General features: G+C 38.7%; 2 protein-coding genes and 2 long non-coding RNA genes across 4 annotated transcripts; 2 read left to right on the top strand and 2 right to left on the bottom strand.

The window, feature by feature from the left end:
- Positions 1-4516: 4516 nt before the first annotated feature.
- LOC134666465 (G1/S-specific cyclin-D2-like) lies at positions 4517-16903 on the bottom strand. Its single transcript, XM_063523632.1, has 4 exons — positions 16595-16903; positions 14100-14315; positions 11857-12013; positions 4517-4918 (listed from the first exon to the last, which is right to left on the bottom strand). Exons 1-4 carry the CDS (start codon positions 16814-16816, stop codon positions 4638-4640), a joined length of 876 nt encoding a protein of 291 aa, XP_063379702.1. The 5' UTR covers positions 16817-16903; the 3' UTR covers positions 4517-4637.
- Positions 16904-21788: 4885 nt separating this feature from the next.
- LOC134666991 (uncharacterized) lies at positions 21789-25175 on the top strand. The gene is made up of 3 exons (XR_010098568.1): positions 21789-21822; positions 24881-24932; positions 25118-25175. It is a non-coding gene; the product is annotated as an uncharacterized LOC134666991 (long non-coding RNA).
- A 7318-nt stretch (positions 25176-32493) lies between these two features.
- LOC134666905 (protein timeless-like) lies at positions 32494-64818 on the bottom strand. Its single transcript, XM_063524211.1, has 17 exons — positions 64719-64818; positions 56423-56970; positions 55160-55313; positions 54860-55086; positions 54480-54766; positions 54019-54379; positions 53486-53677; positions 53013-53113; positions 41071-41269; positions 40450-40613; positions 37924-38390; positions 37014-37214; positions 36208-36388; positions 34647-34751; positions 33910-34047; positions 33001-33165; positions 32494-32686 (listed from the first exon to the last, which is right to left on the bottom strand). The coding sequence occupies exons 1-17, from the start codon at positions 64813-64815 to the stop codon at positions 32494-32496; spliced, it is 3780 nt and encodes a 1259-aa protein (XP_063380281.1). The 5' UTR covers positions 64816-64818.
- An 894-nt stretch (positions 64819-65712) lies between these two features.
- Positions 65713-67053, top strand: LOC134666464 (uncharacterized). Its single transcript, XR_010098509.1, has 3 exons — positions 65713-66230; positions 66503-66771; positions 67011-67053. It is a non-coding gene; the product is annotated as an uncharacterized LOC134666464 (long non-coding RNA).
- The last annotated feature ends 1145 nt before the right edge of the window (positions 67054-68198 follow it).

Here is a 68198-nt window from a genome sequence, read left to right as displayed (position 1 = left end):
ACTTTTCTTGGTCTGACTCTACAAACGCTCTTTTACCTTAGATATTATCGTCCGGTGACAAGCAAAAGTCACTAAGTACTATCAAAAAATTAAAGTAACAATGCACTTTATTACACTTGTAATATTGTCCAATAATGTCATTGGTGTTAGTTAGTGACTTTTGCTTGTCACCCGACGTTATATAAGTTAACTTCGTTTCTAAGCCGAATAAAAGAAGTTAAAAATACTGGCACATATATAGGTAGTGTACCCGTTTTTTGCTGATCGTGATCACGTCAATGGTACAGTCGCCATCAGATATATCGGAGAGACCTAGGTGCTCACAAATATCTGAAGACGCCTCTATTGTCAAGACGTTAGAATGCGTGTTCAGATATTGTGCACACCTTGGCCGCTCCGATATATTTGATGGCGACTGTACGAGCCACCGCCTCTCGGGTACTCTCTGTGTCGTAACGTATCGGACATACCCGGACAAATTCAAAAATTGTAGATGAACCCTCAATACCGAGTGAAGAGTCGAGACCTTATAGCTACATTATTGCAAAATCTAGAAAATACGGCCCGATTGGAACTTTAAGATACGTCGGTTAATAGATCTAGAAAAGATATGGATTAGATATGTCAGTGTCAAATGTGACGTTTCTTCAAACAAAAACGTCACTTTTGACACACATCTAATCCATATCGTTTCTAGATCTATTAACTGACGTATCTTAAAGTTCGAATAGGGCAGATAGTGAATTGCGGCCATTGCGGGCAGATTGTTTTAATTTTAAACGACCGAGAGAAGCAAAAACGTAAATAAAGGTTAGGAATTCCTCTATCTAAAAATCTACCTAGTAATAGTAGTAGTTTTTTTTTTACAAATGCAATTAGGCAGTAGGCAGTACTTATTGGTTGTCACCTGGCAATGTAGGGAGGTAGAGTTTGCGCGGAAAGACAAGAGTCGTAGACGGTAGAATGTATTGAATCCCATACATTTCACGGCCCTTACTTATAAGGTCCACCGATATACAGTTAACAATGTGGGCGAAGGTACAACACTTTTCTGGGTTTTTCATAATATAATATTCGAATATCAGCTACAAACGCCATCTATCGTGAAAACCTCAACGTTCGAAGTCTGGTACGTCGCCTGAGTAACAAAGTCGCGCTACCCGCCGCCAGCCGCCGCGTAAGCTCACACTCTCGACGGGATCCCAAGAGCTTGCACATATTTCTAATAGATGGCGCTAACAACTTAACGTTGCGATGTAACTATTGTTTGTAAACTTTTTATGTTAAAACTAGAGATGCACCGGATATCCGGTTACTATCCGGTATCCGGTCTATCGGCGCTCGTTTTAATATCCGGCCGAATACCGGATAGTGACTTACTCTCCGGCCGGATACCGGATAGTCACCTACTATCCGGCCGGATACCGGATAGTAATTTTGCTTGATTTTGGAGTCAACAAACTGGATTTATGAAACCGTCACGGTCATGAATGTACTCGTTTATTATTTTAAAACAATTTAAACATTCCACTATTGTACACGCACTCATTTTCGAACCTAGAAATGAGTCCACGCGAACTTTCACTACGAAACAGATCAAAGCCTGCAAAATATGCACCTGAAAAACCGAAATCTAGGTATAATTTCGCCGGCCGAATATTCTGCGGCCGGATATTCGGCCGAAGGTCAGGCCGAATATCCGGTATCCGGTATCCGGTCAAACAACTATCCGTTGCATCTCTAGTTAAAACCTAGCTTTTAAATTGAATAACTACCCATTTACAGTGAAATCTGGTGGGACCTGGATAAATTGGAAACGTCAATAATTGTAACCAAATGTCCGTTCCCGGCCCTTGTATAAGTATATACTTACTAGCTTTTGCCCGCGACTGGCATCAGTAACAGCTAAAGTATAGCGCCTGGATAAAGTGTAATAGCAATCATTAAATTTAAGCATAAGCTAAAAATTCCAAATTCTTAAATAGCTTACACCAATTTTCAGGCAATTCATTAACTATCTCAATTCCACCCCCCTTTTCACTCTTTTTAGGGATGATTTCCGACATGAAAACGATATCCTATGTCCTTCCCCGGGAGTCAAACTATCTCTATGACAAATATCAACTATAAAATCGGTTCAGCGGTTTACGCGTGAAGAGGAAACAGACAGACACACTTTCGCATTTATAACACATATGTGAATATAAAGTATTATACACAATATATGTAAATATAAAGGCATATAAGATAAGTCATTGAAATTTTAGAACTACTAAACGAAACGAAACTGACGAAACACAGATGATAGTGTTTTTGTTTTTTTCATTTTACCTCTGCAATTGAACACATCGCATCCAAGACCTCTATAATTGAAGAAGTCCTAAATATGTCCGTACTAGCTTTTGCCCGCGACTTCGTCTGCGAGGAGTTAGTAATTTGGGTAGAATCAGTAGCTTATTTTTTATCCAATCTGCTTTTTATCGATTCCCCATACAAACTTCCAACCCCTTTTCACCCCCTTAAAGGATGATTTCTGTGATAAAAAGTATAAAAACTACCCTTGTCCTTCCTCGAGCCTCAAACTATCTCCATACCAAATTTCCACTCGATCCACTTTCCAATCGGTTTTAGGCGTTAAGAGACTTAAGAGGTAACAGACAGACAGACTTCCTTTATAATATTAGTATTATAGGGATTATAGGGATTAGAAGCCGACTGTACATATATTCAAATTTTCAAATTCAAAATATACTTTATTCATGTAGGCCTAGCAAGAAGCTGTTACGAATCGTAATTAATCTTAATCTAATTATCAGAGCAATTTAATTATTGATGTTAATATTATTCCATGGTTGTAATAAAACAAATATAGACCTTTCTAGTTGTATATTTCAACTATTTTATTAGATATTAACAAAGTAATTCAGGTGGACACAAATAAATAATCTATAAGGTACAAGTAAAGTAGTGTGTACAAAGATATCCTGATCAACCACACCAATAAAACTCCGATTGTTTATTAAATGTACAGAGTACTCCTACGGTATATTAGGCTCCGCATGGAGGTGCTTATATTTACTTATGTGAAATTTACGTGGCGTTGTTATAGAATTAAGAGAGAAACTTGAAAGCTCGGCCTTTAATTTATTCTAATTAGTTTTAATTAACATCGTGTAACGCCGCCGCGGCCGCTGGCCGTTGACGCGCCGCCATGCTCAGGCGAGCCTAAGAGTATAGGTACCTACCATTCTTCACTTCATAACCATAATCTTTCTACACGATCATTTTTCTCTCGTAATTTCATTACCACAAAATCTTTTTACAACGTGATTACAAAACTATGAACCTTTTTGTACAATTCAAATCCAATTTGGCAATAATCTTACCCTAAAACTTACTTAGACTTCTACATTTACAATAAACCTTAAACATCAAGTTTGGTCGAAAACAGGAATGTGTAAAACATGTGACTAGAATTTACTAAAACTTAACATCGACCTAAATAAATAGATATTACATACTTTCAAGAATTTTCATTCGAAATTAGTAAAAATTAAAATACTCACACCTTTGTACAGGCATATTCTATACCGAACTTAATACGAAGTGAGATCTTATAAGTTATAACTTAAACAATGACACACAAAACAATAATCAAACAAGTATGAATATCGACGACACATAGAAGCAGTACAAAACTACGTTATTCTTAATTATTTCTAATCATAATACAACTCGTTGAGGCTGGATGTCATTGCCAATGGTCGGATCATATCATACGACAGGAATAATTTAAACCATGATCATACAACTTAAATACATGTGCGCAAACTAGCATTAAGTACAAAATCAATGAGTATTTTTATTGTAAAACATGTAAAAAAAAACAATAATTTTAGATTCAGTCTTATAACACGTACCAGTTTAAGTAGCAAATTCTATGAAGGAATGTAGTTGTAAGTACGTTCTAACGCTGATATTTAGGTATCCAGATTTTGCATTACGATGTTTACAATTAATAAATAAGGTACATCTACTTTAAAGTAATATTTCGCAATAATAAATAACTTGAGATCAATGGAGAATTGTCTAATATTATTTCCTCAGGTGTTCATTTCACGTTTTTAACAGCCACGCAAACGTTCATTCAATTATTCATTTACCTGCACCCAAATGCAACACAAAAAGTGACTTCGACGGAGCATTGAGGGCAGATCGCTTCTATCCAATTTAGAGATTCAAACATTTGTGCAATATCACTGCGATTTGAGCAATAACGTTAACACACATATTCTCTTGCTCAAGTTCCTTTCAACTCCGAGATCATGCATGTATCTATCGGCTTAAAACGGTTAAATTAAAACCGATATAGACACGACGCAAGCTGTATAAGTTTGGTAGTTGCTGCTATGCGTTTCACAACCTGGTCTCCACTCTTTCCAGAACTCTTCTGGACTATAACTCGTCTGCTAGATAAGTAACATCTAGGTATTCATTGGAAGTTCTCGATGCTGACTGTCAGCGCTTCAGCGCGACCTTCGTATTCGAACGAGTTAAGGGATCAGAAATGTAGCGTTTCGCCAACAGCGAAACTGAGACCGAATTTGTGATTATGCCCGCTAATTGGCCGCAGGAGATCAGAAATGTACGTCCTGGACATCTGTGGGGGTGCCGGGCAGCTGGGTGGTGTCGGTGGGCTGTTTGACGAGCGGGGCAGGGCGCGGGCGGGGCTCCTGCGGCTGGGTCTCGCGCGCCAGCACGCGCTCCACGTGGCGCGCCACCAGCTCGGCGGCGGCGGCGGACGTGTGCGTGAGCGCGCACAGCTCACTGACCGACCCACGCACGCGAAGACCCCGCGCTGCCGCCGTGATGCACGCCACAGCGATCAGGGAGGGCGGCACCAGGAGAAACTCGGTTTCTGTGGGAAAAGAAACACTTACATCAATAAATGCTTTCTATCAAAAAATATTTTATCCCCTCCTAATTACTTTGCCCCACCTTCTATAATAGTGTCAGCAAACCGATAACGACAGATAAAACAGGAAGGTCGGAAGGTGCATTGCACAAATCTATCAGTAAACGTGTATCTGTTTTGCCAGTCTAGGTACCGTACCTATTCGTGAATTCAAGACGCCGAACGACCTTACCTACCTATACCTAAACTAGTACGCTTCATCCAATAAAAGGTTATCATAAAGTCTAGACGACTTAATTTTTGTTGTTTGATTTAACTGAAATGCTAATTAAAATTTATTGTTCGAAATTACCTACCTACCTACAATGAAGTTAAGTCATACAAATCGAAACTGTGATATTTCAATATAGAAATGATTGTAGCCTTTTTTACCACCCAAGCCTTGACATTTCATCGAGATGGAGTATTCGTTCAAACTGATACAAATCGTCTCACGTTTATAAGCTGCGAGATACATTTTCATATACTTAACCGGAATCGACGCGCATCTGTTGAGGCAATTATATGAACAGGTGGTTGGCGCGGACACCTTGCATCTCAGCGGCCTTGCATCTACCTGCGCCGCGAGCAACTTAATATACAACGATATATTAATAAAAACAAACACGCACTGACCGCCGATCGACCCGAAAATATTCTACAACCAACGTTTTGCAATGCACTACGAGTATTCCTTCGGCGTAAGTTTGACGTTTAAAGAAAGCATTATTCCCGGTCGACTGGAAAGGACCGCAGAAAAAATCGGTGTTACATTTTGCACAATGCCGAGCAATCTATTGTTGTTTAGAAGAATAAGGAAGGAGTCGAGGTTGAACAGCTGCCAGATTTGTGCACTACGTCCCCGTCTGCATCTTTTTGTGTGCGCCGCGGGACAATAGAATCGAATAATGGTAATTTACATCTTAAGTCGTCTAGTTAAGGGCACAGCTGCAATTTCGCCACTATCGAAGGAGCGACCCCATTATTTGTACCCAAGAAAATTACGATCGAGTCTACGACTAATCAATAACGATCCTAAATAAATATTCTATTGGATATTATGAAAAGTAGCATTAGGGAACGCATGTCAAAATTCTAAACAATATATGATTTAATTTATTGTGCGTATTTCAAAAATAAATTTATCTATAAGACAAGTTTCTATTGAAGCTCCCTCGTCGTCGGCTTGGTGACCTAACGGTAGCAGTATTGAAGCATAAACACGTTTGAAGATATTTTAAAGTAGTAAGTCGGTGTTCGTAGTGGCCCGCGCAGGCAAGACGGCAGATGTGTCGCCACCTGGCGCGACCCTTCCGCTCTGCCTCTACTAACTGCACTCGTAGGGTCACTGCCCACCTACACCCGTCTGTACTTAGCTCGACCATGCCCTTAGACACTTTTCTTCACGCTATATACTCCTGAAAAAACATGCCACACGCGAGCGTTGGCTGCTTTAATTTTAATCAGAAAAAGCACCCTAGACATAAGTCTGTAAGGTTTGTTAAAGTTTCTAACTACCTAGAGGTCATTAATACTACTTAAAGCTTCGAAGAGCTTCAAATCGCTAACTTTTGTAATTTCCACAGAAAAGACGCCGGTTTTCCCGAACGTTAAATTTTTATAAACAGTGTTTTGGGTTTCGGCAACGCATTACGCAGTCGACAACGATTGCGCGGTGCATATCAGAGTAGATCTCAACAAGCATGGGCAGCGGACCGGCGCGATCCGTTGCACGACAGGTTGCCTGTCAGTTGGCACCAACATCTGCTGGCCAAGCACACGCCAAGGGGCCACAAGACACCCCCGCGTCTTACCAGGGCTTGCCCCTTGCCCTTCTAATTGTAGTACACTTAATAGCCCCAACAGTAACAGACATCGAGGACCGTTAAGTTCCGTTCATCAAACCCGTCTCGGATCTAACACAAATAGATGCGTCACGAAATTGCAAGGGTTGCAAATAGTCAATGTCTAATTGTGCGAAACTGGTTGTTAACATTTTTATGTTCGCCGTTTAGATTTTATGTCTTATTTTGCAAAACAAGTTTTTAGTTATAGATTCGGGTGCATAATGTAGTTTTTTGCTTGAGTAATAAATAAGGAGTGGCAGCTTTGAATAGACAAGTAACTTAACCTTATCGCAACTGTACATAAGTGGTTAACAAAATCAACTGACATTTAAATGTCGTTAACAACCTTGAAAACATTCATTGCGCGTTTTTTGCAGTTGAGTTATTGATTAAAGAAGAAACCAGTTCACATGGTAAAAAGATAAGAAGCGATGTAAAAAATAAAAACGAGAACATCCGCATCCACCTCCGAAGCAAAACGGAAACGCGAGATTGTTGGTTCCGAATTTATGAAGAGACACGTTGAGATTTGTGAAGACGACTCGAGCTAACTTAAAACCGAGTTGTTTTCTGCACTAGTCGAATATAGCCCTTATGTATTTGACTTAGGGTTGATGTTGTGTTAAGTGTTTGAGTAGGGTCGGGACGCCAGGTGCGCGCCGAGACGATCTTTTGTCGCGGAGCTTTTGTCGGGGAGAGGTAAGAGCACAATACCCGCGGGACGTCTTCGATTGTCGCGAGTCAGCTGTCGCGCTGCCCCAGACCCCGCGAGCACCCAAGCGGCCGTGACACGGTTCGAACATCGAACGCGCTGCATACTCAACCTAACCTATTATGAATTTAAACTGGATTTGGACACGATTTCGTTATAAGTGGCGTCTACCTGGCTGCTACCCGTCATCTTAAGATTTTTTATTTTTTCAAAAAAGTTGAGGCTGTCACGGCGCGAATCGCGATCAATTACATTAGATATTTGCATAATGGCGTAAGAAAAAGGGGCTCAATGTCTTTTAATAGCGGGCCGTAGTACAGTTATTAAGAAGAGGAAGTTTAGGGTCAAGTCGTGCTATTACCCTTTCACACCTCGTGTTTGCTTACTGTGAGGTACCGAGCCCAACAATTACGTGACATTTCCGGCGGTCGCGTGACATGTGACACCAACGCTCGGTCACCCTTGACAAAGCTCCTTACTCTCCTTAGTAAGTATTGGGTGATAATATATTTAAATAGCACAAAAGTGCATCTTAAGCCGACCACTGACTAACAGGCCGCCGGACGGTAACGGCCTGTCAGTTAGAACAAAAATTTGACAGTTCCGAACAACTGACCGGCCGATATCGTCCGGCGGACTGTTAGTCAGTGGTCGGCTTTAAAGTGACATTCCATTTCCAACTGCAGCTGCAATACTGTTCATTTTACTATGGAAGCTCGTCGCTGTCATTGTCAATTTCCATAGTAAAATGAACAGTATTGCAGCTGCAGTTGGAAATGGAATGTCACTCTTAAACTATCCAATCTATGTATTTCCATGAAAACCGTTCACTTTTTGAGATTGTCACAGTTAAACCTAGACCAATTGTTTCAATGCGCAACACCTAAAAACTAAAAAGTATGGAAGAAATGCACTGACTACTTTAAATAGTTAAATAATGTTGGTATGAGAAATTGAAGTACACTTTATTAATAGCTATTTAGGTACCCAAATTTCAGAGTGCTGTTAGGTTTAGGTAGGTACTCATACTACTCACTCATTCTTTAACAAAGTTTCGATTAACGATTGTCATTTTGGCTAGACTCACAGTATGTTCAATAGCCATTAACATTACCTACTCCAACGTTAATTCCGACACATGTCGTGTTAGATACCATTGTGGATACCATTGACCAAAATAAGGGTAACCAAGCAACTGTCAGCTATAAATAATTGTTATCAGACTCCGATGGACCATACGGGCCTAATCGGACGCAGTGTTAAACATCGACAGAACTTCGAGTGGTTAATTAACGAAATATCTCCCAACTTTCGCTTTGTATTACCAATTAGGTACCGATACAATTTATATCACTATGTAGGCACTTGGAGAAGTTTTAGTATCGAATAAAAAAGTACCTATACATAAAATGAACGTTTCGTTTTTAGCGCTCCAAACAAAATTTGTGATTAGAAATAACTCCTAAGTAAGCATTAGTTTCTAAATCGTGCACATTACAAAAACACCCATTTGCGGAGTTTTTTCTAAAGTAAAGATTTTTTTCTAAAGGTACAGAACTGGAGCCAGTTTTTTTATTTATAGGTTATTTTAGTTTACGTTGTAGTTGTAGCTTTATGTAGTTTTTAATTTTAGTATATATATATATATTTTTTTTGTTTATGTTAAATAAGATATACCATTAGATAGTTTAATAAAAAGTAATGATATTCTATAAAATGATAAGTAACCTGCCTAAATTCTAATGTTTCCTGTGATGGCCTCCCGCGAATTCGCAAGTCTAATATGCAAGAGCGAGGGACAGAGATAACGATTTTAGATTTTCGTGGTAGGTCCTCTGTAAAATTTCCAGGCAGTCTAGCATTAAGTTGCATTCTCGCGCGCGAGTCCATAGTTACCTATAACTCGTTTTTTTTAGCATTAGAAAGAACTTGCAAGAAGGTAAGCGATCTTGACATGTCTTTTAATTGAAAAACGCTTTTTAAAATTCAAAAACTATTACTTATGAAAGCAGAAGAATATAAATGATCGTATTAGATTCATAATTGTTACATATTTGCCGTAACATATTTTTAAAATGTGTTTTTCAATTAAAATACACATCAAGATTGTTTTCCTAATTCCTAATGCTAAAAAAAACGAACTATACGTTGAAGTCGCGCTAGATTTATGGAGTCGCGCGAGAACGCAACTCATGCTGACTAAAGTAGACCGACATCGACAGGGCCTGTGGGTGTTGGCTTTTCTTTGTTAACTTAGCTGAAACACTGCTGTGTAGGTATCTAGCCTCCACATTGTGGGTAACAAACAAGTATTCCTTCGGCACGTGTTTCTAAAACTAGTACCTAACTATAAATGCTACAGTTCGCACTTTACAGCCGACTACCTACAATTAAAATGTCAAGTACTGGCAGTATTAACATGCATGATAAATATTGTATTTTTTACGACGTGCTCAGTGATCGTGCAAGCTCAACCCTTCGGGGTTGGTGTAGGGTCACTGTTGGTCAGTGGCAATTACATAGCATGACCGGTTAGCGTCGAGCAAGGGTCCATAATAACATAACCACGTAAGCCCTACTGTAACCGACGGAATCTGCACCATGAAACTGGGAAACATGATACATGAGACGTGCATTCCATAACTGAAACCTTAGTTATAAAAGTCTATTAAAAATATAGGTAGGTAAGTTGAGTTAGCGAGAATAAGAGTAAATCCCTCATATACCTACATAAGACTTAGTTTCCATATGTATTTCATCCTAGAATTATATCGGTTTCTCCACTTACTTAATAAATCACAGCTACTTATTAAAATCATGTCATTGTGATCGTTATACACTTATTACGTAGGTATATACAGGGTGATTCATGAGACGTGAGCAGGACTAATCCTGCACACTCAGTAACTGATAATTGACCGATCACCGTCGTATTTAGGTGAAACAACCACACCTTTTCCTCTTTTTTTACTTTTTGGCGAGGGCAAATTTAATTCTCTACAATCATGGTCACCCTACAAGACCTAATTAATAAACATAAAACCTCTTTAACCGTAATGACAGCATTATGATTACGAAGAAAATAAACTGTCAAACTTGAGTGAGATACGAGTTTTCAAAAGTAACCAGACCGTGATGACATTAAATTTGACACAGAATATCGATAGTTTACTATTCTAATTGTAGGGTGACCATGCATGTCGTAAATAAATTTATAACTTCTTTTTTCAACACGACTAGAAAATTAACGTTAACCTCACTAATACTGATACGAAACAGTTGCTTATAATTTACGAAATGCGCAGTGTTAGTCCTGCTCACGTCTCCTGAATCACCCTGTATACATCTTACCTACACTTTCGTGTTCACAGCCTAGACAGAAACGTACGATAGATAGGTATAAACTAATTCTTACTTCATATTTAAGCAACGTAGGTCATTAAAAGAAACTTAATTTAGATCTTGAAAACAAGTTTCATCTTAAACACCTGCACGAGCACGTGAATAGTTTAAGCGGTCATCCCACATTAGAAATAATTATATTCCTTTCGGTCCTAAAACTGTACCATTAAAGTTTTTATGTATAATTTGACAATACGAGAGGGTCAGTGGCTGAGGGGCGCAAGCGCAAGGTGTGCGATATCACAGCCGAGCATGTGCGAGTTCCGATACACGCGTCCATGCGTGCGTCCACTCTATATGTATACACATGTGCACGCATTACTACGGCGTACACAAACAAAGGGACGATTTCTAATTAATCGAAAAGCTATTTTTGTATTTTCAGCGGAGCGGAATTCACTAAATTAACTAGAAAACCGATTCGCACTCGCGTTTACCGATTAATTCGTACATTAACATTGTAAAGCAGGAAGTCAGGGCCCGCATGTTACACAGTATATTTTAGCGAATTTATGAACTCGCAAAATACCCACACATGATACCTAAATTATTCTATTCTGTCTACTTATAGTGGATAATTTAACATATAGTAGCTATGCTTACTTATACGTAGACGTACCTACTTATACCTATAGTTCGTTTTTTTTAGCATTAGAAAGAACTTGCAAGAAGGTAAGCGATCTTGACATGTCTTTTAATTGAAACACGCTTTATAAAAATATAAAACTATTACTTATGAAAGCAGAAGAATATAAATGATTGTTTTAGATTCATAATTGTTACATATTTGCCGTAACTTATTTTTAAAATGTGTTTTTCAATTAAAAGACACATCAAGATTGTTTACCTAATTTCTAATGCTAAAAAAAACGAAGTATAATTCTCGTACACCGCAATAGTCACGGCGGTGTGAAAAGTATTGTCGAATTTGAGAAACTTACCAGTATAGCAGACGGATGTGAGTGTGAGGGCATGTGTGCGCACTAAAGGGTTAGCGCGGCCCCACGGCACCCGCGCTAGGAACGGCTCGATGAAGTCGAACGCGGTAGCGATGGACAGCTGCCAGTTCAGCCGCTGCAGCAGCAACAGTTCCCATTGCTGCAACAAACCATCACTTTAAGGCCGAGCCACACCGGCATGCGTGTGCGTGACGTGCACGTGTGCGTGCGCTAAAATGTTGGAGCCGCACACGCACACGTCACGCAAGCGGTGTGCCATCTCTCATAAGGATCTGTATACTACTACGCCGCAGGCGCACGTGCACGTCACGCACACGCAGCCGGTGTGCACAGGCCTTTACATTTAGGTCTTCGCAGGTACGTAACACACCCATTGTCTCTTCCAAGGGAGCAACCCCATGTGAACCTCGTCCCTTGCAACAAACTACGCTTTTTAATTTCACCCAATGCAATTACCATCCACTTATTTAAGGAGGACCCAAGAAGGGACATGCGTATTCTTTGCAATTGAATCGTAACCGTCATACTCGGTGAATCAGGCGGAAACCGCAAAAAGTGATGAATCGCGTCACATGTGAAAATAGAAATATGATAAGAAAGGATTGTTTATTTAAAAGGGGAGCCGCTCTATTAGAATAACAAAGACAATGTGAAGCCACTAAACTTCACAAAGCGCTGTGATAGAGTTTCCGTGTAAAATAATTAAAATGTTCCGTTATCTTAACAAGGTTCATTCATCCATAATAATTTAAAAGCTTATCGGTTATTGAAATACACGTCAGCAAAGGTTAAAGGCATAATTTGGACAAAATTATACATGAACAAAAACATAACAACATTGTAATAACTAGAAGTGATAAACATGGTCGCACGATAAAATTTAATATACGATGATATGAACTTTAATTGAAGAAGAGACATGTGTTGCCTACAGGAGCTACGTAATTCGTAAGGCACGGGAATGTGAAACTGACCCCTACGCCATATGACCTCATTGCGTATGCGCACGATGGGTTTATCGTTGACATCGCACGTATTAATTGCAAGGAAGTAGGTATGTCCCACGATGCCATACGGCACCTTGAAGTATGCGATGCTTTTCTCACGCTCTGTTATATGGTATTTTAATTCGTGGTTAATTATGGGACCTATGCATTTAGTTTTATCTTTCTAAACATTAAGTGATATCTTCTTTCCCACAAACGTTATGCGGAATACGTAATTGGTCTACTGTTTAGTATTCAACCTGGGATGTTTCGAGTCAGTAGGAAATTAATTTTTTGACACCTGACTGTACGAGTATTACGGTGCCGTATGCGTGTGAATCCAGTGACAAAGTCAACGCACAGCGACCGCTCTAATTGATCGAGTCACACCTGCCTCTACCTGGATATTACGCATTATGATATTTTGGAGGACTGTGGGAATGTTCTGTATGTCTGGCTAAGCACAATACGAGTGCACTACACAAACAAATGCAGTTACTTTCTCCAATATTGCAGCAACGTGTTTAATTGTTAACTTCAACAATGGGAATGATAGAGCTTTGAACACAACATTCTTAAGTCATTAGAACGTGTTTGCGCTACGTACCATTCCTTACATCTATCGTAATGGGGAACATAATAAGCCTTATCTTGATATCAGTTCGTGTATCCCACATTTCCGTCGGAAGCCCGTAAGTAACCAGTCAGTGCTCAAGACCGTCACAGGCTGCGACTTGCAATGGCGGCGACACAATGATATTTATTTCCCTCCCTCAAGAAAGTGTCGGTCGCGGAAGAAGTAATTACCGGAAACTAACCACACGGGTGACTTAAGGAAACGGGTAATATAAGGGCCATCTCTTTGGGGTGACATTTGACTTGGCTAATCGAGTTCGTTCACAGTGGAGCCGAAACAATGGGCAGGCGCAGGTTGCGGTCGCCGCAGGATGTAGGGCGTTCGGCGTTGGAACCACTTGACCTTTCGTGGGTGACGAGCCACTGAATCACGCGCCTTTATTAGATGCTATCATAATGTTGGTTAATTAAAGAAGCCTACGTGATTATTAAGAGGAGCACGCTCGCCGCTTTCTTATGTTGTAACTCGCTTCCGGAGTAGGATATTTACAATTATCACGCTTCACGCTCAGAACGAATTCGCTGATGCTGACTACGTCAAGCGAACATGATGGCTGACAGTTGGCAGTGGAGTGATAATGTAAAAACTGTTTTCTCACTTACCCTTACTTCCTGAGGGTGAACTGAGTTGTCAGTGTAAGCACAGAGCAGGTCGACCGAGAGCGGGTGGCACTGGCGGAACTTGGAGGCGAGCAGCATGGCGGTGGCTGCCAGCAGCTGCAGCTGCTGCCGCGAGATGGCGCGCTGCGCCAGGAACCGGTCCATGTAGCTCACCGCCAGCGGGAACACTTGCTCTTCACATTGTTGCTCTTCGCAGACCTGGCGATGAAATTAGATGATAAACTTCTCAATTTTTACAGGTACTTAAGAAGATGTTCCTTTTGTCTTGTTTTTAAGGACTTAAGTACTTTGTAGTTGTCGAGGACTAATAAGGTTTTATTAGTAGTATAATATATTTTTTATACCTTTTGTCTATTTTTACATTTATTATATCTATCGAATTGATTAAATGTCCTCGATTCCGGGACAGTATTAGGTCAGGGAACAGTTAAGAAAAAGGTTAGTTTGTTACTGATCATCACTTGGTCTATCCAATGTCTGGCGGTCCCTTATTTCTAAACAACTTAATAGCAAAGTAATTTTGAGAATGAATCCACCTGCATGACGGATCTGCGTGTAAGTATCTAAACAAATGCGAGCTAAGAATACTATCTGTGGTCTTATTAAATTGATTTAAATGGTAGCACCTTCCTCCACCTTCACAGGAGGGGTTCTTGCAGAATAAGAAAGAAAGAAAAATAAGACAAAAATAAATCAAATTATAATTATATTTATTACTAATTGCATATTATTAGAAAATTGATTTGACATTTAAATATTGTTGTAATACTAAACCTACAGTAAATTTAAGTGTATTGCTATTTTCGCTAATTATGTTTACTGTTAATTAAGTACCTGCGAGAAATAAAAGGTTTTTTATTTTTATTTAATTTAAGTATATTATGTTAACTTAGTATGAGAGGCATTGAAGACAATCCAAATTCAAATAGCGAGCGAGCGAGGGTATAATTCAAATACATAGCATCAGTACCTATTAGTAGTATTACGATAGCAGATATAGCGAGCATCGAAGACCCCTCTTGTACCTACTGTTCATATACCATATATATACTCGGTAAAATATCCCCAAGGCCTACATGCACGTAATGTCAAGCGTAATAAAGAATAGGCTGCGAAAACATGTTTACAAACAAACACGAAATGCGCCAAACTCGACCATGTTAACCGCGAACAATTACGGGTGAGTTTCGCGTATCAAGGGAGGGATGAAAGTCGATTCCGTTTTTTATGTTTCAATTGCATTTTTTCCTTGCATAATATCAAAGGATAGCGAAGTTTTTAGACTTTTTACCTGAGCTTACCGACGGTTATAAAGATTCCGTGTGCATTGAAGAGTTAAGCTCAAAAAAGCTGATAAAAAAGTTTCCGTTGGTAGTCAGTAAGGGCTCAATGCATACTGTACTCCGTAAAGCATAAGCGTGAACCTTAAGTCAAAGCGTTAAAACTTATTTTCGAACGGCTACCTAATCAAAGTGCAATAAGCTCCAAGGTTTGTTATTAAACTTATTAACTCCATACGTTACGTAGGCTTCTGCATAAATATGGATCAGGGATTTATTAACTCACAATGCGAGTAGCCTTCTGAGTAACCTGGTTAAACATCGTTTTAATGTGAACACCATATATTTTATTTACATTGCATTGTGAAAATACCCACACAGATAGTCCATTCATAAATTCATATTAATGTGTTTTTGAAAATGCAAATTCGGAAGGTATGATTTTATGGAATGAAAGTATTAATTATACATATAGTTTTCCTTTTTTACCTCATTTAAGTACTATCTACATTATGTTTAAGATTAATATGTAGTACTACTACATGTAAATAACTGCGCAATAGGCTTCACAATTTAATGATGTAGGGTAGTTCTAAACAATTTAGTGCGTATTCATACCAAGGTGAACTAATTACATCTCATACTTATACATAAATTGTATAACGAAGCGTTATCTTAGCTCAACAACTACGTACACAATCACTTTCTTAAGAAACAAAAATATTAACATTACCTACCCTTTCGTTAGTTCCGTAATATTAGAAATACAGAGGTCAATGAACTTAGTCTTGAGGCCATTGACCTTTCTGATAAGATGTTGTTAAAATCCAGGTTTATGATGTTCAATTGTTTATACTCCAGTGTTACGCGTACTAGGGAATAATAACCAATCGCAGTTCCTGGTTCTATATTTTTTATACATACTACTTACATGCAAAGTAGTTAACCCTTTACCAGACCAAGGGATACATGTACTTAACAAATAATTTTATTAAGTTTAAAATAAAATAAATACAAATATGACAATATCTTACATTCTTCGTAAGCTATACCTACTCGTGTCTTAAGACATGTTTAAAATAATTATCTTCAATAATGTTTACCTAGGTACCTACCTAAATACCATATAGTAAATAAGCCGCAGCTATAACAATTTTAAAGATACCGCCATACATGAAAAAGCCAGCAGCAGCTCACCTCCAGCATCCAAGTGGTGACAACCTTCCTCATGAAGGGCTGAATGTCGATCTGGACATGCTGGAAATAGTCCGTGTGGAGCGCGTGGAACCTCTCCAGCGCCAGCAGGTTCCCGAGGAGCCTGGGGTCCCGATCCAGCGCTCGGTCGGGACCTGCGACGCACATGTCCCGCCCCGTGCTCCCAGCAGACACCTGCATGTTCTCTTCACAGGACAAATCCATCACTGATTTTTAGCACTGCACGGTTAGGAGGAAGTCGCTCGAATCGGAGCGCGGTCGGCGTGCGACTTACAAGCGAGTGTAAGCCGAACTGAGTTGTGGCCTCGTGGGGTTTGTTGTTGTGTCGGCATGCAAGGGTCTGCCCTAGGGGCGCTCCGGTGTGAGCCCGCGAGTAATTTTTTTGTGCTCCGTACAAAACTTTTCACGGTAAACTTATAGGATCACTTTCGGTCTTGCAATCCAAATCCGCTAAATATGTTTTTGTAATGAAACACTTTCTTGATAACTTAGGGCCATCTGGCGTCTTTCGGGCGTCGGCGTCTAAAATTCTTTGGCCGACGTCGACGCAACGTCGACGCAGCGTCGACGCAACTGCGCAGCGACGTCATTTTCCATAGCGCTGGACCGACGCCGACGCTCGAAAGACGCCAGATGTGGGGGGGGGGGGCGCGGGGGGCCCTTAATACTCATGTGATACTCATTTATTCCAAAACCAAATTGACTATATACGCGGCGGTAGAAAAATCTTAATAGCGCGAAGTAGCCGACAGAACAGCGACATCTACCGTGAAATTGGGCAACTATAAAAACTAAACATAGTTACTACATTCAACCAGTAGCCAACAATTTTACAGCTACTTAAATTAGTTTTGAAATTATCATTATAAAAAATATGTTTATGTTTAGGGAGGTTTTTCAAACAACTGTAAGGTTTAAAAATAATAATAATAAGTGAATTTTATAGCTAAAGGGGAAGTGCCCCTTTAGAACTAAAATGGGGGATAAAGTATGGAAGATACGGCCTCAGGACTTTTAAGGCCTGTGCACACCGGCTGCGTGTGCGTGACGTGCACGTGTGCGTGCGGCGTTGTAGTATACCTACATAGCCTTACGAGAGACGGCACACCACTTGCGTGACGTGTGCGTGTGCGGCTCCAACATTTTAGAGCACGCGCACATGCACGTCACGCACACGCAAGCCGGTGTGCACAGGCCTTTACTCGGGCAGACGCAAGTACAAAGTTTACTTAACGAGTCTTATGCATGTGAACCGTGACTACCAAACGTCGATGGCTACGGTCACAGAATAAATAATAGTACTAGGTACAGAAGACTCACTGTCTAACAAAACGCGTCTGTTACAATCAAGACAGATATGACCGCTAGATGGCGACAGCGCCACGCGCGGTTTATGGCTAGCCACCAAAATTGGTGTGGAACGGATGTACTTTTAGCCACCTGTAGCAAAGCGACGAAATCGCGGAGTGAGCCACGCCTGCTACGGTGTTGGAGAATATAACCAAACAGTAGGTAATCGCTTACCGTCATAGTACAGTCATTATATCCAAAAAACTGTCCCTACCCGTGAATAATTAGTTCTTGGATTTTTTTTTCGTAGGTCCCTCGGGGGGGTCACTGGGAGTGTAAATTCAAAAAGTAGGCTTAATCAGGCTCCTGCGTATATTCGAAAAATGGTTTTTTCCAAAAAAACGGTATTTCTTCAATAACTCGGCCATTTTTGATTTTACAGTAAAACCGTAAGGACAAAAACTGTAGGAAATTTGATTCTCTACAAGTTAGTCCAGTCATTATATCCAAAAAACCGACCCTTCCCGTGAATAATCAGTTCTTGGATTTTTTTTCGTACGTCCCTCGGGGGAATCACTGGGAGTGTAAATTCAAAAAATAGACTGAATCAGGGTCCTGTGTATATTCGAAAAACGGTTTTTCTTGAATAACTCCGTCATTTTTGATTTTACAGTAAAACCGTGAGGACAAAAATTGTTCAGAATTTGATTCTCTACAACTTTGTTTCCCTTCATTTATGCCGTAAAGCGTGGAACATAGGAGATAATGATAATATTTTGAATTTGTCGCTTTTTTCAAATTTTATTTCCAAACTATCGATCCTAGAAGAAAATTGTGAGGACCAAACTTGTAGAGAATCAAATTTTCTAAAATTTTTGTCCTCACGGTTTTACTGTAAAATCAAAAATGACCGAGTTATTCAAGAAAAACCGTTTTTGGAATATACACAGGACCCTGATTCAGTCTACTTTTTGAATTTACACTCCCAGTGACCCCCCCGAGGGACCTACGAAAAAAAATTCCAAGAACTAATTATTCACGGATCAAAATCTATAATGACTGTACTATCAGATGATCCGGCTTGTTCGCCACCGCCGTAGAATACAAAACTCTGTACAGTAAACTTATGGTAGTCCCGGTTCAGAACAGGAATACGCCCTAGAGCACCCTTGTTAAACGTATACAAGTTCTTTGCAACCCCTAATACTTACGCAAAAAAAATATAAGTATGTACGTAACTAACTTATTATTCTTTAAAATGCTTAAGTTAAAAATAATGCCCTAAGTAATGTCCGTCGTCGAAATGGCTCGTATAAATACTACAGGCGTCTCACACTGTATGCTATTTTCCCAATTTTGATCTTCAATAGAGGGATTATTAACTTTATTTCCTTAGAATATATTTTATTTAGTAAATAACTAACAGTTTTGGGAATACGCTACCCTAAATATGTTTATGCAGGGATGGAGTTATGCTTTAGAATATTTAGATCGCGATCAAACGACCAAAGTCATTATGCACACGCCAACATTATTAATAAAAGCTAGCAATTATAATCCTTACTTCAAAGTATAAGTATTACGGTTCCTTTGACAGCTTATACCGTAACACTTGTAAGCATTTTTAGTACTATCGATACAATTATCGAGTTTTCTTGTGTAGCGTTCCTATAATTAAAGGACAATCTAAGGAATGTATTTTTCGAACTCGAAATAGGTAGGTACATATTGCGCAAGTTTACTCCCCATGTACTTAACACTCACGTGCCACATGCACCTTTCCATTATATTAAATCAATGCAAATCGTCCAAAAATAAAAATCCAGTTTAATTTTACATTATTTTATTACCTCCAAAGAATTAACAACGAGCCATGAAATTTACAATGATATAGTTTTTATTTACAATGGACAAAAGAGTTCGGGAGGGCCGGGAGGGCAGCTGCACGCGCCGGCTGTGCGAGGACATTATAACAAATCCGGCCACACCTGATAAATATACCTCATTATTCCATTCTCTTTCAAGATTTCTTTGTCCTCCCGAGGCAAACGCGTGCGCAGTGATTTTTTAAACATGAAATAGCACCTGCCTTGGTCTAAAGTTGTATAATAGCGGGTGACAGCGGCAGCGGCTACTACTTCGAAGAGAATTTGTTATTGTAGAAAGGAATGAATTTCACGAGCACTTTCCAGTCGGTCACGTATAGGACAAATGTGGCCCAAGCTGCTCCGAAGTACGCGATACTAGGACCGAAGGCCGTTAGCTGTTGTATTTGCCTTTTTCCGAGCATTTTTACTTTAATTAATAATGTTCTTTTTGATTTAAGTATGTCTGTCACATCATTGACGTATAAGGATGACGGAAAATAAATATGATCACGCCAGTACAATACTTTTCTAGGTTTATCAAAATAATATGTTCTAAAGAGGTCTTATAGTGTAGTAAATAAAGGTAGTGGACCCCGCAGTAATTCCTCAGCCAGAAAAAACTTTACAGTATGATAAAGTATCAATAAATAATAAGTATTGTATAAATATCCAAAGAATAATAATAATAGAATTAAAGTAAATACCTAAAGTCTTAAATCTTTAATATCTTTTTACAAAATAATGCTCCTTTCAAACTTTCGTCTTCACCGGAAATATTCATGTAACGTATTGCAACAATATATGAAATATTAAAAAAAAATATCCCAGCAGAAATACCAATAACATATTTGGTAAAAAAAATTTGGACGGAGGAATTACTCGGTTAAATATTTAAACAGATTCGTATTTTTACGTATAAATACCTAACTTAGGAGTGTTTTTAGGGTTCCGTACCTCAAAACGAAAAAACGGAACCCTTATAGGATCACTCGTGCGTCTGTCTGCCTGTTTGTCACAGCCTATTTTCTCGGAAACTACTGGACCAATTAAGTTGAAATTTGGTACACATATGTAAATTAGTAACCCAAAGATGGACATTTTTTTTTATAATTTTAAAATACATAGGTTCGAAGTTATTTAAGAAAATACAAATAGCCAAAAAATGATATTTCCCCCTGTATCTCCGAAACTACTGGGCCTAAAATTTTGAAAAAAATACACAAAATAGTTCTTTACCTATAGATGACAGAAAAACCTACTAGAAATGTGCAGTCAAGCGTGAGTCGGAATTATGTACGGAACCCTAGAAAGGCGAGTCAGACTCGCACTTGGCTGGTTTTTTTTTGGATATTTATAATGTTAGTTTCGGTTCATACTATACAATAACCAAGCAAAATTTCATCGACTGAGGAATTAATGCATGGGTCTCCATACAACAACTTGCTTAGTTTACTACACTATGAAGATACCTAGTTTATGAATATTGTCATACATTGTATGTATTATTTATACCGGGTGGGGCCCGTAACACGAACCAATAATTAAAACATTTATTGTAGGTAAGTATTCTTCAATTTCCTCAACTGATAAAACTTTCGTTTAACTACTTTTAAAAATTTAGAAGTAGGTGTCCTAAGGACTTCTAAAAAATATGAATAAATAAAAAATAGGTGTATTTTTCATATAAATTAATTGTTATCTTCAATGTACGCTATCATCATTGTAATTGACGTTGCTTGTTACGATTTAAACATATAACAATATATGGTACTAAGGTATTGCTATAGCGGTACCTAATGACTGGGATACAATTCGTCAATATTGATCCTCATGAATAAGATAGATTACCGCTTTAAAAATTGTCTAATCAACATACGAATTACACGAATTCAAACAGGAAAAACGCTCGCAAACACATTATGTTTGGGCTGTCAATATTAGATCTGCCAGGGGGGTACCCGTACCCGTGGGTATATAAAGAGCACTGCTAGCTGTAGAGCCGCTGTACTATTTGAACATTGTGAAGAAATCACCATCATGAAGGCTGTTACGGTGAGTTTCCTAAATATTAATAAAAATAGCTTATACTTCCAATGGGGTTGGCCGGTCGAAGTATTTAGCAGATGGCTTGCCCGGGCAATCCCTGATATAGTTCGTTTTTTTTAGCATTAGAAAGAACTCCACAGAAGCAAGCGTGCAGTTTTTATCAGGCTCTTTAATTGTTAATAATTATTTAATTATCTAATGTAACATGGTCAATACATATAATTTACTTCAAATTATTACCGCTAAAAGTGCCAGATTTGGAACCACAAGCTTACTTCTGCGAAGTTCTTTCTAATGCTAAAAAAAACGGACATAGCATTGTGGCAATTTTTGAAATGAAAACTTCTTTAGCGGCGCTGTGCACTTTTTGTGATGGGGAAAAAATGTTAACCTTTTGAACGCCAAACGGCGCATCCATTTGCCGCGCCACTGACGCCACGGGGGTAAAATTTAGTTTTGTGAATAAATAATGCCAATCTAAAAGTGGGGTGTTTTTCAGTAGATTTTCATCGAAAAATGATCGACGACAAATGCCGTCTTTGGCGTCGTTATCACGATTTTGCGTTGACGTCAATTGCCGTCTGTGGCGTTCAAAAGGTTAAACTCGCGACAGGTCACGTGACCGTAAGATTCATAAGACGTAAAGTTACCACTTACCTCCAGATACCTCTGATACCTCCAGACGGGACTGATCTAATCGGTTGATTTGATCAGAAATGAATGGTATTTGCATCCGCACTTCCTGATTCGATCAGGCAATTGAATCAGATTGGCGAAAAATTGACTATAATCTGGATACGCCTTAAGACGGACACGTGACCTAATCGAAAAACTGTCATAATGTCATTGAGTTTTCAGTTCTGCCGGCACTCCCGGAGTGCAACCAGTTGTTTTTTTAAATAGTATTTTATACCCTGGATACCAGCCCTTTAAGCCAAATCTCATAGAAAAAGTGGCAAGCTATGATGGCGCCTTACTATGCAAACCTTTGACAGTTGCCAACCCCATTCCCATTAGGACATTAGCAAAGAGTAAGTAAGTTTAATTAGATAGAAACGGAGTGTAAGTACTTATATACATTGTAATGCACATTGGGTCTTTAGGCAAATCAATTGTATTTTTATAGTATGCCAATAACATAATACATCAAAAGCTGATTTTACCCATTAATTTGGTTTGTCGCTATACTGTGAAGGTTAGTCTTAATTATAGTTAAACGCCCCAAAGTAAATATTCACCTCGACTCGAGGAGTAAGTTTAGATGTCTATAGGTAGACAGCAAAAGATCATTGTAGACAGCTCAATCCCTACCTACATAGATTATCTATACAGGGTGTTTTTTATATTATTTTTATTAAATATACCTACTGGCATTATTAGGTACAATTAACTTAACTAAACAATTGAAAATTATGACATCTCAATGTCATGTAGGACGTAGTCCGAGATACTAAGACAATATTTTCATTTCGTTATTTCAATTTAAGTATAGGTACTACATATTATTTAGATATGTAATCTTCGAGCAACACTGGCTTCCGACATGTAATGAATGAGACTCATAAGCGATCTAATAAATCCAGATAGAATACTTTCAGCCACAAGACGAAAGTGGAGGGCCCGCGCGAAATCACCGTTTCATACAAACGGTAGTCCTCATTTTCCTCTCTGGATAATACTATTATTATTATTATTTCTGGATATTTGGACACAATTTGTTATTGCAGCTATGAAAAATTCGAAAAAAATCAAACGTAGGGGACGTTTTTCTAATAATTATTAGAGTTAGGTGCATTTCTAATGGGATAAAAAATGTCTTTGTTTTTTCCTTATTGTGTTACCATTTCCCCATACACTTTGTATGGCGGTAACAAAAAGGAAAGTTTGAAATTATAGGACACTTTTTCTAGAAGGGCTCGCGATCCTGACTAAAAATAACACAAAAATTGCAAAAAAGATCACAATATATAAAAATTCAAAAAATAAAAGAAACGCTCTAATATACATCAAATTATGTAAAAATATTATTATATCAATACCCAGAGAGGAAAATGGGGACTTCGTTTAAATGGAGAAGATCCATCCTCTTTCCTTTTAAAATAACCTGTATATATATTAAGTTACTTCAAAGATGTCGTCATCTGAAACCTTGATTCAAGAGGCACCCAATTTGGGTACCCAAACAATACGATTGTAGCTAATCAGGTTTTTCCATGCCGCCAAATTACCTGCGTAACTACATATATGTACTTACATTACATACATAGATGACACAATTGTATGTAGGTACACTTCTCATATTTTTGCCAGACTGGGATCATATTTATCAAACTGATGTTGATTTCATTTTTAGGGTTCCGTACCCAAAGGGTAAAACGGGACCCTATTACTAAGACTTCGCTGTCCGTCCGTCCGTCCGTCCGTCCGTCCGTCTGTCACCAGGCTGTATCTCACGAACCGTGATAGCTAGACAGTTGAAATTTTCACAGATGATGTATTTCTGTTGCCGCTATAACAACAAATACTAAAAACAGAATAAAATAAAGATTTAAATGGGGCTCCCATACAACAAACGTGATTTTTGACCAAAGTTAAGCAACGTCGGGAGGGGTCAGTACTTGGATGGGTGACCGTTTTCTTTTTGCTTTTTTTTTTGCATTATGGTACGGAACCCTTCGTGCGCGAGTCCGACTCGCACTTGCCCGGTTTTTAGTATCTAAGCGCCACTTGCACCATTACACTAACCCGGAATTGACCAGTTAAACCGTTAACCCAGTGTCCACTGTTGTACTGGTAACCTTGGTAACTCCAGGTTTAACCAGTTACCCCGGGTTAGTGGGATGGTGCAAGTGGCGCTAAGATAACTAATTTAACATGAATGATTTGTTTGACGGTAATATGGTATGTGTAGCTCTTAAACGGGTGAACCGATTTGGATGCGGTTATTTTTATATTTGAATCACGTTTTCTAGCGGTGATTTTTAGATATGTTTTATCAAAATCGGTTCATCGGTTTCATTTAGGTAGTTTTTTTTATTTTGATTTATGTGTCTGTGAATTTCAGATTCTTCTTTTGATAGTCGTCGCCACGGCTTATGCTCAACGAGGTGGTGCTGGTGAGTTTAAATTTTCGTAGGTATTGTTGTTATCTATATTTAATCCTAAAGTTCACCTCTTAATTTGGAACAACATAAAAAAAAAACAAAATCAAATATAAAATGCAGTTTTCTTTACGAGCTGGTAGCTGGTGTTGTGAAAATTAAATAAAGGGTTATGTTATAATACTATGTTTTCTCCCTAGGAATTGATCCCGCGTTCGGCAGACCGTCGGTGGGTGGAAACAACGTTGTTATCGGTAAGACAATTTGTTAAGTACTTAATTTCTTAATAAATTAAATAGTCGAAACGCGTCACTCACGTTTTTAACTCAACATGCTTCGCACCATAACGAACAGCTTCAACTGGAGCCACACTCGTTGACTGACCGACATACTGCAAACTAGAAGAGCTTGAGGTGGTTACGACTAAAATAAAAATCGTGAGATATCAGTTTTAATATTACATGTCCCTAGCCACTGGACAAAGCCTGAAATCCCACGTAGGGTTACTTCTCAGGAACGTAAATATTATTTAGAACAAAATATAAAAAAAATTATGCAAAATGATAGAGAGATGACTACGCTACGCCACGGAGCGTTAACGATTTGCACATTGGCTAGGCACCCTGAGATTCTGACTGGACAAAATCTAACTCTTATGTGATGAAACTTTTAGTTTTCTTTAATTCTCTTATTAATTTTTGGTTATTATTATTTCAGCTAATCCTGATCCCAGCTTTAACCAAGGAGGTAAGTTTAAAAGTAGTAGTTTAGTAAGTTTTTAGTAACGGTAAGTATACTAAGTATAAATATTTAGCAGATACTTAATTTCATCCGCTATAATTGCAGCTGATTGTAATCAAGAGACAAATCAAAACTATGTTCAAATTAACAGTGGAGTTACGAGTGGCTCCGACTCTGACTTTGTCGATTAAAAATAATTTGGTATATTCTCTGATAGAGCCAATTCAGATACGTTAATTACAATTAAATATAATATATCTATTTATGTTCCCAGGGCAAAACATTGATTCCGCATTCGGCCGTCCGTCCGTTGGTGGCAGTAAGTATTAATCAACTTCCAAATAATACCTAGTTCAAGTATCTTTTAATGGCTCTTCTACACCATTGGCCACGATGGGCAATGCAGGTGATCCCGATCGGCTTAGCGCCACTTGCACCATTAACCTTACCCGGAGTTAACCGGTTTAACCTGGAGTTACCATGGTTACCAGTACAATTTGACAGTGGGTTAACGGTTTATCCGGTTAACCCTGGGTTAGTGGGATAGTGCAAGTGGCCCTTAATGACCTACAGTGGCCCTGGCCCGTGATCGGCGATGACGGAGCGTAATCACCATTCTGTCGGTGTCGGAAAAACATCAATGTGGCGGCCATGATTGTGCGCGTGGCCACATGATGGAATTGTCGCCCATTCTGTAATGGACCATCATTGCCGATGGTGTAGAGGAGCCATAAGATTAGTAAATGCGTATCCAGACTAGTCAATTTTTCGCCAACCTGATTAAATTGCCCGATCGAATCCTGAATCTCCATCGGTCTATTTGATCATCTCGTCTGGATACCACTTAAGATATCGACGGGACGTATCGGAGAAATTGCGTCTGATGAGGAAATGCGCTTTTTCATTATTAAAGATAGATCTAATATTCTAAATGTAATTTTACCAAGAACGTGTTTAATACGACCTCCTTGCCGAAGAGATCTAACAACCTTTCCATTGTCTTGTATTAATTCTACAAAAAAAAAGACCCAGCAGATGCAACTTGCAGTTGAACTTTTTGAAAGTAAAGAGCTGGTTTTTGAAATAAACCAACAAAATACATAATCTAAACATCCCTATAACATACAAACGTAGTGCATAAAGGATGACTCACGTTAGACAGGGCCGTGTCCGGGCCGGATCTTCCGGGGCTTACTTTTCTATGACTTGACAGGTAAGCACGTGATGCTTTCCATAGAAAACGATGCGCCGGAAGCTCCGGCCCGGACACGGCCCGGTCTAGCGTGAATCAACCTTGTTTCCCATCGTTTTTCCACGGACAGTATATAGGTACAGTCGCCATCAGATATATCGGAGCGGTCAAGGTGCTCACAAATATCTGAGCACGCCTCTATATTGTCAAGGCGTTAGAGTGCGTGTTCAGATATTGTGAACACCTTGGCCGGTCGGATATATCTGATGGTGACTGTACAATAAGTACTTAGGTACTGAGGTTGATTGAAGTAGCATGACAAATACGAATGTTTCCGAGAAAATACGATGGAAAATATTATGCACTACATCTGTACAATTGTCACAATGTTCAGTTTATACCTACCTACCAATTTTTCTGTTTGTTTACAGATAATAGGCCGCAAACATGTAAGCATTTTTTGATAATTTCCTTCTTTTACTAGACAAAAAAATATGAAATCTATTTATACAATTAGGTTTAAAAGAAATTAAGACTAATGTTAATTTAGAAGTCTTGACAGTCTGCGCTGTCAAAATCGCTGCTAAGTTAGCTTGGTCTGACTTTATCAGTCTAACAGTCTAAGTTCGTTATAAGTACCTACTTAATGTTTGTATTTCAGACCCCAACCCGGCTGCCCGCGGTTAGTTACGGAATTCAGTCACTTCATCTTTATCAATAAATAGGAAAACTTTTATTTGTTTTAATAAAAAAAAATCTGGTTTAATTTTTTGTTTTACTGCTCTTCGTCTAGAGTTAGACCGTAAAAGTCTGCAGCGATTTTGATAGCCTATGAAATTATGACGTATAAATAACACTTACACTGCGTGGGCTATCAAATCCGCTGCAGACTTTTATTGGTGCGACTATACCTATTTTATTCATTATCCTATTTCATTATGCAATTCCGTATTTAGCATTGTGCCATCGCACACGGATCCTAGAGTCAGACAGAGATAAATTATCGCTATCGTAATCTACTACGTAACGTACTATCATAATCGTTGGAGGCGTCTAACTCCAGTGATCAAGCCTTGTTTTTTTTTATAAATGAAAGTTCAATTCAAAGATCTGTCAGTTCAGTGAGTTAAGTACAAAATTGGTACAGAAGCAGGATGATTTGGTCTTCACTGTCACATTAGTGTGGGTAGTAGTTAAACAAGGAAACGTTAAAAATATTTCTTGATACAACATACCTTTATTGCCGACTGTACTTTCTCTCCTTTGCATGTCTATCAAGTACCTACTTCTCGAGACCTTTCAAATGAGCCTAAACTCAATATGGTTTTGATTCCATCGAATAGTTCATTTGGCTACCTTCCCACTGCATCATAAGATCAGCTCCATCATGTTAGCATAATATTGCATTTGTCATCGGAAATATGGAAGTATGCGAAATTTCAGCTCAATCAGACACCCGGAAGTGGTTCAAATTTAAGTTACAAGATTTGGAGCACCACAGGTACAAAGAGATATAGGTATACGCACTGAAGTTTAATAAAAGTGTGTAGAAAACAGAGTTTTAAAAACAGTGACACATCATCCACGGCGAGTACTCTAGATATTCTAGATAAAAATAAACACACTGGCATTTCAAACTGCCGTGTGATTCCCACAGAGAGCTATAGAGTTAAGCGCCATACGCCACATGCAATACTCAAATTAGGCCACCACACTGCCCGCTACGCGACCACTAATTACGAACTTATCAATTTGTCAACCCATAACCATCCCCATCTTGCACTTATCTGAGCGAATTATAGCCGTAATGCGTGAGGGAGCTTCGTGGTTCTGAAAGTTCCCACAGCATGGTGAAGTTTTTAAATCCCTAATTGAAAATTAAATAATAAATGTATCTCCCAAGGCTCTAAAATGTATGCACATGTCCTGGGATTGAGCAAACTAATATTACACACATTTAGGACATTTTTTTTTATTGTTTATTTATTACACACGAAGTTACAACTTTTTGTCAAATCCACAAAACTATATTTTGTTTGACTGTGGAGTTAAATAAAGGTATTAAAACGATTTACAGCTTTCTAGGAATTAATTCCTCAAAACGCTTTTTTTATCTAATTTGATTGGCCTATGTCAAAGCTATAAATAAATAAATAAATAAATAAATATTATAAGGACATTCTTACCCAGATTGACTAAGTCCCACAGTAAGCTCAAGAAGGCTTGTGTTGTACCTAAGAATAATTTGTTGTATAAGTACCTAAGAATTTGAAAAAACCAAAATTCGTCAAGAAACAGTGGCAATAACAATAGAGACCGCTACTTGGAGTCTACTTAAACCCGGTTCGAATTTACACTCCAAAATATTTTTTACAGTACTTACATATGGTCCTATTTTCCCGCACTAGTGCGTAAAAAAGCACTTTTCGTGCGATGTCAAAAGTTTAAAGGGCCATATGTACTGTAATATTTTTTTTTTATTGTAAGCCTTCCTATCACTCCCACACCACACGATTATACTCGTAGGAATTCAGGAACTATTCGCATACTACCTGCTTTCCGACCACTTGGACACCATAATTTTCCAAGATAGTTCGAAAAGTATATACTTACACGTTCATTTATGGAACGGTAATCTCCTTTGACTTTTTATCTAAGTCTATGTAGGTATTTGTTAATTTTAAATTACGAGTTATTGAATGATTAGGCTTTGTGATAATTGAGTATTAACTTCATTGAGATTGGAATAGAGAAGAAAAAGACTGCAATTATTATGATACATCAAATTTATTAAAATTAACCATTATTCGTTATTGGCCTAGGATGGCAGGCCGCCCGACACAGGGAAGGGGCCCACAGATTATCAGTTCGCCGGACGATATCGGCCTGTCACTTAAACGCAAAAGGTGACAATTCCGAACAACTGACAGGCTGATATCGTCCGGGGACCTACAGTGAGTAAATCTAATACGGGCGATAAATTAAATCAGACATAGTATTCATTAGTGTAATCATGAAGTAAAAGGTTTTTTTGAGTTGCAGTTCATTACGACCCCATAATTAATTTTTTTTAAATTTCTCAGCAGCAATGTACTGTAAACATGGTTGCGGTACCGAAATGTCAAATGTTCATTAGCAATACAACAATAGCATTTACAAACTTACCTATCTGGAGGAACATTCACAATACATGTTAGCATTACACTGCGTTTAATGTTTTGTAGATATTTTGGTAGATAAAAGTACTACTAGGCGTGTTAAAAGATATTAAATCTTATTTATTTATCATGTTTATCAACAAGAAACTGACTTCATTTTAATCAGTCACGATGACAGCACTTGACGTGATTATTTTTAATCTGAGCAATAGACAAGCACCTTTGATAGCACACCCTTTTTGAAAATTCATCTAATATCAGTATCTCATAAGTGATTATTGTGTATTCATTTCGTATTTAATTTGCCTGATTTTTTATACCACGATGGCGGAAAATAAGCATACGGCCCGCCTAATAGTTGTACAGTTATTACCAAAATTATTTCGAGAATTAACTAAACCGTCTAAACACCACAAAACTTGGTTGGTACCTGCATTGTGTGAAAACGTGGCAATCTCTTTGGTGGAATTGCAAGTTTCTTATTTTATTTCAACTCAGATTTGACAATGTCAGTCGTTCGATTCAAAAGTAATCGTATGTTATAAAAATGCCTCGTTTAACAACTTTTACTTCTCCTGAATTAATGGACATGATTTTAATTTACGGTGAAACACTACAAAATGGTCATCGAGCACTAGCTGTGTACAGAGAGCGATTCCCTCATCGGGTTGTACCAAGAAACGCTCGAGTAATTGTGTTTTTTAGTTTTCTTTTTTAGTTGGTTTTCTTTAGGTAAGTATTTCAGCAACTTCAGTACATTTCAGTTGTAATTTAAATGGGTCGTTATTAAAATAAATTATTGCATTAATAAGATTTTTTGATTTAATTTGATTTTAAATTAGGTAGTAATTTCGTCTGATAAAAAACATCATACTTATTTATTATTTACCCACTCATGACAGTTAATGACATTACATACGCAATAGGAGTTTTTGAAAGTAATTGTCAACGAGCGTTTAACGTGAGTGTGTTTGCATTACATTGCGGGCTGAATTATTTTGTATGGACAAAATTATTGTTGCAACTTTAAGTAAATGTTATCTAATTACCTTTACTTTGTCCTATACTAACCACCGTTAAGAGATTCGCCCGTATTAGATTTACTCACTGTATAGTCAGACCGTAAAAAGTCTGCAGCGATTTTGATAGCCCACGTAGTGCAAGTGTCATTTTAAACGTCAAACTTCTATGAAATTATGACGTATACATAACACTTACACTGCGTGGGCTATCAAATCCGCTGCAGAGTTTGTTTGGTGCGACTATATATTAGGTAGTAATATGTGGGCCCCTGTAAGTCAGAGACATGGAAGCGGACTGGTAATCAGTGGGCCCCTTAAAACATGAGACGTTTTCATTATAGCTATACAATAGTTATAAAACGCATACTTTTTTAGCACGTGGCGACATCGGTCCCTGTACGGCTACGACTAGTCTCACACTGACATATACGCTAGCGTGTGCGTAACTCACATTCTATGCCTCTCGCTCGTACTCGCTATAAATGTCAGTTTGACACTGCTAAGGCAGTCGTGGTACGGCTACAAGATATCTAGATGATATTTAACAATACCTACCCAAATATCGAATGACATTATCAATCTTACTTGCTACTTTAAAATTATCATGCTTATAGGCTAAGTGATATCACACCTTATAAACCAAAGTCCCCCGCCGCGTCTGTCTGTTTGTGTGTTTGTAAGTTCGCGATAAACTCAAAAACTACTGAACGGATTTTCATGCGGTTTTCACCTATCAATAGAGTGATTCTTGAGGAAGATTTAGGTGTATTATTTGTTAACCCGTGCGAAGCCGGAACAGGTCGCTAGTTCTTATATAATATTAGGTGGGCAATTATACCTATTCGCACGTGTATCGTACAACATTTTACAGTACATATGGCCCTTTAAACTTTTGACATCGCACGAAAAGTGCTATTTTACGCACTTGTGCGGGAAATAGCAGTGTTTTGCGTACTTTTGACATCGCACGAAAAGTGCTATTTTACGCACTTGTGCGGGAAATAGCAGTTTTTTGCGTATGTCAAAAGTTTAAAGGGCCATATGTACTGTAAAACGTTCTACGATACACGTGCGAATACGTAATTCGCAACTCGTGACGATTTAAAACACTCCCTTCGGTCGTGTTTTAATTTACCGCCACTCGTTACGAATTTCCTCTTTTCCGCACTTGTGTCGTAAATAACTAATATAACTAAGTATGTATTCACACAACAAAATAGATAAACGGGAGTTCGCCCTTTTATGTGTGTGTACCCATCATTAATTCTGTATAATGATGTATCTATTGTTCAGTCTAAAATTTTATAATAGTATTCAGTTACTTTATAGTACCTATTCAATGTATATGTACCTACCTATAGTAGGTACATTGTGCAATAATGAAGGCAAACATTAATAATGAGACTCAATAAAACCTCGATGCCCAGAGCCATTCCACGCAAGAATACAATGTGCGAATTGAGTTAGGTTTTCTTCAGAAAGTTGGAGCGTCGACCCCGGATCACTCGCCGGAGCGGGCGCTCGGCGCGGCTGGCCTCGCCATCGCCGATGGTGTTCGCCGTGACGCTAGGCCGAAGTGCTATTTCCAATTTTTCCTCTTCGTCCGAAACGTACATGCGGGTTAGGTCTGATGCAACTGATTCAGTTTCGCTGTCGCTATAACAGTAAAGAAATATGTATGTTATAAAACTTATAAATGACGGGACGAAATTGCTTGTGTGAGGGAGATGTTGTTTACTGCTCTAGCTCTCCCACCCCGACCACCATTTTTGATTACTACGGTTGGGTTTTCTTTCACTCATTAGGCACAGGTAAAAAATACAAATGCTTTTAGAAAATCATTCTGTAAATTCTTAATAGTTTGACGTACATGGAATGAAGCAAATAAAGGGTCTAGGGACTGTTGCCTGATTCTATGGTGGAGTGGAATATTATCTATCGCATGTGGTCACAGAACCAAATCAGTTTACCTGTTGTTATCCTCCAACTCCGAGAACTGAGCGATGCAGTCCTTGGGAGGCATGACTTCGGGCAGGACGGGCGCTGACCCCGCTGGCAGAACGGGCGCGGATGCCGCTCGCTGCACCGCTGCAGGCACCTTCGACTGCGTTTGCTGCTCCACGTCTTCCATGGAACTTGACAAATTCACATACAACGTTTATATTACAAGCTTTTATTTAAAGGGACCCACTCATTAATAGTCCGCCGGACGATATCGGATATCGGACGATATTGGGCTGTCAGTTAGAACAAAATTTTGACAGTTCCGAACAACTGACAGGCCGATACCGTCCGGTGGACTGTTAATCAGTGGGCCCCTTAACTTGCAATGTTTGTATGTACAGGTAAAAAAACTTTTCCAAAGCTGTAAACGGGAGTGTTTCTTGATTCTATGTTGTAGTGGGCAGAACCGGTTCATGTTGCCTGTTATCCTCAAACTCCGGGAGCTGAGCGACGAAGTCCTCGGGAGGCAGGACTTCAGCGCTCAGCTCTTGGAGTTGGAGGACGGGTGCGGACGCTGCTCGCTGCCGCCGGCACCTTCGACTGCGTTAGCTCCTCCTTCCAGGACACTTAACAAATTTGACCAAAAATATCGTTTTTTTAAAGCTTTTATTGAACTTGCAAAGTTAGTTGCAGAATAAATAATAGTACTAGGTACAGAAGGCTCACTCTCTAACAAAACGCGTCTGTTACGATCAGGACAGATATGGCCGCTAGGTGGCGACAGCGCCACGCGCCGCTTATGGCTAGCCACCAAAATTGGTGTGGAACGGATGTACTTTTAGCTTCCTGTAACAAAGCTACAAAATCGCGGAGTGAGCCACGCCTGGTATAGATAAGTACTTTTCTATGTTGGAGTGGGCAGAAATTGATGTTACCTGCTGTTATCCTCCAATTCCGAGCACTCCTCTTGCAGGACGGGCGCGGACGCCGCTGGCAGGACGGGCGCGGACGCTGCTCGCTGCACCGCCGTCGGCACCTTCGCCTGCGTTAGCTCCTCCACGTCTTCCAAAACTCTTAAAAATTTACATAGTACGGCGTTTATTTTTACAAGCTTTTATTTCACTCGCAGTGTTTGTATGTATAAGTAGGTAGAAAAACTTTTTTAAACTTGTCAACTGTAATGCGTGATTTTCGGCTAGATTTATTTATTGGATGTTTTAAGTTTGCTTCGCATCGCTCGCTCGTTCGAATATGTACGTCACCTGCAATACTAAGTTAGTTTAAAGGCCGATAAATATGTGACAGGCTCTTTATGGCTCTACAAATAGGATCGTGTCAGATATTTTTGCGATCTTCGTTGTGTAACCTATTATTGCAGGTGACTTTATTGTTCAAGATAAAAATACTTACAAAGTAATTGCAGAATGCTAATAAAAAGCCTAATTAGGGAAATTCGTCAAGCCACGGCAAACTGGCTACCCTAAACTAAAAATGAATTCTATTCACCTATAAACAGGTCTCAATAACTAGCCACCGAAAAACGAATTCTGTTCATAATTGAGTTGAAATCATTTTTAGTTTAGCGTGGCAACTTATTAGCCGGTGGCCAGTAATGACGATTTACCCTACGTTTATGGACTTAATAACATCGTATACTTTATAGCTCGCTTACCTTCCCACGTTACAAATCAATTTGAGCTCCTGAGCCTGTTGCACCACTGCCAGCCAACTAAGATTGCTTTCGTTTTGGACATCCGTGTTGAACGACGACCCTGGCCTGTAATTCAATAATAAATATATAAATTATTTATTATTTTACTAGGGGGTCATCCATTAATTACGTCACACGTTTAGGGGGAGGGAGGGGGTCAAGAAAATGTGACATATTGTGACATGGGGGAGGGGGGAGACACAAACTTTGTGACGTCACTTTAACTTCATCAGTAACCGAAAATTTATTTAAATTCTTTAGTTCGCTGTACATTTAAATAACAAGTTTTTAAAACGAAAATAGTTTTTAATCGTTTAATTTTCTTTCCTAAGCAGTTTTGGGTTATAAATTACTAATATTTATATAGTCAAAAATATTTTGATAAAATATTAATAATACTTAGGTACTTACTTAATTCGATTTGGCGATTTCGTAGAAAAAATGTGACGTCACACTAGGGGGGGAGGGGTTTGCCAAATGTGACCAAGTGTGACAAGGGGGGGGAGGGGTCAAAAAACCTAGAAATTGGTGTGACGTAATTAATGGATGACCCCTAGTTAGTAGTTCGCCGTGAACTGAAAACTCGCGGTTCACCAAATTTAATGCACCTATTTAACTCGGCAAAGGATCGAAAACCGCATGAGATTTTTTGCAAGGTCTGTGGAGCCCTTAAATAAATAAGACCCGCACAAATAACTTTTTGGCCTTCTAGACTCTTCTAACTCCATAACCCCTTGATCGAGTCTTCTTATAATTGAATGTCTAAAATATAATGTCTTCATCTACATGTTTACCCAATTTCATTTAAATTAGAACAAATTTACTAAAGTTATCGTCCATCAAAGTATGCTCTGATAGTTCAGCTTATAAACATCGAAATGCCGGGACGTGCCCCTAGCTAGTCGTATGTTTCAGGTTGAATGTAAAGCCCCCTCCAGACTATGCGCGTGAATCGCGGGCGAAGCCGCGAACGCGAGTGTGGAGTCGATTTCGCTGTCTGCGAAAATCGACGCCACACTCGCGTTCGCGGCTTCGCGCCGCGATTCGCGCACGAGTGTGGAGGAGGCTTAAGAACTTCACATCGCTTCGCTCGCTCGTTCAATAAGCAGAATAAGTAAGTTAATTCCATCCTAATTATTGTCATTATATGCAATCTAAATCTAACTCTTATTTTCATGCTGACTTTAAAGATATTAAATAATTTTGGACATTATATTTAATGCAATTTTTCAAAAATATTTACAATTCTCTTGAGTTTCTTAAGAGGCCTCTGATAAGTGCATCCAATTTGTCACATTGCGGCATCTGATCGGTCTGTGGAGGCCTTTACACAATAGCTAGCAAATACGGCTGCAGTAAAGTCATGGTAAGAGGGGCTACCGCGAACACCGAAATTCGCAAACTGCGGGAATCTTTCTCTTTTACTCCAATGAAGGCGTAATTAGAGTGACTGAGAAAAATGCCCGGAATTTGCGAACTTCGATTTTCGCGGTTATAGCCAAGAATACTAGTCGAGTCTTACCTAGGCGTAAAATTCATGATAGCAGCGAGATGTTTCTGCTTGTGTATCTCATAGAAGTTGTCTGGTGCGGTGACCGTCGATATGACGTCGCTGGGGGGCGTCGATAGCGGCGAGTTGCACCGCTGCTTAGCGTTCTTAGACCCGCTACTAGTTATATCGGTGATGGAGAATTTTAGTTTTGCTTGAAACAAGTACAAAATGACTGATTAGCGTAAAAAAACAATCGAGAAAACTAGGTATTGGGGGATAATTGACCGCGCGTTAGCGAAGGTTTCACTTCAGCTTGTAGGTAAAAATGCTTTCGTATGCCTATTTGTATTGAATACACATACTGACAATTCGACGTTCGTCTAAAAACAAAAAAACGAAATTGACTTACTTTCATATTATACACATAGATTTAAGATTAGATCCTAAGCATGTAATATTGCTATGCCCTCACAGGGTTCATGTGGAACCCAGACATTGTAATATCTATAGAAATACCATGGTTGCAATAAATAAATATGATATGATATGGTATGGTATGTCCGGATGTTCTCCTCTGCAGGTCGCGAATTCCTGTAAATGTTTATAGACCGAACGCTCAAATGAGTCCTCGCCTGCGCGGTATGGGGGCGACGGGGCAGGACGACTAAGGGCGGCGGGGAAGGTGCGGGCGGCAGGCGTACGGCGCCCACACCTTCCCCGTCGCCCCCATACCGCGCAGGCGAGTTTAAGTGGTCGGACTATAAATGTAAAATCTCTACAATTTCGTTGGGAATGTAGGTCAACCTCAAGTGTAACGTCAATAGAAGTAAACTTACTTGCATCAATAACAGCGACTTTGCCAGCTACTTCGTACAAGATATCAGCTGACCAGACGTGCGGTATCCTTATGAATACTTTGCCGGTGTCAACCGGCATTTGAAACCCCAATTTGTGTAGCAGTTGCAAAAACTTTAAATCCTTGCACATTGAAGCTTGTCCACGATTCCACGGTACCAGGGGCACAGACTGGTTAAGAACTGAAAAGATAATGCATATTGAATGAGTAATAGAACATTAAAGAATGTAACATCGAGTGATAGATATAATAAAAAAAGAAAGTCATAATTATGTAGGTACATATGTAGGGTAAATAAATAGTCAATTGACGAAAAACTTATTGACGAATTTTAAGTAATAAGTAGGTACTTCTAGTTTCGCTTATATGTATAAGTACATAATAATGTAAAGGTTGACTGGTAGAGAATTCCTCATGGCATAAGGTCCGCCTTTTGTACTGGTTTTCTTTTGTGCAGTAAAGGTTAAATAAATAAATAAAGGGGCCCACAGATTACCAGTTCGTTGGACGGACGAAATCAGCCTGTCAGTTGTTCGCAGCTGTCAAATTTTGCGTTTAACTGACAGGCTGATATCGTCCGGCAAACTGGTAATTAGTGAGCCCCTTTATTTATAGAACTAAAAAAAATGGTTGTCTGTAAAGTCGGTTTACGGACGATAATTTTTCGTGATAACGCACAAAACAATCGCGGCGCGCTCATTCTTTCTTCCGTGTGATAACCTCATAAGAAAACATTACCACCACATTACGTAACGTTACCATGGAGTTCCGTCCACAACGTTACCATGGAGATTTATCCACAACGTGACACTTTTTCGTGCATGCTACCCGTGCGGTGTTCATCGATTTATAAGACGTTATCGCGTCAAAAGCGAGACATAAATACTTACGTAGAGCGTGATAGGACACAGGAGACATCACTGGCGAATTGTACCCTTGATTAAACAACTTGAACTGGTGGATACCCGTGTGGCCCGCGGTCGTGCCGCATTCGCTACGGTACTTCTTCTCAATTTGCAATTTTGCGTAACAAGTTTCAAGTAAAACTTGTTGAACCCAGTCCAAACACTTCGTTTTCCCATCTTGTCGCAGTTGCTCACAAAGCTTTCCAATCTCGACATACCTCATTTCTTTGTTCATTTTAGCGCCCCTATCGGCCTTAACTTCAGACTTAGACAGTTTTTCGTATTCCTCTTTGTTTATTATATTTCGCTTGTATAATTCTCTGATCACAGAATATCTAGACTTAACTGTGCCGCGTTCTTTAAGGCATCTTAATATCTCGCCGATGACATCTGGATGAGTGTTGCATTGCAGATAATACCAATTTAAATCTGACTGTTCATGTTCAGACCACCTGCAGAATAAAATCATATTAAATATTATACTTTAATATAAGATAAGAAAACAGTAATGGTAAAAGGAGGTGAATCGTCTGTTTCAGTCAGTTAGACAACATAACATAATCTATTATACAGTGGCGTAACTAGGGGGGGGTTGGAGGGGGCACGTGCCCCGGGCGCCGTCCAAGGGGGGGGCGCCAAAATGGACAAAAGACTACCTCTCCGCCTTGCCAAAGGCACAGCAGGGATGCAGGGAAACTTTTGTCAGTCGTAATCTGGCCCACAGCTCAAAAGAGAAAGCCGATCTTTTAGGTAGGTACTCTTTTCGCCTTGAACTCGACCTTGAAAGACGACGGTAGCGCCCTACCGCCCATCGCTAGAAACTATCAAGCAGAGGGATATTCGGCGGGAGTTGCTATGCTTTCGTTTTATAAGGCGAGCGAGCCGAGTGCATCAGAGTTGTGTCCCGAGTTAGCGCGTCTTTTCCGTCAGGGGTCTCCTGTCGGGGAGTTACCATCTTATGGACTGTCCAAGACACTACCAATGCAAATGGATCGCTACTACTAGCCCTTTGTCCGGCAGGCGCATATGAGCCATAGTAGACGGAACCTGCTCCAATAGCTGCTGCTGCATATCTGTGATATGTTGTCTATCGGACGACAGTAGGTACTGGGGATTCCGATACAGGATGGCTAAAAATAACTACATTCAGGTTGCCAGGGAGGTTTTAGGATTATACTGAGCAACTTTTACTACGGGACTAACCCCGAAATCGCGAAAAAAACTATTCCCTCCCATAGAAAATGGAGCCAAAATGTATGAAAAAGCCAAAGGGCGACTTAGGGGTTGGTCCCATAGTAAAAGTTGCTCATTATAATCCCAAAACCTCCCTGGCAACGGGAATGCAGTTATTTGTTAGTCACCCTGTATACAGGGTGTTCTCTACCGCCCGTAGGTAAGTACAGTCATCAGCAATAGTATCTTACACAACTAGGGCCGCAAAAATATGTGACACGTTCTTATTTGGAGCGCAATAAGAGCGCATCATATATTTTTGCGGCCCTAGTTGTGTAAGATACTATTGCTGATGACTGTACAATGAACTGTTGTCTGAAGAATTGTTTGACATGCTGCCTAGTTGCAAACGGTGACAGCTTGCCATCACTGCACCACTCGCCGTAGGCAGAGTGTTTAGCCTCACACCCTAGAACCTAAATGGCCGCGCACTGTGCGGTTTAAGAGGAATTCAACAGCGGGCGGGAGGAAATTCGTCGAGAAAAGGGAGCTCATTCTACAATAAGTAGAGGCTACAGTATGGAGATCTTCAAAAGTGTATAAATGGTCGGCAACGCCACCGATGTACTAATAAAACACATATACACTGTATTTGTCTAAATTAAAAGTAAACTTTTAAATTAATAAGTAAAAAAGTAACCCTTTCGTTAGTTCATTTCTTTTGTGTGGAGGGGGGGGGGGCAAATTTGGTGCCTGCCCCGGGCGTCATATTCTCTAGCTACGCCACTGCTATTATAAGAAAATATCTGGATCTGGAAAATCGAGCTTTGCTCGGAAAACATATAAACATTCAAAAATACGCATTTTCCCACAAGTAAGACCTGGTTAGATCGATATTTCACCCCCAAAAATCCCCGTATACCTAGCTAATTTCGTTAGAGAAATCGTTAGAGCCGTTTCCGAGATCCCGATATATATTACACAAAATAGTGCTTTACCTATAGATAACAGGAAAACCTATTAGAAATGTGCAGTCAAGCGTGAGTCGGACTTAATGTACCCTTGGAATGCGAGTCCAACTAGAACTTGGCTGGTTTTTCAATTAATGACCCAGGATATAACCATGGTTGTCATCGTCGGATGGCAAAAAAGTTTAAATCCATAATACATAGAATATTAGAATGAAAGGAGATAAAATTGTTGATTAAATTTCCTATTTGTTATTTCAAGAAATGATATACCTACGTATTTAAAAAGATATATATGTATATTCGTAAAATACACTATAAAATCATACCTCGGATTTTTTTAAATTAATTGCCTAACGTTATGTGATACCTTGTTTTAGATGACTGACTCGCACTGCTGTGTAGAGACCTTTTCTTCCCCCCTTTGGCCGCAGGCTGGGGATCTTTCTTTGTATCCATTCTAAAATTGACAATAGTCGACAACGAATTGTTTGTGAATGTGTTTATCACGTATTGTATTAAGTCAGACCAATCCTGTAAAATCAATCAATTGAATTCATAAATGTCAATAATAAGCTTTGTTCAAACATGTGTGCCTAATGCCTGTACATAAGGGATCAATTACAATAAGTGTAAAAATTCGCTATGATAAAGCGATGGCTAATTAAGTTTAGACGAAATCAATTATCGACCGACCGCTTAAATGAGTCCTCGCCTGTAAGTACTTACGCATGCCGCCCGCACCTTCCCCGCCCTTACGGCTCGGCCACGACATCGAGCGACTTGCGACGGCGGGAGCGATTACCATGGGTTGGAGCGTGACACAGCGATCGGACCTTTCGCTCCAACCTATGGTTATCGCTCCCGCCGTCGCAAGTCGCTCGATGTCGTGGCCGAGCCGTTAGTCGTCCTCCCCGTCGCCCCCGTACCGCGCAGGCGAGGACTCCTTTAAGCGGTCGGTCTCACAGGTCGTATAACATCTTTCACTTACGTCGCAAACTTCAAATTCAGACTTCCAAATAGAAGTGAACGTCTTCAATATCTTGGGTAGATATAAACTGGTCAAACAGTCCCCCTCCCCCACCACGTGGTGCATGATCGTGAACACGCAGTCGTTCACGTACTCCCCGTTCACGGCGTAGTCTTCTAGCAATAGCCCGTATTGGTACATTATTTCAGGGGCCGCGAACCTGTGTTAAAACATTCAAAACTGCTTTGAGCACTAAACGGATAACGTTTATAACGTTATTAACGTTGGATAATGAAAGTTGATTGTTTAAACTTATTTCCGGGATAGCACGTCGGTGTTGACTCGAGTTTCGTAAAGGGACATGTTTCTCTTAAAAATATTATTAGCTTTTTCTTTTGTTAATTTAGTAATTATTAGACAGTATTATTATACAAACTTCTATGAAAATATGACGTTTTAATAACACTTGCACAGACTGGGCTATTAAAATCGCTGCCAACTTATAGTAGAAGAGCCGGCCGCAAATTTTCTAACCGACTTGATACCACGATGAAATGCACAATGGTTTCCCATAAAAGTGATGCTAAGTCCGAATTCGATAGTCTGCCACGGCGGAACTTGCCGAAAGTACGAAAAAGAAGGCCACTTCCGGTGCGAAAAAAGGGGGCTGATTTAACCCATCTGATACCGAAATAATAGTTATGGCAGCAGTTAGAAATTTACATGTAGACACATAAAAGCGAAGTCTGCCAGTAATTTTTTTGCCGGAAGTGCTTGGCAGACGCTCTCAAAGGTGGCCAGCGGGACCCCTAATTTAACCCATCTGATACCACCATGAAACCAATTGCAGTCGGTAGGTATGAACCCTCATGTCAGGAATATATAAGTCTGCCAAGGCTTTTCCTGCCGAAACACCTTGGCAGACGAGATTATGTAAGCAAGGTCGGCATCGGTTACCCTACACTAACCCATCTGATACCACCATGAAACCAATTCCAGTCGGTAGGTACGAACCCCCATTTTAGGAATATATAAGTCTGCCAAGGTTTTTCCTGCCGAAACACCTTGGCAGACGAGATTATAAACAAGATGACCATCGGTTACCGTACACTAACCCATCTGATACCGCCATGAAACCAATTCCAGTCGGTAGGTATGAACTCTCATTTCAGGAATATATAAGTCTGCCAAGGCTTTTCCTGCCGTAACACCATGGCAGACGAGATTATGTAAGCAAGGTCGGCATCGGTTACCCTACACTAACTCATCTGATACCACCATGAAACCAATTCCAGTTGGTAGGTATGAACCCCCATTTTAGAAATATATAAGTCTGCCAAGGTTTTTCCTGCCGAAACACCTTGGCAGACGAGATTATAAGCAAGATGACCGTCGGTTACCGTACAGTAACCCATCTGATACCACCATGAAACCAATTCTAGTCGGTAGGTATGAACCCTCCCTTCAGGAATTTATAAGTCTGCCAAGGCCTTTCCTGCCGAAACACCTTGACAGACGAGATTATGTAAGCAGCATCCACATACGAGGGATCCGTATTTTGGGATTATACAGATTACGGACATTATTAATAGCTGTAGGCTTATTTATTACTTTATGCTTATACATATTTGTATATTATTATGTTATTAATAAAATATATTTATAATTTATTAAACCTAAACTTAATACATTGGGAATTCATTACCTGCTTATGGCAGTAGTAGGGATAAGTGGGTCAGTTCTGGCTCACTGAACCAGGCCAACAGTCCCTCCCCCTTTTTTCCCTTGTTGAGGCCCTGCAACCTTGCCTTGGACCCAAACTAATGTCATTGTAGCTCGAATCTAACCTAATCTATTTTTATTGCTTTTAGAATATTTCAATTATCTACTTTTGCAAAGTTAAAGGTTGAAATCTCTATTTCGCAAAATGGAATTTTAATGTGACTTTAATGTATGTGCAGTCTAATTAGTAATTGGGTTTAAAGATATAAAAACACACATTTTATTTCCTATCCTAAGTATCCTATCCTAAGTTTATTCAAATAATATTCTGAACATATATAGTAATTAGACTGGTCATATTTTTCATAAAATCGATTCTACTGGCAAAGCATATAACTTTTTGGCAACCGGATTTTTTAACCTAATTAGACCCCGCTGAATCCGAATTTGCCGGTTGCTCGATCGAAATCTTGACCGGAAGTGAGATATTTGACATTAAAGGTCCCTTTTTTTCGTTTTTCGTAAATAACTCTTAAACGGTGGCACATAGCAAAAAATGTTCTATTACATAAGTATTCTGCATAAAATTGCCTACAAGAAAGATTCAGTACAATTTTTCGCTAGGATCTATATTCAAAGAGATTTTAACGCGGGAAATTTAATTATAATCACTTCTAAGGTCCCGTTTTTTAGGTTTTCGTAAATAACTCATAAACGGTGGCCAATATCAAAAAATGTTGTTAGACGTTAATAATCTACACAAAATTTTTAACAAAAAAGATTCAGTATACTTTTCGCAGGGATCAATATTTAAAAAGATAATAAAGAGGGAAAGTTAATTATAATATATTCTAAGGTTCCTTGTTTTTATTTTCTCCGTTAATAATTTGAAAAGTATGACTCATAGCAAAACAAAAATCTTATACATAAATAATAAACGTAAAATTTCCTACAAGAAACATGCAGAACACTTTTCGCTAGGATCAATATTTAAAAAGACAAAGCAGCGGGTAAGTTAATTATAATCAATTTTAAAGTCCCTTTTTAGTTTTTTGTAAATAACTCGTAAACGGTGTCCCATAGCGAAATAGGTTTTTAAGAATAAATTATCTACATAAAATTTCCTCCTAAAAACATCTAGAACACTTTTCTCTAGGATCAATATTTCAAGCGATATTAAAGGAAGAAAGTTAAATACAATCAGTTCACAGGTCACAATTTTTTAGTTTTTCGTAAATAACTCGTAAACGGTGGCCCGTTGCAAAACAATATTCTATATAAATATTAAACATAAAATTGTCCACAAAAAAGGTTCTGTACACTTTTTCGCTACGATCAATATTTAAAGAGATATTAAAGGGGGTAAGTTAATTATAATCAATTTCCAGGTCCCTATTTTTAGGATTTCGCAAATGACTCGTAAAATAAGGCTCATAGCAAAATAAGTTCTTAATGTTCTTGTAAATAAATAATCGATATAAAATTTTCTACGAAAGACATATGGAACACTTTTCTCTTTTTAGGGTTCCGTACCTCAAAATGAATAAAAACCGGCCAAGCGCCAGTCGGACTCGCGTTGCAAGGGTTCCGTACATTACCCAATTTTTAACAGTGTATTTTATATATGTTAAACGCGAGTGAATTGCGTTTAAAAAACCTGTAGGGATTGGTTCAAAAACTAAGTAATGTCCGACTCGCGCTTGACTGCATAATTCAAATAGGTTTTCCTGTCATCTATAGATTATATTCTGTATATCTTTTCAAAATTTTAGACCCAGTAGTATCGGAGATAAAGCCCCCTTCCCCAAAATAAAACATTAAAATACAAAAAAATACCACACCCCCCTTTATCTCTGAAACTACTGGGTCTAAATTTTGAAAATAAAATAAAAATAAAATAGTTCTTTACCTATATAAACGTAAACCTAAAAATAGGAACCTGGAAATTGATTATAATTAACTTACCCCCTTTAATACCTCTTTAAATATTGATCGTAGCGAAAAAGTGTACAGAACCTTTTTTGTGGACAGTTTTATGTTTAATATTTATGTAGAATATTGTTTTGCAACGGGCCACCGTTTACGAGTTATTTACGAAAAACTAAAAAAAAAGTGACCTGTGAACTGATTGTAATTAACTTTCTTCCTTTAATATCGCTTGAAATATTGATCCTAGAGAAAAGTGTTTTAAATGTTTTTTGGAGGAAATTTTATGTAGATAATTTATTCTTCAAAACCTATTTCGCTATGGGACACCGTTTACGAGTTATTTACAAAAAACTAAAAAGGGACTTTAAAATTGAGTATAATTAACTTACCCGCTGCTTTGTCTTTTTAAATATTGATCCTAGCGAAAAGTGTACTGCATGTTTCTTGTAGGAAATTTTACGTTTATTATTTATGTATAAGGTTTTTTACTTTTCAAATTATTAACGAAAAAATAAAAACAAGGAACCTTAGAATTTAGTATGATTAACTTTCCCTCTTTATTATCTTTTTAAATATTGATCCCTGCAAAAAGTATACTGAATCTTTTTTGTTCAAAATTTTGTGTAGATTATTAACGTCTAACAACATTTTTTGATATTGGCCACCGTTTATGAGTTATTTACGAAAACCTAAAAAACGGGACCTTAGAAGTGTTTATAATTAAATTTCCCGCGTTAAAATCTCTTTTAATATTGATCCTAGCGAAAAATTGTACTGAATCTTTCTTGTAGGCAATTTTATGCATGTTACTTATGTAATAGAACATTTTTTGCTATACACCACCGTTTAAGAGTTATTTACGAAAAACGAAAAAAACGGACCTTTAATGTCAAATATCTCACTTCCGGTCAAGATTTCGATCGAGCAACCGGATCGGATTCAGCGGGGTCTAATTAGGTTAAAAAACCCGGTTTCCAAAAAGTAATATGATTTGCCAGTCGCATCAAGAAGGAGAGCGATTTTGAATTTTTTTGTCTAGTCTAAATATCATTACTTATTCTGTGTACAGTGGAGAAAACGAATGAAATCATGCAATTTGATTTTGCTATTTTTAAATAAAGAGTAACTAAACAGTATTTTCCACAGTTGTTGGTAATGATACCATCTCTTACAATTTCCCTTCATGAACATTTTATGATGCCTAACCTTCCAGTTTTCGCCCGAATTAATCAAAAAATTCACCAACTCCATTTACACCAACCAAATAGAAAACGGGTCCGTGTCCGAATTCGCGATCTCGAGTCCGGGTCCGCGTCCGGGTCCAGGTTCAGGTAGAAGTCGAATTCAAAATCTTGCTTGTTTTGCCAGTGGGGTAACTTGCTTAACAATCAATTAGAAAAAGACAAGTCGTCGGGGAGTTCCGTTCTGATCACCATCAGCAATACCACTTCATTAAATGCCACTGTTCTTAATGTAAATCCTTGTTTGCCTGATGAAAATACAAGAGTCACTATACAATGCCATTAAGATTTGTAGACTTCCCTCGATTCCTTATGGATCCCATCATCAAAACTTGAGCTTCACGAAAATATGACTTAAAAATCTAACGTGCTTAACAAACATAACGAAGAGGACAAATCCCCAAACATGAGCTATGCGTCGTTGAAGAGTTCCATTCTGATCATCATCAGCAGTTTTACTTCATCAAATGTCACAATTCTGAATGTAAATGCTTGGCTTGTTTAAAATCCACCAATATCACTATATGTTAGGGTGGTTCAAAAAACATTTTTTTTCCTAAGGGGCACCCCCTTATTTTGTTACACTTATTATGTTGATAAATTGAGATTATAGTTGAGATAAATTAAGAAACTTGGTGTATAAGTTTCTTAATTTAGCTCAACTATACTTCGTTTTTTTTAGCATTAGAAATTAGGTAAACAATCTTGATGTGTCTTTTAATTGAAAAACACATTTTAAAAATAAGTTACGGCAAATATGTAACAATTATTAATCTAGTACGATCATTTATATTCGTCTGCTTTCATAAGTAATAGTTTTTGAATTTTGAAAAGCGTTTTTCAATTAAAAGACATGCTAAGATCGCTTACCTTCTTGCAAGTTCTTTCTAATGCTAAAAAAACGAACTATACAATAGTGATGGGTAGGACATCAATTTTAAATGAGTTTGTATGAGTACCTCATTTTCTAAAATGAGGTGCTACAATGTCTTACTTCAAATGAGGTGAGGTACTAGCATATTTTTAGCGTCGACTATTCTATTAATCCAACGGGCCAACGGTGCAAAAATATTTAATAAATATACATATTTATGTATTCATCACTTCCTTTGTAAATTAATAAATAATAATAATTAAGGAGTGCAATTCTGGAGGTAGAAGGTAAGAATAGAACTTATAGGAGAAAGATCCCACATAGTAACTTAATTTGCTGCTTTTATGAAACTTGTTCTAATTTAGCTCTTTTTTATTGTTAGATTGTTTTGTCCTCCTCCTTGCTACTTGATATAGTTTTAAGTATAATAATCACTAGCGAGAGCGACCCGCTCCGGCTTCGCACGGGTTAACAAATTATACATACACCTAAACCTTCCTGAAGAATCACTCTATTGATAAGTGAAAACCGCATGAAAATCCGTCCAGTAGTTTTTGAGTTTATCGCGAACATACAAACAAACACACATACGGACAGACGCGGCGGGGGACTTTGTTTTATAATATGTAGTGATATATTTCATAACCATAAAACTACCACATTTTTAACAAACTAAGGAGAACAAATTCAATATTTTCACAAGTCATTATTATATAGAAGTGACTAACTTACCACTTCAGATAATTTAACAGTAATATCATCAATATGATATTAAACAAAGCACCATTCGCTCCGGCCGCCGCCGGCTACATTTACATTTCATTTTTTCATGCAAAAGGCACCAAGGAAGATCCGCGGGTAAATTTAATGGCGAAAACGATGTCCATATTTTGTTATTTTGGTATAATTATAAGAATTATCACTAGGTATTAGGTATTAGAGAACTAAAATTAGCTACAACGACGTACGAACGAACAAAATAAATAAAAATATGTCACAATCATAATTTGTCAGTCTGAAGTCGTTTACAAATAATGTTAATAAAAAGTATTGCAAATTCAAATCGTTATAATTTACATCTACATGTTTATTTTACCTATGCAAATTATACTTACTTTTTATTTAATAAACTTGAAACTTATTGAAATGATCATATATTGTGTACGCTACAGTATTATATTTCAATAATATTTTAGTCACTAAAGGATTACTGTTTATGCAAGCTTCGTAAATGCCTGTCTGGTATACAGAGTGCGTATCGCGATCCATGTTCATCATGTTGCCTCCCTGTCACACTTACGTACGAATTTACAAGTGCAACAGAGAAGCAACTTTTCTTCATTTGAGACATTTTGAGTTTTGTATGTCGGCGAGCAGGCGAGCACCTAGCGCCTCGTGCCATCCAGGGACTCTTTTGCAAGTTGTGAGGAGCGTTGAGTTTTTGAGGTTCGCGAGTGAATTTGAAAGGATAAGAGTTTTTTTTTAAATTTGAAGTGTGTGAACGATTTGTGTGGCAAGAGGTGTTTGTGATGCGCGCGAGTAAATGAGTAAAATGAATAGAGGAGTGAAGTAAGACATTTTTGAGTTGAGTGGTACAAATGAGGTGCCTCGCGAGTGAGCGACTCAACACTACTATACAAGGTGGTGCTTAACCACGTTGAAATTTTGTATGTTGTTTGAAATCCAACAAAAAGAGTAATTATGATTCAGAATTTTATTTAAAATATCTGGTTTCACACTATTTGCACATGTGATGTATAAGTTTTGAAGTAGAAAAACATTTTCTTACAAAATAATATCTTTTAAATCACACTTTCAAATAATGTGAAAACTACTACTTACATAAAAATCAAAAAAATAGTAACTTATTTATTTTTTTGATTTCATACAATTTGAAAAATTTCAATGTGTTTGAGCACCCCCTTGTAGTTAAGATTGCAAGATGCTTGGCGTATTTTGTCAACATAATAAGTGTAACAAAATGAGGGGGTGCCGCTTCTTCTAGCTAGAGTTTGAATTTTTCCCATACAAACGTGAACCACCCTTACAAGATTTGAAGAGTGCCCTCGATTCCTCATAAATCTCACCATCAGAACTGGGTTTTGACAAAGACGGAACCAATCTGTATGTATACAGGGTGATTCAGGAGACGTGAGCAGGACTAACACTGCGCATTTCGTAAATTATAAGCAACTGTTTCGTATCAGTATTAGTGAGGTTAACGTTAATTTACTAGTCGTGTTGAAAAAAAAAAGTTATTAATTTATTTACGACATGCGTGGTCACCCTAAAATTAGAATACTAAACTACCGATATTCTGTGTCAAATTGAATGTCATTACTGTCATCACGGTCTAGTTACTTTTGAAAAGTCGTATCTCACTCAAGTTTGACAGTTTATTTCTTCGTAATCAAATGCTGTCATTACGGTTAATGAGGTTTTATGTTTATTAATTAGGTCTCGTAGGGTGACCATGATTGTAGAGAATTAAATTTTCCCTCACCAAAAAGTTAAAAAATAGGAAAAAGTGTGGTTGTTTCATCTAAATACGACGGTGATCGATCAAATATCAGTTACCGAGTGTGCAGGATTAGTCCTGCTCACGTCTCATGAATCACCCTGTATACTTACAAGTTACAACTCAACTAAAAAAATAATTTTCAAAATCGATCCCAAAATGACGGAGATATCAAACATTAAAAAACCGAATTAATACCTCCTTTTTAGGGTTCCGTAGCCAAATGGCAAAAAACGGAACCCTTATAGATTTGTCATGTCTGTCTGTCTGTCCGACCGTATGTCACAGCCACTTTTTTCCGAAACTATAAGAACTGTTGAATCTTGGTAAGTAGATGTATTCTGTGAACCGCATTAAGATTTCAACACAAAAATAGAAAAAAAAATACAATACATTTTGGGGGTCCCCCATACTTAGAACTGAAACTTAAAATGTCTTTTTCATTAAACCCATACGTGTGGGGTATCTATGGATAGGTCTTCAAAAATGATACAATACAATACAATACTTTTTATTGCACGCCTCACATACACTTAGTTTACAATAAATGGACAATAACATAAAAAAAACCGGGCAAGTGCGAGTCGGACTCGCGCACGAAGGGTTCCGTACCATAATGCAAAAAAAACAAAAAAAAGCAAAAAAAAAAACGGTCACCCATCCAAGTACTGACCCCTCCCGACGTTGCTTAACTTTGGTCAAAAATCACGTTTGTTGTATAGGAGCCCCATTTAAATCTTTATTTTCTGTTTTTACTATTTGTTGTTATAGCGGCAACAGAAATACATCATCTGTGAAAATTTCAACTCTCTAGCTATCACGGTTCGTGAGATACAGCCTGGTGACAGACGGACGGACGGACGGACGGACGGACGGACGGACGGACGGACGGACAGCGAAGTCTTAGTAATAGGGTCCCGTTTTACCCTTTGGGTACGGAACCCTAAAAAGACAATAGAGGTAACAACAGGCGGTCTTATCGCTTATGATATTGAGGTTTCTAATATCATTTATTTCTAAACTGAATAGTTTGCGTGAGAGACACTTCCAAAGTGGTAAAATGTGTGCACCCTCCCCTCCCCCTTTAACTTCTAAAATAAATTTAACTTCGCACTGAATGATGACATCGTACGGGGCTTAAAGCCCCCGTAACGCAGTGAACGTGTTAAAGTCACATTAAAATTCCATTTTTCGAAATAGAGATTTCAACATTTAACTTTGCAAAAGTAGATAATTGAAATATTCTAAAAGCAATAAAAATAAATTAGGTTAGATTCGAGCTACAATGACATTAGTTTGGGTTCAAGGCAAGGTTGCAGGGCCTCAACAAGGGAAAAAACCGGGCAAGTCCGAGTCGGACTCGCGCACGAAGGGTTCCGTACCATAAAGCAAACAAAAAAACGGAAAAAATGCAGAAAGAAAACGGTCACCCATCCAAGTACTGACCCCGCCCGACGTTCCTTAACTTTGGTCAAAAATCACGTTTGTTGTATGGGAGCCCCACTTAAATCTTTATTTTATTCTGTTTTTAGTATTTGTTGTTATAGCGGCAACAGAAATACGTCATCTGTGAAAATTTCAACTGTCTAGCTATCACGGTTCGTGAGATACAGCCTGGTGACAGACGGACGGACGGACGGACGGACGGACGGACAGCGAAGTCTTAGTAATAGGGTCCCGTTTTACCCTTTGGGTACGGAACCCTAAAAAGGGGGAGGGACTGTTGACCTGGCTCAGTGAGCCAGAACTGACCCACTTATCCCTACTACTGCCATAAGCAGGTAATGAATTCCCAATGTATTAAGTTTAGGTTTAATAAATTATAAATATATTTTATTAATAACATAATAATATACAAATATGTATAAGCATAAAGTAATAAATAAGCCTACAGCTATTAATAATGTCCGTAATCTGTATAATCCCAAAATACGGATCCCTCGTATGTGGATGCTGCTTACATAATCTCGTCTGTCAAGGTGTTTCGGCAGGAAAGGCCTTGGCAGACTTATAAATTCCTGAAGGGAGGGTTCATACCTACCGACTAGAATTGGTTTCATGGTGGTATCAGATGGGTTACTGTACGGTAACCGACGGTCATCTTGCTTATAATCTCGTCTGCCAAGGTGTTTCGGCAGGAAAAACCTTGGCAGACTTATATATTTCTAAAATGGGGGTTCATACCTACCAACTGGAATTGGTTTCATGGTGGTATCAGATGGGTTAGTGTAGGGTAACCGATGCCGACCTTGCTTACATAATCTCGTCTGCCATGGTGTTACGGCAGGAAAAGCCTTGGCAGACTTATATATTCCTGAAATGAGGGTTCATACCTACCGACTGGAATTGGTTTCATGGCGGTATCAGATGGGTTAGTGTACGGTAACCGATGGTCATCTTGTTTATAATCTCGTCTGCCAAGGTGTTTCGGCAGGAAAAACCTTGGCAGACTTATATATTCCTAAAATGGGGGTTCGTACCTACCGACTGGAATTGGTTTCATGGTGGTATCAGATGGGTTAGTGTAGGGTAACCGATGCCGACCTTGCTTACATAATCTCGTCTGCCAAGGTGTTTCGGCAGGAAAAGCCTTGGCAGACTTATATATTCCTGACATGAGGGTTCATACCTACCGACTGCAATTGGTTTCATGGTGGTATCAGATGGGTTAAATTAGGGGTCCCGCTGGCCACCTTTGAGAGCGTCTGCCAAGCACTTCCGGCAAAAAAAATACTGGCAGACTTCGCTTTTATGTGTCTACATGTAAATTTCTAACTGCTGCCATAACTATTATTTCGGTATCAGATGGGTTAAATCAGCCCCCTTTTTTCGCACCGGAAGTGGCCTTCTTTTTCGTACTTTCGGCAAGTTCCGCCGTGGCAGACTATCGAATTCGGACTTAGCATCACTTTTATGGGAAACCATTGTGCATTTCATCGTGGTATCAAGTCGGTTAGAAAATTTGCGGCCGGCTCTTCTACTATTAGCTTGGTCCAGCTTTCATGACTTCAATACAATTTCAACCATTTTCAATTGGGACGAAGTCACATTTATTTAGGTAGGTAGGTTAGGTTCGTTAGGTAGCTTCAGATGCCCAAAGGGCAAACCGCCCAGAAATAGGGTAAGAAAGAAATATTGTCAGAAATATTGATGGGCTTTTTGAACGTAGCTATTTTGAGCACTAGACATATTGACTTTCAAAGTACATATTTATCCTTAGGCATTTTGTACAAAGGAATATTGATTTTCGAAAATGAGATCGTTTAAAAGTTTATTAGAACATGCATCTTAAGAAATTTCGTACATTAGAAATTTTGACTTTCGATGTTCTATCTTTAGGATTTACGTACTTAGGAAATTTGATTTTAGAAATTATGCTACATACTTATTCAATATAATATAGGTATCACTACATTCACTTCATAGATATCCTGCCCTATTCGAACTTTAAGATCGTACGTACGTCAGCTAATAGATCTTGAAACGATATGGATTAGATGTGTCAGTATCAAAAGTATCATTTTTGTTTGAAGAAACGTCACATTTGACACTGACATATCTAATCCAAATCGTTTCAAGATCTATTAGCTGGCGTATCTTAAAGTTCGAATAGGGCCGAGTGTCTAATATCTAACGATATAAGTGCCTGTTGCACGAGATAGGGACTATGGGTACATACTGTTTAATGTGTTCTACAATGTCGGTAGAACCGGTGTAGTTTGGGTTTTTCATGGCGCTATCCAAAAACGTCAGCACTATGTGGTTCGTTACAACGAGGTCCTATAAAACAGAATTAAGAACATAAAATGCCGGAAATCATTAGGTTTTACATATTGTGTCCTTGTCCATTGTCAAACATCAGCCTAGAGCATGTCGGGCCATGCTCAGTCAGTGCAGGGTTACGTCAAAATAAATTATTCTACTTTTAACACAATAAAAGATGTTATAAATTTGTACGGAACTGTCGGTGGGTGGAAAATTGGTTTAACCTCTAGCCGCAAATACGTCAAACCTTGCCAAGCAAAATTAAAATTTTGATTTTGTCAACACAAAGTTCAAATTAGAATGGAACGGGAGACCTTTTTATATGTCTCTGGGCGGATAGAGGATAAAGCAGAAATATTATTCACATAAAAAGCACTTAATTTTTACCTGTAAATACTGCTTGGAATTGTATTTCGGATTATAGTGACGTAACAGAAGCACTAAAAGTGACCTCAATTCGTCGGTTTCACACATTTTGTTTTGTAATGTTATAAGGGTGTCTTTATCGCTGGCACTAATATGCGGAAACTTTTTGTACATTTCAATAGCTTGTACCAACTCTCTGATGGCTGTAACAACCTGAAAAGCCAAGGTTATTTAAGGGTTTATCATACAAGGATATAAAAGCAGTATTATACAGGGTGTGTCTGACCATGTGGCTTTAAATCCAGGGCTCGATTCTACTCGCTAAACTGAGCTACTTTTACTATGGCACCAACCCCGAAATCCCGACAAAATTTTTTACTTTTTCATACATTTTGGCTGATTAGCTACGTTTTCTATGGAAAAGCCCAAAATTTTCCCCGATTTTAGGGTTGGTCCCATAGTAAAAGTAGCTCAGTTTAGCGAGTAAAATCAAGCCCTGGATTTAAAGCCCCATGGTCAGGCACACCATGTGTTATACACATCTTAACACTTACCAGATGAAGACGGCGGCTACTTAGCTTCAAGTCATTTCTGTCTAGTTTAACATCCAGTTCAAATTGTTCACATAAATTAACACCCTCAGCGGTCAAATACGATACTATATCAAATGATAATACACCGGAAATTGCTTCTAAGTCCACTTCGATTTGGATAGCAAACTTCAGAAAATAAGTCACCAACCAGAAAAAATGGGACGTATCGATTTCCAACAATACGTTTGTGAGGATTTGACTATGTAGTGTTTGTACCAAGGAGTTGTAACCCTTGAGTAAAAAGTCAACAGTAAATTCTTTAAGTACATAGGATAAGTCATCATCTGTTGGAGCCTTATGAGTGAGCCCTTGTATGTTTATGCTGAAATAACGAATTTGATTTTCACTGAAATGCAATGAATTAATAATTTATTTTATTATTTATTATACCAAAATTTAAAGAAACGCATTAATTTACTTACATGTTCGCTTTAATCCTTTTAGTTATCTTTTTACGCTTTCTCTCTTCTAATGTTGTCACATTAGAACTATTAGAAGTCCGTGCCTTGGTGTTCACTCTTTGTTTAGGATTGTGAGGTTTTTGATGAACTGGTTTTTTTAAAGTTATCTCGTCATCGTTGCTTGAAGTAGAAATTGACCCTTGATTTTCGATTTCAGGTAATTTCCCTTTTCCCTTCTTCTCAGCTTTTGTTGGTTGCTGATTATTACTTGTTTCGGCTGGTGCATATTCTGACACCACTTTTTCTTCCTGTAATATTTAAGTTATATCAACAATCATGATTTCATTTATAAATAGGTAATAAACACCTAATGTTAATAATTAAAAAAAAATGTATCATACATTAACAGACTTCATATTTTCATCGCTAATTGACGCATCTAGGTCCCTCATGTGAATATCGTTCTCATCAGGAAACTGTTGATTCTCATCTTTCACTGTATTGTTTTCGGACATTCCCCACCCATTGGTCTCCGAATTTGGTTCATCGTTACTTTTTGCGGAACCAACCGGATCTGACGAATCTGACGTCGGATCTGATGTCAGCATAAGAGACGAATCTTCACTACCTAAAACACGTGATATGTTTTTAATGTCACATACAACGTCTATATAATTTGACTATAGGTATTTATTTAGTACCTCTCTCCAGTGGCGAAGTGTTACTTTCATTGTCTTCTGAACTCTCAGAATTACAAGACTCCAGCCACATATTGAGAAGTTTGTGCAACGTAACAACACGCTGATCCTTATACATCAGTGCTACAAGTTGTACCATTGTCACTCCCCAATTAGTCTGGAATATAAAATAAGTACAAACACAAACCAACCACCTAATCTCATTCAACATCGCATTATGTGGATGTGGCACCGCACTTTTAAATCGAATTTAGCCTTTCGTGAGTCATATCAACACTAGGCTAATAATACTGTTTAACTCGCGTATTTTTCTGAAACATTTCGCGCTAGTGACTGAAAAACACATGAGTTAAACTGTATTATATTAGCTTAGTGTTTTTTTAAATCGTTTACTTTTCAGAATTTAAAGCAAACAACAGGAAAAAAAATCACAGCTCTACTGAGACATAAGTATGTATATTGATGTAGGTAGTTCATATTGTACAAAATGTGAGAGCTCTTTAAGTGTTTAATGAATTCTTAATAATAAGCTCTATCTTCTGAAAATATATTGAAAATATACCACCATAACCACCAGGAGGCAGTCGTGTATAAAAGTCATCGTACAGACCAAAATGGCGGTGAACGGGAGAGCAGAGACGCCAGCGCGGCGCTGGAGCACTGGACCCGCCAGCGCAGGCGCAGGAGTCCTCGTTACGTTAACGCAATCACGTAACACAAAGCACGGAGCGAACACCGACGGTCTGTGGTCACTAATAACTTGGAAAATATCCGCGTGGGCATCCCAATTAAATTTTAATTTATACCTAATGACCCGCCCCGGCTTCGCACGGGTTACACAAATATACACCTAAACCTTCCTCAAGAAGATGAAAACCGCATGAAAATCCGTTCAGTGGTTTTTGAGTTTATCGCGAACATATATAAACACAAATTGTTTTATAAGGTGTTTAGTTTCGTTTAAATTTAAACTACTTTTGACAATACTTAGCTGTTCAACTGTATTTTTAACTTTGTTTAACTGTTGCATTGCTAGAAATCGAAGCTTACGATCGGATATTGATTTTTGTCATTGAAAGCACCTACCATATGCATGATTCGAATTCGATAACTTTGTATTCTGGTACTGTAGTACCTACTGTTATTGCAATAAATCGAATCATACGATCGGGAACTGCTTTTAATAGACATATCAAACAAGCATTTAAGTACGAGATTCGAAGGCAAATGTTTAAAACTTTAAACATTGGAGAGCTGATCACTTACCGATTCCGGTATAATCATAAGCTTAATCAGTACTTTATCAACGTTTTGGCTAAACATGTTCCAGAGAATCTGATTTTGCACGGCGTGGCCAGATCCATTGTTGCCCGAAAACGGACTTTGAACATCCTCTGGTATATGCAGTATGTTTCTTAATAATAAGAGACTGTTACTTATATTTGTACATCGTTCCAGTGACACTTTTGGTTGATCAGGATCCACATTTTTCTTTAAAAAGTCTACAACTACTTTTGTAGCTTGCGGGCCAGTAAAAGCCGCTTTCGCGGCGGTCAGTAACTGGTTTAATTCAAATACTATATGCAAACCAAAATCTGATTGCGATGTTATTTCAACGGATAGCAAGCATTCTATGGGTATTGACAAATTGACTAGTATTCTCACTAGTAATTCTATAGTTTTATCTTCCTTAGCGTGTATCAAAAGAGGTATTAAGGCTTTTTTTATGAATCGCCCGAAATTGATGCTCCTGCGGTATGTCCGTAGATACTTGTCTTCAGTTAAAATATTGTGTAAAATAGTTTCTAGGGCAGCTGAAAAAAATATTTTAACTTATTAATTCCTTGTTATCTTATTTCGAACCCAATATCGCACCCCTTTCTAATCAAACTTTATTTAGTTTTACTAAGAATTACATTGATTACACGTATCTATTAATACAGTAGGTTCCCTAATCACTTTAGTGTTTATTACGAATTTATACATTTGCTACTAAACATATCCCGAAGTTAACAGAATTCAATAAAAACACGATGTACCTAAGATATATATATGTAAATAAATAATTCTGAATGTAAAAATAAATATAAAAAATAACTATCTTGTAATAAACATAAACTAACTATAAAATGTATCATTATTATATATTTTTTAAATTAATAAAGCTTAAAACAAAATTAAATAGACTAACTAATTAAAACTAAACTAACTGTAATTATTTATTACTAGCTGTGCCCGCGGCTCCGCCCGCGTGGAATTCGGTCTGTGTCAGTAAGCGGCTAATTAATTTCTAATTCTAATTTCTCTCCCTCTCCCCTGGAGGCGGAACTTGAAGTAAAGTTGACAGATGGATATGCTAAAGGACTGTAGTCCAGATAAAATATTTTACACTAAGGTACCACTAAATAAAATTACACTCCAAAATCAATCTCCAAAATCAGTTTTTTTCGCCCTTATTAAAATTTTACACGTGATTTTAACGACAGAGTGTATATCGGACGATACAGTAAGGTATACGCGCGCGAGCGAAAGCGAAGCGGCCTGCCTGGCTAGAGCGCCACTTACCGTGGTCTTCTTCAGACTCCTGAGAAAGACCGCGTGCCGTTTGTAACCTCAATGCGTTGCGAGACTTTTGCTAACGATTCGATTTTTTTTGGGAAGGCATGAAAATGCGTATAAAATGCGAGTCCCAAATCGTTTGACTCCGCAAACGACGCCAGATTAAGATATTTTGATGCCCTAAGCATTTCTAGACCATGGTGCCCCCTCTCCCTAGGGTCATCAAGATTACATTGAATTGTTTTGGTAAATTGAGTGACGTTCATTGCCGCATTACAGCTGAGAATGGAAATCAGTCACATCATTTTATCACGACAATTGACAGTGCTGCAGCAGTAACGTTGCAACAGAGTACATAATGCAGCTGCAGTCGCCACCCGAATGTCACCTTTGTCATATCTCAGGAAGTAATAGAAAACGCGAGCGAAGCGAGCGCGAAAATTTTTCGATATAAAAAAAGCAATTTGATAGACAGTTGTACATTTTTACTTTTAGTATGGAAATCAAAAACACATCATTCTATCACGAAAATTGACGGTGTTGCAGCAGTAACGTTGCAACAGAATAATGCTGTTGCAGTCGCCAACCGAATGTCACCTTTATCATATGTTAGAAAGTAATTGAAAACGCGAGCGAAGCGAGCGCGAAAATTTTTCGATATAAAAACGCAATTTGATAGACAGTTGTACATTTTTACTTTTAGTATGGAAATCAGTTACATCATTTTATCACGAAAATGTACAGTGCTGCAGCAGTAACGTTGCAACAGAGTAATGCTGCTGCATTTGCCATCCGAATGTCACCTTTCTCAGACCTTATAAAGTTATTAAAACGCGAGCGAAGCGAGCGCGAAAATTTTTCGATATAAAAAACACTATTTGATAGACAGTTGTACATTTTTACTTTTAGTCCCAACCAGGCGCGAATCCAGGATTTCATACAGAGAAGGGATGGGACAGTTTTTTATCAGCCTAGCTTCGCATAGGGCTCGATATTTAAGGGTTCTCTCGAAAATTTAAAAGTTGTTTGATGCAAGAGAGGTGAAAAGATGCAAGAAAGCAGAGCTTGGAATTGACCAAGTGAATTGAATTGGCGAAGTGTGAGCAAGGCAGAAGGCCCAGCTGCGAAAGAGGAAAGCTTGGATTTGGATCCACGCCCAAGTGTAATTAAAGCAGAAGATCAACTTTGCCGTAAGGTAGAAGGCCTCGCATAAGACCTAACGCCGAACTGCAAAAGAGTGGCTTGAAATCGAATCTATGCATGTAATCACGTCTCTTCTACTGCTCGCTCTTTGGCTTCACTCGAAAGCGCTACTCGTTTCATTTTGTTGTATTATTAAATCAACATAATTATTATTATTATTCAATTATTTAACTTTGTTGATATACGTACCCTCTCTTCTAAACTTAGAGTTAATTTGGCAAAATCCTTCCTCGGTGGCTTATTCATGTCAACCCGTATTAAATTCAGCGCCATCTGTTAGTTTTCCAGGGTACTCAATAGTGGTAGCACATATTTGAAAAAAGTTTGCCCCTCCTTCCTAAGTAGCGCCATAAGATTCAGGGGCAAACTTAAATCAAGCGGGTGTTGTAGCTACCCCCCCTTTTAGGGGTTGAATTTTTATAGCCTATAACCTGGCCGGAGATTTTCTCGACAGATTAGTAAAGTTTGCATCAGAATCCGTTCAGCCGTTTTCACGTGATGCGCGTTCAAATAAACAGACAAACAGATAAACAGATAAACAGACAAACAGACAAAAATTCTAAAAACTGTTGGAACGTGTTCTGTTATCGATTCTATGTATCCCCAGCCAACTTTTTTTCAAATATCTTCCATGTACAGACTTTCGACCCTCTACAGCTTTATTATATGTACTAGCTGTGCCCGCGGCTCCGCCCGCGTGGAATTCGGTTTGTGTCAGTAAGCTGCTAAATATATATGAAAAATAGTAAATTACATTACGCTGTATTTTTTTTATTCAAAAAATTATAACATTTATAATTTCCTGCATGATAATTTCTTAAAATAATTCTACTTTATTGTTTCATACTTTTTAGAGCGCGATTTGTTGTAGTCCGACTACGCCCAACTCTTTTAGTATGAGAAAGTCGAAATCGCCTAGCTTTGGGCCGCTTGCAGTGCGCCACATACGTCGGGCAATTCCCGACTCTTTTAGTATGAGGGCGCCGAAGGAGCCCGGCTTTGGAACACATCAGCGCGCCACGTGCGTCGGGCGTAGCCCGACGCTTTGAGTATGAGGGTGCCTTCGGCGCCCAACTTTGGCAAGCGTACAGCGTGTCACATACGTCGGTCTACGCCCGACTCATTTAGTATGAGGGCGCCGAAGACGCCTTGCTTTGAAACGCGTATGTTACGCCCGATGCTCTGAGTATGAGGGCGCCGGAGGCGCCCGGCTTTGGAATGCGTACAGCGTGTCACGTACGTCGGTCTACGCCTGACTTTTAGTATGAGGGCGCCGAAAGCGCCCTGCTTTGGAACGCGTACAGCGTGACACGTACGTCGGTCTACGCCCGACACTTTTAGTATGAGGGTGCCGTAGGCGCCCGGCTTTGGAACGCGTACAGCGCGCCACGTACGTTGGGCTACTCCCGACGCTTTGAGTATGAGGGCGTCGAAGGCGCCCGGCTTTGGTAACCATACAGCGTGTCACGTACGTCTCTTTTAGTATGAGAAAGTCGAAGTCGCCTGGCTTTGGACCGCGTGCAGCGCGCCACGTTGTTGGGCTACGCCAGATTCTTTTAGTATGAGGGCGCCGAAGGCGCCCGGCTTTGGAACGCGTACAGCGCGACACGTACGTCGGGTTAAGTCCGAAGCAGTGCCGGATTAAGATATTTTGATGCCCTAAGCATTGCTAGACCATGGTGCCCGCTCTCCTAGGTCATTAAGATTACATTATTTTTTTTGGTAAATTGAGTAAAATTCATTGCCGCATTACAGCTGAGAATGGAAATCAGTCACATCATGTTATCTCGAAGATTGACAGTGCCGCAGCAGTAATGTTGCAACAGAGTACCTAATGCTGCTGCAGTCGCCACCCGAATGTCACCTTTATTATATCTTAGGTTAGAATGTAATTGAAAACGCAAGCGAAGCGAGCGCGAAAATTATTCGATTTAAAAACGCAATTTGATAGACAGTTGTACATTTTTACTTTTAGTATGGAAATCAGTCACATCATTTTATCACAAAAATTGACAGTGCTGCAGCAGTAACCTTGTAACAGAGTAATGCTGCTGCAGTCACCACCCGAATGTCACCTTTATCATATCTTAGAAAGTGATTGAAAACGCGAGCGAAGCGAGCGCGAAAATTTTTCGATATAAAAAAACGCAATATGATAGACAGTTGTACATTTTTACTTTTAGTATGGAAATCAGTCACATCATTTTATGACGAAAATTGACAGTAACGTTGCAACAGAGTAATGCTGCTGCAGTCGCCACCCGAATGTCACCTTTATCATACCTTAGAAAGTTATTAAAAACGCGAGCGAAGCGAGCGCGAAAATTTTTCGATATAAAAAACGCAATTTTACTTTTAGTCCCAACCAGGCGCGAATCCAGGATTTCATACAAAGAAGGGATGGGACAGTTTTCTATCAGCCTAGCTTCGCATAGGGCTCGATATTTAAGGGTTTCAGCGAGGTTGTTTTCATGCATAAAAGATGCAAGAAAGCAGAGCTTGGAATTAACCAACTGAATTGAATTGGCGAAGTGTGAGCAAGGCAGTAGACCCAGCTGCGAAAGAGGAAAGCTTGGATTTGGATCCACGCCCAAGTGTATTTAAGGCAGAAGATCAACTTTGCCGTAAGGCAGAAGGCCTCGCATAAGACCTAACGCCGAACCGCAAAAGAGTGGGTTGAAATCGAATCTATGCATGTAATCACGACTCTTCTACTGCTACCGATTGTTTCCCAAAGAATTACGCGCCATTATTTTTGCAAATTAGCTTTTGGACAGCTAAAAAAAATCGTGTGGTTAAAACGATGTGTTTGTTCTACTTTTTCAACCTGGCATTTTGGTGCCCTCCCTGAACGTGCCCTAAGCACGTGCTTGTTTTGCTTATTATTGCTTATTGGTTAATCCGGCACTGGTCCGAAGGTTTGACTATGAGGGCGCCTTCGGCGCCCGGCTTTGGTAAGCGTACAGCGTGGCACGTACGTCGGGCTAAGGTTAAGGCATTCAGAAGTTAAGGTGTATTAAAGAAACTCAGATAAATAAATATATACCTACATACAAACACGAACGCTGAAAACACAATACACACTCTCTCTCTCTTTTTTTTGGGTAGTCGTGAAAAAGATGTCACTGTGCAATGAGGGGTAATTAATTTACTGTCGTTTAATTTTGTTGTATATTATTAAATAGACATAATTATTCAATTAAATTTGTTGATGTCCGTACATCTAAGCTTAGAGTTGATTTGGCAAAAACCTTCCTCGGTGGCTATTCATGTCACTACGTATTAAATTCAGCGCCACCTGTTAGTTTACCAGGGTACTCAATAGTGGTAGCACATATTTGAAAAAAGTTTGCCCCTCCTTCCTAAGTAGCGCCATAAGATTCAGGGGCAAACTTAAATCAATCGAGTGTTGTAGCTACCCCCCCTTTTAAGGGTTGAATTTTTATAGCCTATAACCTGGCCGGAGATTTTCTCGACAGATTAGTAAAGTTTGCATCAAAATCCGTTCAGCCGTTTTCACGTGATGCGCGTTCAAATAAACAGACAAACAGATAAACAGACAAACAGACAAAAATTCTAAAAATTGTTGGAACGTGTTCTGTTATCGATTCTAAGTATCCCCAGCCAACTTTTTTTCAAATATCTTCCATGTACAGACTTTCGACCCTCTACAGCTTTATTATATGTATAGATAGAAGATATTTATTTTTATTTATTTATTTAAACTTTATTGCACAGTAAAAATTGTACAAAAGGCGAACTTAATGCCAGAAGGCATTCTCTACCAGTTAACCTTTGGGCCAAACAGAGAACAAGTAGTAATAGGTGCAAGAAAAATTAAAAGTACGAAAAATTAACTATTAAGTATACATTTTTATGTTGAACAACATACAATTTCAAATATATATATTGCTATAATATACTTACTTATACATACATAATACACTAACATACATATGGGTACATATAATATAATATAATATTATATATACATATATATATACCTGCTTTCAGATTTTTATGAGACTTAGCTAAGAGACTTTTCTAAAAGATGTCTGCGCAACTTGATTTTAAACAAAGTTTTGGTCTGACTTTGCCTTATCTCGAGAGGGAGGGAATTCCAAAGACGAATCGCATGCATGGTGAAGGAGTTGGTCATGGATCCGGAGCGATACAATGGAACTGACAGAGTTAGTTTTCGGGAGGAACGTAGCTCACGGCCTGGCTGTGCGGTAACAAACTGGAATTTAGACCGCAGGTACTCCGGTATCGCTGGGTCGTTTAATATGTTGTAGAGCATACACAGCACCCTGAGGCACCTGCGTTCCCGTACACGAAGCCAATTAAGTTTCCGTCGAAAGGCAGAGACATGGTCGTACTTGCGGAGGCCGAAGATGAATCTAATACAGCTGTTTAAAAGTCTATCCAGTCTGTCTAAGAGTCCTTGTGAAAGGTTGGTAAGGCACACATCACTATAATCAATGACTGGAAGCACAAGAGCCTGAATGAGTAAAGTTTTAGTACTGGCCGGCAGGAAATGTTTAAACCTGTACAATGCTCTCAGGGTATTTGTAACTCTGCGACACACGTCAGAAACCTGTGGCTCCCAAGTAAGGCCCCGATCAATGATCAACCCCAGGTTTCTCACTTGGGATGAGAGTGGTATTACAGTACCCTCAAAGAGAATCGGTCTTACATGTGCGAAGTCAGAGAGAGAAACTGAACGTGGGCTCCCAAGAACGATAGCCTGACACTTAGACGGGTTGACAACGATCCCGAAATCATTCGACCAGGATGCTATGCTATAAAGGTCATTATTTAGGCGCAATACAGCCTCATCTATTTCATCGATCTTAACTTGAGTGTACAATTGCAAGTCATCGGCGTACAGGTGATATGAGCAATTTATGAAGGGGGTAATTAAATTAACAAAAATAGAAAAAAGCAGTGGGGAAAGTATACCGCCCTGCGGAACACCGGAAGAGAGATCGCACCAATCAGATAGTGTCCGATTGGCTCGGGTGGCCTGTCGACGACCGCAAAGGTAGGACGCAAACCACTCGGCCGCTGATGATGAGATATTGATATGGTCTAGGGCGGCAAGGAGAAGTTCATGATTTACAGCATTAAACGCGTTTGAAAAATCTATCAAAACGAGAACAGTGACAAGGGATTCCTCTATACCCAGCCGCACATCTTCAATAACCTTAAGTAAAGCGGTAGTTGTACTATGCCCTGAACGAAAGCCTGACTGAAGATAGATAGATAGAAGAAGATGTATAGATGAAATGTAAATAGTTATTTGTTTTACAAGGGGGCAAAGTTTTTGTTTAACCGCTCTTGCTAATATTGATACCCAAGCAAGCGAAAGATTCCAAAATTGAACCACGAGCGTAGCGAGTGGTTCGAAAAATGGAATCTTGAGCGTTGCGAGGGTTTCAAAGCACGAGGGTTAAACAAAATTTGCCCCCGAGTGAAACACAAAATTTTTCACCACACCAACCCGAAGCAAATATTAAATGTAATATATCAAACAAAATCAAACCAAATCAAATCCAAATGAATGTTATTAAATATTTATCATCCAAAATCATCATTTAAAAGTCAATTCTACCAGCAAACATAAGAAAACAACTCAAAATTTGCATTTGATTACTTTGCCTCACATGTGGATAAAATTTAATGCAACTTTGCTATTCGTTTTTGAAGTGCAAAGTAATTCTTTCCGAGCTGGTGTGGTGAAAATAAATTTATAATGTTCCTTTTTTAAATAATTAATCGACCAATGAATTAAACTCACCATTACAGTTGTCGTTTATGTGATATGCACCAGCGTGCATAAAGCCAAGATTGCTGAATACGCTATGGACCTGTGGACTCTTAAGTACCCACTCCATGTTTTATCTGCAACAAGAAAAATCTAGATGAGAGTCGAAAGAGTTCTGGAAAACCTACCTACTTAATCTTACCTATACCAGTCTAAATTATGTAGATATTTTCTGCACGAACGTTGGTAAATAACTTTAAAAATCTATTAAATTGAGATGGGATGGGATGTATGTACCTATGTATTCAGACGAATACAAACTACTCTATATACCTACCTGTAAGATATCAAACAAAAACAAACTAAATCAAAACCAAATGAATGTTATAAAAATAATTGAATGTTATTCAAGATCATAATTTAAAAGTCAATTCAACCAGCAAACATAAGAAAACAACTCAAAATTTGATTTGATTACTTTTTCTATCACATGTGAATAAAATGCAACTTTGAAAACAACTCAAAATTTGATTTGATTACTTTTCCTATCACATGTGAATAAAATGCAACTTTGCTAATGGTTTTTTAACAATTAAGAGAGCCTTTACCAGGTTGGTGTGGTGAAAAATAAATATATATGGGATCCATAATCGAAAATAAATTAGTGTAAGAGGCATAAGACAAGACGAGGAAAAAGTCGTTCAATGGAACAAAAATTTATTACATTAAAACAATCATAAGTACATAGGCAAAGGGTTAGGTAATACATATGTGGGTAGGGTAGAAAAGTGGTTTCAATCGATGTGTGGAACAGGGCTGCCAGATCGTATAATAGGCTACGAAATTCGTATAATGAAATTATTTTCGTATACATGTCGTATAGTTTTTTTTTTTTTTTTAATGGCTTTCCCCTCTTGTGTGTATTGGCAGGAGGGATTTTGCCAATGACGACGTTTTAAGACGTACCACGCACGTTAAGAATGTTCGGTGAATAATTTTGATTTGGTGATAGGAATTGTGCTGGGAACCTAAAACAAAAACATTTATTGTTATGGACATCACAGACAACACATGACATATGTACAGTTTATTAGAAAAAGAGCGGGAAAGGCGATAGTTTTGACAGTTAGGTAGCATGCCAACATAAGGAGAAAAATAAGAAATGGACAATAGATATAAGATGACAAGTATTATAGAAAGAGTAGAGAAAGTAAAGCCGTTAAAGTTTTATATTATTTTCTTGAATGTGTTTAAGAATAATTCCAGTGATGGGAGGATCCATGAGAACCAGAAGCGTTTGAAAATTGATAGGCCGCGGAATATTTTTCGGTAAGATATCATATAAAGAGTGGTTAAGTCTGTTGCAAGAAAAGAAAATGTGTTCCGTCGTTCCTTCGTCAAGACCGCACTCGCATAAAGAGCTATCCCGCACCCTAATTTTTGCAAGGAATACAGGAGTGCAGACGTGACCCAAACGAAGCCGGCAAAGTGTAGACGTGGCCCATTTACATGCAGAGCGAAAACGGAAGAACCATGGTTTATGAGGTAAGTATAATTGGCTGTATATTTCCGTAGTGTTTTCCTACATGTCGTCTAGAGGAATCCCATAATTGTTGCCAATCGTCCCTTAAGTCACGGCGAGCTTTAATCATTAAGTCAGATGCGAGAACCATGTTGTGAGTCTCCGATCCATTGAGAGTGGCCTGCTTAGCCCACATGTCGGCATCCTCATTGCCGTTAATCCCACAGTGACCCGGAATCCATATTAATGTTACCTGTAAGCCTATTTCTTCACATCTGTATAGTAATTGTTTAAGTTTCAGGATGAAAGGGGAAATAATTTTCATTTTGAGCTGGTTACCAGATACGGCTTGGAGGCAGCTTTTGGCATCAGAGAAAATGATAACTTTGGGGATTTTGTGAGACTCGACGTATGCAACTGCTTCCATTAAGGCGATTGATTCCCCAGTGAAGACGGAGGACTGTGAAGGGCATTTATAAGATAAAAGAATGCGGTATCTAGGGATCCAGATTGCTGCTCCTACACAGCTATTGGGGTTCAATTTTGATGCATCTGTGTAGATTGGTAAGAAATCTGGCCATTTTTCTAATTCTTTGTTTAATTTAATATTAGCTCCTAGATCATTTTTATTGATATTAAAATCTAAAATTACATTTGGGCGGAAAGTTAAACAATTATATTCAAATTCAAATATTGGATTCTTGTTGGTGCTAAATAAAAAAGTGAGGAAGGAAGGTTTTCAATTTTTCTGAAGCTGTTAATAAATCTTGGTGTTTGTTTATGAGTCCAATATGCATTTACAGATACCAAAGATGAGAGAGCCTGTAAGCGAGGAATGAGGGGGTGGCTGGATAATGAAAATGCCCTCAAAACATATCGGTCTGCAAGGAGTTGCCTGCGGAGACAAAGAGGAGGATCCACACACTCAACCTGCATGCCATTCTTTGGTGAGGATCTCATGGCACCAAGGATTATCCGAAGACATTTGGCTTGGATAGCATCTAACTTCTTGAGAGCTACTTTATTGCATGGTTCTAGAACAAATGTACCATAGTCCATTTGGCTACGAATTAAGGCATTGTAAACAAGTTTTTGGCAGTACGGATGAGCACCCCACCAGACCCCAGAAAGGGATCGGAGCACATTAATGCCTTTTTCACACTTGTCAATGACATGTTTTAAATGTGGAACGCCAGTCATTTTGGAGTCGAAAATAACACCCAGAAATTTTACATTGCTGCTGTTGGGAATAAACTGGTCTTCATATTGAAGAATAATATTAGGGATGGTATGGCGGCGGGTAAAAGTGACTGTGCAACATTTGGAGGGTGAAAGTGAAAGACCATGCTCATCCAACCAGTCTTTGAGGTACACCAGGGCCTCATTCAATCTAGAAGACGCTTCATCTAAATTGTGAACTGCGGTATAGACAACTAAGTCATCGGCATATTGCAGGATGTTGCAGAAGGGGAGGACAGATTGCTCAACATCAAATGTATAAAGGTTATATAAAAGAGGGCTGAGAACGGAGCCTTGGGGGAGGCCTTGCCATACTGTTAAAGGTGGGTAGAAGGTATTCCCAGTTCTAATTTTAATGGTTCTTCCCATGAACAACCTGCAGACAATTTGTACAATTCTCGCAGGTATGCTCAGCTGTAGCAGTTTTGCTCTGAGCAGAGGGAGTTGCACATTGTCGTAAGCAGATGAGATATCTAGGAAGCACCCAACAAGTTGCTGCTTCTTAGAGAGGGCCAGTCTAATATCAGAAGTTAAAATGGTTAAGCTGTCCAAGGTACTTCTTCCCTTGCGGAATCCAAATTGGGTATTAGCTAGAATTCCTTTACTCTCAACCAACCATTCCACTCTGCTCTTCACCAAGTGTTCAAAAATCTTTCCTATCGTTGCAGATAATGCGATAGGGCGGTAGGAAGATGCTTGGCGAGGATCTTTGCCTGGCTTCAAGATTGGGATTACTACTTGGGACTTCCAAT

The sequence above is a fragment of the Cydia fagiglandana genome, chromosome 8 (assembly GCF_963556715.1).
Source record: "Cydia fagiglandana chromosome 8, ilCydFagi1.1, whole genome shotgun sequence".
Classification (NCBI taxonomy): Eukaryota; Metazoa; Arthropoda; class Insecta; order Lepidoptera; family Tortricidae; genus Cydia; species Cydia fagiglandana.
The sequence above is the reverse complement of the archived record's forward strand: the minus strand, read 5'-3'. Positions and strand labels throughout refer to the sequence as shown.

Coding starts and splice junctions, on each gene's coding strand:
- LOC134666465 (XM_063523632.1), bottom strand. CDS start 16,816: ATGGATTTGTCCTGTGAAGAGAACATGCAGGTGTCTGCTGGGAGCACG. Junction 12,014..14,099: donor TTCACCCTCAGGAAGTAAGG/GTAAGTGAGAAA, acceptor GGTTTGTTGCAG/CAATGGGAACTGTTGCTGCT. Junction 4,919..11,856: donor CACATCCGTCTGCTATACTG/GTAAGTTTCTCA, acceptor CTTTTCCCACAG/AAACCGAGTTTCTCCTGGTG.
- LOC134666905 (XM_063524211.1), bottom strand. CDS start 64,815: ATGGAGTGGGTACTTAAGAGTCCACAGGTCCATAGCGTATTCAGCAAT. Junction 40,614..41,070: donor CTGAATTTGAAGTTTGCGAC/GTAAGTGAAAGA, acceptor TTGATTTTACAG/GATTGGTCTGACTTAATACA. Junction 37,215..37,923: donor TGTGTCCTATCACGCTCTAC/GTAAGTATTTAT, acceptor TTATCTTTTCAG/TTCTTAACCAGTCTGTGCCC.